Here is a 60606-nt window from a genome sequence, read left to right as displayed (position 1 = left end):
GGGCAGCAGGTGAACACCAGAGCGTTGCTGTTCTGTGTATTGTAACAGGGCAAGGGGAAAAGCCAGGTTTTCATCTCATGGTCCTGCCCCCTGGATAAGGAAATGCAGGGTGAAGAATGTGAGCTCATTATGACTCTGCACAATCCCCATCCCATTGCTCACGTGGGAAGTCCAAAATATTTCCTAATTGTGTCACGGCCAGCTTAATGCAAGTATAGCATTGGAATTCATCTCTTCTGTTTTGAAAGAGAAATTTATTCCAAAACTGAGATGAAGCAAAATGTGTGCCCAGCTGCAAAAACTCACCTTTCTTTGATGGTGTTGATAACTGAGTGCTAACTGACAGGAGATAAAACCCTGTTGCAGGTGTGACTAATAGCAACAAAGCAACCTGCCTGCCATCTTCTCCTAAGATGTAGCACTTGTTTCTGATTTGAGGTTGACATCTCAAGATGGCACCAGTCATCCAGACCTACATAATCACATGCCTCCTGCTGCAGAGAGGGCCCTTTTGTGACTTAGCAGATTTACTGATGTGTGAAATAAGCAAGTGTCTGGAATTAGTAGTCTGGACATTTATGTAAACGTCCCCTACTCAAGGGTACATGTTTGTTCTCCCCAAGCTTTGTTTTTCAAACTGGCACCCTAGCTGTGGTCTCCCTAAACCAGTAAAAAAATCACACCAAAGACATTTCATTTTAACAACACCGAAATATCACTCCTATCAGAATGATAGTGTTAAGAATGAAATTCCACTCAACACACCATCATGCCCTGACAGTCACCTCCAGTTCGCTTTAAAGGACTTCTGAAGTTTCCTGGGTGGAGGCTGCCCATTCCCGACAAGTCCATGGCCAGGAGGGGACCTCTAGGCCCTGTCCCGGCTCCATGAGCCTGCCTCTCTGACCTAATCCAGGGTGAGCCCAGCCCCTGCCAGGCCCATCAGGTGCTCCTTCAGGGAACCTGCTCAGGCTGTGGACAGACAGGAGGAGTTGCAGCTGGGGTGCCTGGCCCTCCAGCACTCTGGAGAGCAGGTCCCCAAGACTCCATTGCTGAGGCCTCAGAGGTGTCTCCTGACGGGTCAACTTTTCCTCTCTCTGAACTACCCCAGTATCTATGTTTATTTTCCTTTAGCTAGTCAGGATTGATTGTTACATCCAGCAAAAAGAAAAGAACGTTGAATTATTACACTACAGTATAAATTATGATTGAGTGATATAATCAACAGTACAGTTTTCATTTTAATTAAGGAAATGTTAGTGTTAACTTATGATCTTTCTTTTTTCTCCAAAAGTCAGTAATTAAGTAGGCAGACTGAGGTAGAAATGTTGAAAAGTCAGTGTTTACCTTTTTAAGACATCTGATATAATGTTGTAGCAAGAATTTCTGGCATTTTGCCGAGTAATGAGTCTCCAAGTTCATTCTATTTGACAAGTGCTAATTCAATGTTCCCTAAGCTCTAATATGAATAGGGACTTCTTAAAAGGAAAAAGTTCTTGTAGATCTCCTGACCCCAGTGTGTGGAGTGCTACACCAGCATTTATTGAGCTTATTTTTAGAGATTTAAGTTTTAAGTTTAAACTGCCACAGTTGGGGATGAAAAAAATTGTGACTAATTTATTATAAAACATTAAATGAAAATCTATAGGTACATAGAGATACTACTAATAATGCTTTTTTAAAGCAAAAGTAAGAAAAGGCTGATTTTTACTAACTCCTTACTCTGGAAAATTTTAACAAACATATTCTGCCTTTAAGGAACTGTATTTCATCCTCAGTAGATGAGGGAATATTTTTTAAAAATATGTATTTATTGATTTCAGAGAAGAAGAGAGAGGGAGAGAGCAAGAAACACCAATGATGAGGATCATTGATTGGCTGCCTTTTGCATACCCCTGCTGGGGATCAGGCCCGAAACCTGGCATGTGCCCTCACCAGGAATCAAACAGTGACCTCCTGGTTCATAGGTCAATACTCAACCATTGAGCCACACCTGCTGTGTAGAAATCTTTTTAAGGTAGAATGCCAGCTAATAAATGGAGAAGGAATGAGAGAATGAGGAAATCACCATTTTCTAACCCCACAATGTAATAATTTATTCAGGCAAGGATCATTAATAGACCTTGAAAAATATCATCCCCCAGATAAATTACAAATGAGAAAACGTAGCTTTATGTTAGAGAGGTCAGGTGTCACCTGTCAATAGTGGATGGTCTGGCTTTAGGTGCTTCTTAAAGTAATGTTCTTGCCAAAGTGTTTCACTACCAGTAAGTTTAATCAAGCCTTTGACCCTAACTCTCAGGAAAGAAGAAATATAGTAGATAGAGGAACATGGTAAGTGACACCACAGCAAAATATAATCAGATAAATACAAAATGTGAGCAGTTCTACCTGATCTCTTAAAAAAGACAATGTTCTAAAAAAATAAATGAGGAACCCTCTAGACTTAAAGAGAATAAAAATCATAACTACTCCATATAATACATGAATCTGAATTTGATCCTTGTTTGGAAATAAACCAGCTCTAAAAGATATTTTTAGGACTATTGGAGAAATTTGAATATGAATTGGATATTAGACAATGTTAGGAAATTATTGTTAATTTCCTGGGCTATGATTAAAGTATTTTGATTTTGAGGGAGAATATTCTCTTGTAGGAGACACAAGCTGAGGTGTTTATAGCTGAAATAGCATAATATTTTTATCTTATTTTCATTTGGTGCCATTTATACACACAAACACAGATAATGCAGATATGGCAAAAATATTAATTGTTTAATTTAGATCATGGGTATCCAAGTATTCATTATACTATTATTATAACTTTTCTGAGCATTTGAAAAAAATGTTTAAATCTCAGAACAAAATAAAGGAAAACATGGGGATGATTTTTTTAAAGAAGATGCATAGCTCTGTCCAAGTTATTCTGAAAACAAAAGAACCCTATGTTAAAAATATTGATTATTTCAAGTTGACCTCATTCTTTTAAAATTTTAATTTTGTTTGTGTTTTAAAGTGCATATAATATATTAATATCGTGGTGCATGTAAAAACTTTGTGCCAAGTATTTACATAAATACTTGATATGGGGAAATACACATGCTCAAAATTTTCTTGCTCCTGCAGTGTACAATAAAAATTATTTGGAGACCACTTCCATGCCTACCATGTCTCATGTTTCCAGGTCAACTTTTGAACTGCTACCAAGGCAGGTAGAATAACCAACCAGGCTACAGGTTTGTAGAGCAGAGAGAATTCATTCATACAAGAATACAAGAACCTAGGTGTGGACAGCCCTCTCCCCCTGACTCAGGGGGTTGTCTGATCACACCTTTCCTTGTGTCTTGGGTGGTTGTGACATATAGACTCTTTCTTCTCTGACATGAACCCCAGAGCCCAAGTGCCTGGACTACTGAGAATGGAGTTCTGTTTCTGGTCCAGGAAAGAAATTAGGATATTGGAGGGGGCAGGGGGCAAGAAGAGAGCAGGGGATTGCCTGGGAGTCAGGTGTCATTCCTTTCCTAAAATACCCTCAACATACTTCCATAGCCAACAGGAGCCTTTCCCAAATGGAATACTGATTCTGTAGGATGCTTATAGGTGAGACTCAAAAAGGAATACAATGATGAAGTTTGTGAAAAGCAAATTTGCACCATGAATCTTCAAAATGGGGTTTATAGTATTTACTGTTTCTAAAACTTATATAAACATGATTTTTTTTCTAGAAATTCTGTAATGTTCATTCACTCCTTCATTCAACAAATATAGTTTAATAGTTATAACTGTGGCAGACATTGTTCTTGTCACGGTAGATGCAGAAATGAAAAAGACGATATTTTTTCCCAAATGGAGCTTATCCTATATAATAAAAGGCTAATATGCAAATAGACCAAATAGTGGAACAACTGAACAACAGAACAACCGAACAGTTGCTATGATATGCACTGACCACCAGGGGCATGTGCAGAACATGGCGGGCATTGGCTGCAGTGGGATGGTGGAGCAGGTGAGTGGGGGCACCAGACCAAGGTGGGGCGCCAGTTGCTGTCATAAGGGTGAGCCTCTGGTGGTTACTGAAAATTCTTTGCTCCTGTGTGCCACGGTACCACCGAGCACTCACACCTGCTGCCGGCACCAGCCCTGCTTGCACCTGCTGCCGGCACCAGAGCCGCCACTCACACCCACTGCCAGCTTGCACCCATTGCCAGTGCCCAGCACCAGTCCCAATCACTCGGCGCCATCAGTGGGTGCCAGCGGCAGCTGCTGGCCTGATCACCCCTGAGGGCTTCTCCACCTCCCCCTGCTACTGAGGGGCGACTGGGGCAGCAGCTGCTGCTTGCACCCACTGATGGCGTCAGCCCTAATCGCTCTATGCCGTCAGCAGGTGTGAGTGGCAGCAGCAGGAGCGGGGCTGCCAGCAAACGGGACTGGGGCCGTGGAGAGAGGGGATGGGCAGTGTTGCAGAGGATGGGCTGAGACCTGCCCCTGTGCCTATCCCAGCCTCATGGCCCACAGTTCCTTCCAAGGTTCACGAATTCGTGCACTGGGCCCCTAGTATTGAGATAACAGCAAATAAGCCAAGAAAACAGTGACTATGATAGTAGTGTAGTAAGTGCTATAAAAATAAAACAGGGGAAAGAGAGTGGGGGAGGGAGCTTTGGGGGGTGTTAATGCTGGTGTCTATTTTAGAAAATGTCCCTGAAGAGTGATATTTGAGAAGAGACCAGAGTGAAGCAAGGCAATGGCCATGTGATGATCTGGGGGAAGTGCATTCTCAACAGAGGTACAAAGGCCACAGGGCAGGAAAGAGCTTGGGGAGTTCCAGAAACATCAAGCAAGCATTACCTTAGGTAGAATGAGCAAGGTAGAGAGGAGACAGGAGGGATGAGAGACCCCTCACTTTGGTAGAGGTAGGCAGGAGACAGATCATGGGACTCTTCAGAGAAGAGTGAGCATTTGGGGGATTTTGTAGATAATAGACAGAGTTACAGTAGGTGAGCATTTGGGGTTGGGAAGGAGTGAGAAACCAAGTCAGATTTGTATACATGCTGAACACACAGAGGTAAGTTAGTGAGAAATGAATGCCCTGGCGTCTTGAAGTTGACTGAGGCAAACAGGAGTGAGAGGCATGATGGGATAAATCTCATAGAAAATAATTATCTCACTTGCAGCTGCTGATTGGGCAGCTCAGGCTGTGGTGTCCTGGAGGAGGGAGGAGAAAGTATTCGCAGGGGCATTCAGAGCTCTTTGGGGATCCTTTATTTCTACCTGAGGGCCTGTCCCAGCAGGGAAAAAGCGGTCTCCCTAGGTGTGCCATGTGAGTCTAGCTTCCGAGTGTAGGGACTGTGTTCTCTTTTTCTCACATGATACTTAGCCCTGTGCTATATGGTTGATCCTCCTCAGTAAATGTTTGCTTCAGTGAAATGCATTTAGACCTTTTGACTTTGAGAAAATGAATACTGGAGAAGAATAAGTGACTTACACTATAACTAGTAAATCTAAGTTCATGTCACCTGAGAGAAAGATAAATCTAGAACACAAGAATTCTTATAAATGTCTCTATCATAATCATTAATAACACCCACATTAGTAAAAGTAAAAACACGTGAGATAAAAATAACAGACCTTGTGTTCATATTAATTAAATGTATTCTTACATATGTGCTGATGTGTATATAAGAGATATTAAACTTAAGAATAAGACCTTCTTTGGTGTTAGGTGTGAATGCCTTTGTATTCATTTTTTAAATTATAATATTTATATATAATCCACTCTAACTCAAAAAAGTCATTTCTTTCCTGTGGCCTTCATTATGTTAAAAAAATTTTTAAACATTTCAAAATGGGATTAATCATGCCCTTTAAGTAGTTTCTCGAATTGATGACAGGTTAGCTAACATTCCTGAACTTTTTTACACAGCTCATTCACTCCCTGTCAGACAGTAAACTCAGAAAGCGTTTCTTTCATCATGATGATTAGAGAATATGTATTGGATGAAAGTAACAAAAGTATCATTGTCATTTCATTTTATTGCTGGAAGAAGCTTTCAAATTTCTTGGGAAGCAACGTGGGCTGTGGAAGAAATGTTGACTACAATTTGAGTCAATAATGGGTTGCTTCCTCTGTTATGATCCCAGGTGTAAAGGTCCATAAAAAATACAGAAGAACATTCATCAGTAGCTAGGCAATAACTTAATTTAAAAATATATATATATTTTATTGATTTTTTCCAGAGATGAAGGGAGAGGGATAGAGAGTTAGAAACATCGATGAGAGAGAAACATTGATCAGCTGCCTCCTGCACACCTCCCACTGGGGATGTGCCCGCAACCAAGGTACATGCCCTTGACCGGAATTGAACTTGGGACCTTTCAGTCCACAGGCTGACGCTCTATCCACTGAGCCAAACTGGTTAGGGCAATAACTTAATCTTAAAGAAGTGTTGGGGTATAAAAATAAAAAAATATTGAAATTCTATAATATGCTTACAATTTCTCTTTTTCTGAAAAATCTAAGACAAGCAAAAGGCACAATATAAAATCTCTCACTGCCACCTATTCTAATTTACAATTGGTAAATTAAAGATTCAAAGAGTTTAAGTGAATTCTTCAAAGTTACAGAGAAAAAAATAGTAGTAGTGGTGGTTCTAAGGGAATGGCAGGTGATTTAGGCCCTTTCCTCATTCATTCTATGTCAAAAGCTCAAAAACTCCATTCCAACCTACCAAGTCCCTCTACCTTTGAAGCTGCCCCTAATTAGTAGTGGGTTCACAGTTCATCTGATGCCTGGATCAGCTTTCTCACACCTAAACTTATAAACAAAAACAAGAAGTCCAAATTTGCCTCACGCTTTGAATTATTTAAAATTTATCTTTATTGTTGAAGGTATTATAGATGTCCTCTTTGATTCCTTCCTGCCCTGCCCCTCTCCCCACCCCCAGCCCATTGAACCCCTCCACTGCGCATCCACCCCTCCCAGGCCCTTCACCAGACCATTGTGTCTGTCCATGGACCATGCATATATCCATATAAGTTCTCCATCAATTTCTCCCCCTCCAACTCTCTCCGCCTTCCCTCTTGAATTTGCTTCAGGTCACTGCTATAGAACGTGGACCATCAATGACAGATGAATACAATTAACAGCCCTAATGGAAATCCATTGCCTTAGTGAACTTTACTAAGATCTTGTTTGCTAGATTTGCAATTTAAAAGTATGAGATAAATCCGTAAGGGAATAAAATGAATGCTAACTTGGCTCCATTCTTTTAGTGCTACAGTATTTCTGAAAGAGGAGTTCCTGATTAAAGATGCAAGGACCCTGTCATGCTAATTTCAGCGGATATCCTGACTCGGAATGCCATCCTGCCCCGTCACATCGGACAGCTGGCTTAATAATTACATTTAGGCCGTGTTTGCTTTTGTTGACCTTTACTGAGAAATGAATTTCCAAGCTCTGGACATGAATCGAGTGCTTTGATTTGGGGGAAATAATAGGTTTGCATCATCCCAGCAACACACAGATCTGATTACCTATGTTATTTCCACACTTTACTTCACGACTGACTTCTAGAGGATGGCTGGTAGTTGAAGCCACTCTGTAATCATTTCCCAGCCTCGGCTCTCTGCACACAGGTCACCCTAAAAGGGGGAATGCTTGTTTCTGTCTGCATGGAGGCTCTAGCTGGCCACTTCTCTCCAGAGGCTCCAAAATCTATTTATTTTGACTCCCTAGATTTTCTTACATTCTGTGAAGGTCTTTGTTTGTGTGAGCACCTATGAACAGTTTTTTTAAGTTGCAGCTAGGTTTTCCCGTCTTTCTTCACCTGCTCTTCTTCTGTCCCCTTATGTGATCTCTACTGCCCTCTATTGGGTCTACAGGGTGGTGTAGTAGCAAAGAGCCCTCAGACGAGGGTGAGATGGAAGTTTTCTCATCTGTAAAACTATCTTGCAGACGTGTTGAAAGGATGAGAGGAGATCCTGTATGTAATGTGCTCAGCAGATGCTTGGCGCACGCTGTGGTAGGCACTGGGCATTTGTAACTGCTCTGATTTTCTTTATGTCCCTAGTAAGTCGTCTCTATGACCCTATTTCTCCTGCTGTGTGGGCTTTCCACCACAGCCTCTTTTCCAGAGGAAAACATTGAGGACCTGTAAAGAGATCACAGAGTGGGTGCTGAGGAGGAGATCTTTGCTGAGATAACATCTAGAATATATAACGTGAAGTTTTATTGATTGCTGAGTCTGCTTTCTTCTGTGCAAGAAAGAGGTTTCTGGTTAAGTTTACTTTTATCTGCAGCTTAGAAAGAATTGTGTAGAAAAGAACGGTTTTACATTTATCAAAATTTTTAGTATCTAGGGTAGTATGCACCTTTACCATTCACCTATTAATGCAACAAATTACAAAATAGATTTCTGATGTTGAACCATGCTTGTATTCCTAGAATAAATCCTGGTCATGATTATCCTGCTGTATCCGATTTTACTAATAGTTATTAAAGGTTTTAAAAAATCTTTGTTCATAAGGGTGATGGGCAAGTATTTGGGGATATTGCCACCTGTTCTGCAATAGTTCAAAGTTTATTAACTTTCAGAGTAAATTTGGGTTTGGTACCTTTTTGGTAGTACATTTTCATTTGTCTATATTTACTGTGATCTCTACCGCTTCTTGAGTCAATTTTTGAAAATGTCATAAAATGATCCATTTCATTAAATTTATAAACTTTTACTTTCATATTTAAAAAATATCCTGTATATTTATATCACTTTTTGATTGCTAAAGTTAGCCTTTACCATTTTCCTGTTTATTTCCTTCAGAGAATTCATGCCTTTGAAACTTTTCCTTGGTAATAGTAGGTGAAACTTATGGGTGATTTGAATTATATGATTGTTAAATTGTCCCCGCCCCCAATTACTAACTGGTTAATTACTTTATTCTGTTTGCTTTAGGTGCCTCTCTGAATCACTGACCACTAAAAAGATAAGATGAAATAGAAAAAATGTTCTAATATCAAGACACTTGGATTCCCATTCTTGTTCCAGAACTTACAAGCTCTGTAGACAACATAAGCTTGCCATGAACTATCTACTCCTTTCAAAGTGAGAATCGTTACAATAGGGGCCAGTGGCCCCGCACGGGGAAGGTAAGCCATGATGATCTTTGGTCCTCTTCTGGTTCAGGGAGTACAAGTATAAAAAGCACTGTGATAGCCCTAGCCATTTTGGCTCAGTGGATAGAGTGTCAGCCTGCAGACTGAAGGGTTCCGGGTTCAATTCCGGTCAAGGGCACATGCCCAGGTTGTGGGCTCGATCCCCAGTACAGGGCATGCAGGAGCAAGCCAATTAATGATTCTCTCTCATCATTGATGTTTCTATCTCTCCATCCCTCTTCCTTCTTCTCTGAAATCAATTAAAATGTATTTAAAAAATAAAATAAAAAACACTATGATGAATTGAACTGTATTCCCCCCCCCCCCATTCATATGTTGAAGCCCTGGTCCCCAATACCTCAGAATGTGACCTTATTAGGAAATAAGGTCATTACAGATGTAACTTGTTAAGATGAAGTCATACTGGAGTAGAGTGGACCCCTAATCCAATATGACTAGTCTCCTTATAAAAGATTTCATGCCTTATTAAAAAATCAGGGCACAGACAAGAACACAGGAGAACAACATGTGAGGATGGAAGAAAAAATTGGAGTAATGCTTCTACAAAGACTGTCAGCAAACCACCCGAAGTGGGAAGGGACATGGAACAGATTCTTCTGCACATCTCTCAGCAAGAATCAGCTCTAACTACACCTCGATCGTGGGCTTCCAGCCTCCAAAACTGTAATACAATACATTTCTGTTTTTTGTGCCACTTACTTGGGTACTTAGTTGTAAGAAGTCCTAGGAAACTAGTATGGGCACTAAGTTAGATGATCTCTCTAAATACGCCAGCATCTCATAATTCCAGTGTCTGTGTAACCCATTTCAGGCTGTATTAGTCAGCCTTTGGTGCAATAATGGTGCATTACTAACAACCCCAAAACTCGGTAGCTTAAATCACAAACATTTATGTTTCACTCATGGGTCAATGGCTGGGGCTCTGGGCTAGGCTGGACTTGGTCCAATATGTGGGGAAGATCCTCTGCTCTATGTTCTCATTTTGGAAGCAAGACTAAGGGAGCAGCCACTTCTAAGACAGGTTGTTCTCAGGTGGAAGGCAGGAGCTTGGAAGGTCAAGCAAAACCACGAGAGTGGTCATATAGAGTCTGTTCATTCACATTCCATTGGCCAAAGTAAGTAAGTCATCTGACGAAGCCCAAAGCCATCAAGGAGGCAGGAGGCTAGTGCAGTTAGGAAAGTATACTCTACCTATAGCTGAGTGTAAACAAATAATTGCTAACAAATAATACAGTCTTCTGCAAAGACCATATGGCTTAAAAGGAGCTTTTTGGGGGGCAAGATGTATGTATACATTGAAGAAGTAATTGATCACATTTACAATAATAAAAATCTAGCAGAAGTTTTCTGAACAATCACATTGTTTTTGTGCAATGTTAGAGAGGCTATTTCTTTTTTGTGAAATGCCCTCCCTACCTTGAAAGAAGAAATGCCCTCTTCTTTCAAGATCTGCATTGCCTGGCATGGGGCTTTGCATACAACAAGCAGTCGATAAATGTTTGTTAAATTTATTTTTCAATTTAACCTTTTCTTCTTGATGTGACTTCTTTTAAAAAAAGTAGCCTTTTGAAGAGAAGGCATTAAAAAATGACTGAATTGAATTGAGGACAGGAAAAAGAACTGCTCTTTGAATACCACTGTTGCTAGAGCCCCAGGCAACCTAGTCCGATTCAAGGATTACAAACAAGGAAACAAAATGTTACCCTACTGAGATGTTCTCATGTCTTTAAGAGCCAATAACTTAGCCCCGACTTAATTAAGTCTCCCTTTTTTATTCAATACACTTTTTTTGAGCTTAATTAATTCTACTATTTTTATTTGGTATCTTTTCTAGAAATGACAAGAAAATCTTAACACATTGTATTCTCCTGCAAGTAGAACTTCCAGGGGCGAATCCCAGGCATGTGTATAATGAAAATGTTCCTCAGGTGATGCTGATGCACAACTCATTAAAAATCGTCTTTGTAGCCCTGGCCAGTGTTCTCAGTGGTTAGAGCATAATCTCGTGCACTGAAGGGTCTCAGATTCGATATCGGTCAAGGGCACATACCTAGATTGCAGGTTCATTTCCCCACCCTCACTCCCCACTCCCAATCCCCTACCCTGGCCCCAGTTCAGGCATGAGGGAGGCAACCAATTAATGTGTCTCTCTCACATCAGTGTTTCTCTTTCTCTCTCTTCCACCCTCCCTCTCTCTCTCCCTTCCACTCCACCTAAAAGCAATGGAAAAGGATCCTTGAGTGATGATTTAAAAAAATCATTTTTGTAGAGGTAACAAAATAAAACCCCAAGAGGCTTCTTAAAACTCCCTAAACATGGGTTCGGAGGACATGTTCAGTCTTGTATCTTGCCCTGTTTTCCAAATCAATGCTTTGTTTGCCTCATCAGAATGGAAAGGGAATGCATTTTAAGTTCTGGAAACATGACTGTGAATCTCAGCTCTGCCATTTGCTGCCTGTGTGACTTTAGAACATTACTACAAGACTTTTTTCCAATATAAAGTGGAATGAATCGTAGGACCTACCTCAGAAAGTGGTTGTGAGGATTGAGTGAACAGTGCACAGACAGTGTTGGTGCCTGGTAGGTGCTCAGTGACCACTTGTCCCTTCTTTGCCAGGACATGGCGTCTGCGCCCAGAGGATGAACGGCTGGGTCGTGAGGGAAGAGCACTCTGGGGAGGCAGCTGGAGTCTCCCTTTGGGAGCCAGTCTCCTCCATTTCCAGAGATAACCTGTGCACCTCAGACAAAGCCAATAGGTAAAATCTTGACTGTGAATGCCCCTGGTTTATTTAAAACAATTTAATGGTAATTTTTGTTGTTTTTACATTCTGAAAAGTCTGTGTGAAACTGAATAAATAAAAGATAATGGAGTTTTTAAAAATCCACTAACTGCTTTTGCTGAAGCTTTTCCTACTGATTATTCAAACTGCTGACCTTTGAACTGTTAGTTTTGGGTTTTTCATAGATGTCCTTTAGACATCTGAGGAAGTTCCCTCTATTCCTAGTTGGTTGTTTTTAAACATGAGAGTCCGATTTTGTCAAATTTTTTCTGCATCAATTGAGATGATCATATGGTTTTGCCATTTTTCGATTAATATGGCATATTAATTCCAGAGATAAATCCTACTGGGTCGTGGTGTATAATCTTTATATGCTGCCGCATTTGGCTTGTGAGTATTTTGTTGAGGATTTTGCATCTATATTCATGAGGGATACTGGTCTAGCGCGTTCTCATGATATCTTTGTCTGGCTTTTGTATCAGGGCAATATTAGCCTCATAAAATGAGTTAGGAAAGTTTTCACTCCTTTTCTATTTTTTGAAAGAGTTTGAGAAGGATTGGTATTCATTCTTCTTTAAACATTTGATAGAAGTGAAGCTGTTTGGTCCTGGGCTTTTCTTTGCTGTAAGTATTTTTTTATACTACATCAAGCTCTATATTTGTTTTCAATCTCTTCAGACTTTCTGTGTGTAGCTGAGCTCCGTGGCAGTTACTGCTTAAACTGTTTAACCCAGAGACTCTCAATAAAGTCCTCTCTTCTCTGCTCCTGCCTCTAATACCAGAATGCTCTTCTCTCCTGTATTGGGTCCAAAGGGTCAGTTCCGGTTGCTTTCCTGGTCAGAGGTGTCACGGAGGCTGCTGCCTAGAACCTAGGGCTCCAACACACTGCCGCGCCTTCTCTCACGACTCCTCACCATCAGTGGAAAAGTAGAGGAGGAGTCTGGCCACACAACTGTCTTGTTTCTCTAAGACCAGGGCAGTTCACTTCCACCATAGGATCTTCCTTACAGCCTCTTCATTCCTCCCTACCACACAACCCCAAATGTTCCTTCCTCCTGCAAGCCCAAGGCCCATTCACTTCCTGCCTGGGCGCGACTACGGTGCAGAATAACTGCCTCGCTGTCTTGACCTCATGGGTCCCAAGAGACAACCTCCCCAGGGAAAGTCATCTGAGCTTGGAATTCTACCAAAGCTCAGATTGTTCAGTCTTCTACCTGGTTTCTTTAATACATATCTACACAGAAAGTATTTTACAAACCATGTACACCATTGTAATGTTAAACTAATACTCTGGCACTGGGAGGGGGGTTATTTTGAACATTTGTGACTTTATAGTCTATTCTCTCTATCTGCTGAAATTATACATTAACATATGTTAATATCACATTGAGAGATTATTTATAAGGTTATTTTAAGACACTGTATTTAGGAAAATATCTATACCAAACTGCTAATAAAGAGATTAGGGATAAAGGTGTAAGAATTTTTGTTTTCTATACTTAATAAGGTTAAAAAAATAAAACAACACATGTTACTTTTGTGTTCACAGACATAAGTTAAAGACATTGAAAAAATATACTTCATGTACTATGCCTAATTGAACATTGTGTATCTCTCTATATATACACTAGAGGCCCGATGCATAACAATTCATGCAAGGGGCTTGGCCCTCACAGACCCAGCTGCCTCAGCCAGCCCTTGCAGCCCCTCGCAGCCTCAGCCGGCCCTCACAGCCCCAGCTTCATCGGGAAGGTTGTCTGGATGGCCATCTGGAAGGATGTCTGGATGGTCGTTCTGCTGTTTGGTCTAATTAGTGTATTAGCTCTTTATTATATAGGATATCTATATATCTGTATATCTATCCTGTTCTTGAGAATAGTATTTCATATGGTGGAGAGAAGAGAGAGAGAGAGAGAGAGAGAGAGAGAGAGAGAGAGAGAGAGAGAGAGAACATGAGATGAGCTTGGACACACCTGAGCATGGATGAGTGACATCATCCACCGGGAAAAAGCTGGTGAGGGAGTCAAGGAGTCAAAGAGATGGTGCTGCCACACAAAGTGGTCCAACAGAGAAATGCTTGGCCTCTCTGACTGCATCTTGTTCAGGCCTGCTTTGTTCCCACGGCCTTCCGGCTAATAGCACTGGCTTAGTCTCCCACATAGACACGTTCATCATTAAAAGAATCCTGCTTGAGGATGGAGTTTTACAAAAACAGCCCCTCCCAGTTCCCCTCCCCTGACTTAAAAGAAGCCTGGACTCTGTACTTTGCTAAGATGGATCTGTGCTCCTATCTTCTCAGTTGGTGCCTTCTCAATCAATAAATCTTCCCTTGATCAATAAACCTTCCCTTACTCCAAACTCTGACAGTTTGAATTTTGGCCTTTCAGAGTCAGGCCTTTGGATTGGTAACAGTGGCATTTCTGTGTTGGCAACTTCAACTCTTCTCGAACCCTTCTTACCGACAGATGGCTTCCATTCTACTTTACCCACTTTACCGGAAGCCCTAGTCCTTTGTCCGTCTCAATATTCTCACTTCTCTCTACCTCCTCCAGCTCTTGGGGTTAATTAACATTGAAAGTATTTTCATTAGGTCAGCAGTATCATTACAGTCTGGCTTTTGGCCAGCGATAAAAGTGCTTCTGGGGCTTTGCCATGTCTGTCACTTGTTTCCCACTACTACTACTACTACTACTACTCCTCCTCCTCCTCCTCCTCCTCCTCCTCCTACACACACACACACACACACACACACACACACACACACACATGGCTTAAAAATGGCTTGAATATAACTTATTCAATCAACCAGGTAAAAGATTAATTACACATTTTTAAGTGTAATTTGAGTTCAGCCTTCTCCTGTGCATTTCTCTGGGAGCACGGAACTCTGAGACTTTAATTGGAATGACATCATCTTCTTGGCCCTGCGCTCATGGCTATTCTCCTGGCTGCAGCTCCAGCAAATGTCAAGCAGACCTAAAATCAGGAGAGGGGGAAATGATTGTGGGGAATTAACTGAATCAATCTGTATTTATTATAAAGCTGCTCTGGGATGAATGCAGTAAAGGTCGAGGAAGCAAAGGAGCTCAAGATCCTTCCAAAACTAGAAGGTTTATTTGAATTCTTAAATTAAGCCACTTATCCAATTTCAATTTTTACAGTTTGTGATCTTGGCTAATTTGATAGGCAAAATGGTATCTCATTTGTTTTTATTTTATTTTTTAAAATATATTTTATTGATTTTTTACAGAGAGGAAGGGAGAGGGATAGAGAGAAACATCGATGAGAGAGAAACATTGATCAGCTGCCTCTTGCACACCCCCTCTTGGGGATGTGCCTGCAACCAAGGTACATGCCCTTGACTGGAATCGAACCCGGGACCCTTCAGTCTACAGGCCAATGCTCTATCCACTGAGCCAAACCGGTTAGGGCTCATTTGTTTTTAGATGACATTCTTTGATTATGGTGAGGGTAAGCACTTTAAAATACATTTTTATTGTTATTTACATTTTTGTGTGTGAATTGCTTATTTGTGTATTTTGCTCATTATTCTTTTGAGGTGAAACTTTTTTGTTATTATATTGAAATAGTACTTCATACTCTCTTGTCCTTTTGTTTGCAATATTTGTCATAAATATTGTTCCTGGTTTGACATTTGTCTTTTAGCTTTGTTTATGATTTTTTTTGCTTTTCAAATGTTTAAAACTTTAATGTAGAACAATCTATCCATCTTCTCCTTTGGGATACTTTCTACTTTTTTTTTTTTTAACTTAATAAAGCCTTTCAATACTCTGAAATCAGATAAATTTTTATCAATGTTTTCTTTTAGTTCTTACTTTTTTGATTTTAACTCTTCAATCCTTCTATAATGTGTCTCAAAATTCACGAAAGATTTGCAGTTCAATTCAATTGCAAATCTTGCGTGAATTTTGGGACACCCTATATATTGAATTTTAGAATATAGTGTGAGATAAAGATCTAAATTAAAGATTTTCCCAAATAGTTGAATCTCCTATTTATTGTTATTGATTATCTCATCCTTTTCTCATTTATGAAATTTAAAGCATTATACAAAGATTCATTTTAAAAAAATCAGAAAATACAAATAATTGAAATGAAGGGAAATGTATATTTTCTCTCCACTCTGAGTTGAGTGTTATCAATTTGCTTTGTTTCACCATTTTCTTCTACTAGATGAATGCAGATATTTCTGTCCAAAGGGAATCGTACTACAATATGGTTTTGTAACCTGATGTTTTTCCATTCAGTAATACACCATGACTATCTTTCCATGTCAATCAATATACTTTTAAAGCACTGTAGCCTAATTAAATATACCATACCTCCAGAAACATGCACATTTTGCAAGTGTACAGCTAGAGGAATTTTTATCAACTGAACACATGCATGCAACTAGCTACCAGCTCAAGTAAAAGAAATTACTATTGCCCCAGAAGCCCTACAAATGGCTTTCTCCAGTCATCTCCCTTCCCATTGTTCTTCTATCCTGATTCATTTCACAGCCCCATTTCTGACATGCTTGTTATGGGTTAGATGGTGTCCTCCTAAAAATTATGTTGAAATCTAATCCCCCAGTACCTTTCAATGTTACCTTATTTAGAAATAGAGTCTTTGTGGTTGTAATCAAGTTAAGATAGAGTCGTGAGGATGGGTCCTAACCCATTATGGCCAGAGGAAAATGCCATATGAACACAGAAACACACGAGGGGAACACCTTGTGATAGGACAGGCTGAGTGATAGAGCTGCAAGCTGAAGAACAGCCAAGATTGACGGCCTATGAGAAGCTAGGAAGAGTCAAGGAAGGATTCTACCCAGAGACTCCAAGGTAACATGGCCCTGCTTACACCTTGATTTCACTTGAGCCTCCAGAACGATGAAAGAATAATTTTCTGTTGTTTTATGACACCTGGATTGCAATACTTTGTTATAGCAGCCCTAGGAAACTTATAGATACCTAACCCAATTTCAATGGATTTGGGGTTTTTTGAATGTTTTATTATTTTTTATAGTGTTATGAATATTCTTTTAATTTGTTTTCTTAGAAGAAACCATAAAAGTGAACTATCTGTATCAAAGAATATTAATGGGGAATATTAGTAAGAGAATGGCTATGAATCACCAAATCACTATCCCTGAGTGTTGTACTTGATGATCTAGGTGATATAAGCTGCTTTTTTAAAAAGCTTTTTTCCGGTCCCTGCCAGTTTCACCAGGATTCCCTAGCCCCACATGAAGATCTAACTGACTCCTGCCATCATTTGCATAAAGCAAAAAGTTCAGCCCCTCATCTTTAGAAGTCCTTGGGGGTTCAAGTTATCATTCAAGTTCTTGAATAATCCTCTCACATTCCTCCCTCCTCACCAGCTCCTGAACACATCCCTTCATAAGGACTTTAGGGGCCCGGCTGTGTTGCTTCCCCGAGAGTGCCCTGTGGAAAGGACCCACCTCAGGGTTTCAGAAGCTGAGCCTGCAAGGGGCCAGGGCACTGTGGCATTCCATGTGGCCCTCGCTACATCAGAGACAAACAAGGGAGACCCTTCTTCCCATTCTGTGGTAGGAGGCCCCCAAACAGCACTACTGGTGTCCTCCTGTCTCCCAGAGACTTTGTGTCTGTAGCCCTGTTACTTTGGGCTTAATCAGGAAGACTAGGATCTGAAATAGATATCATGTGTCAGCTCCCTTCCTGTCCTTACCTCTCCCACCCCTGACCCCCATGTAAAATATTCCAGATTAGTGAGTCCCCTGAGTTATCAGACTTCATGCCAAGAGAGTGGGCCCACTTTTTATTCTCAAACTCACTTTTTTCTTGAACTTTCATATTTTTATATTAATAGGTCAAATTTCCTCTTATTACTCTGTTGAAAAAAAATTCTTGTATGCTGCTACCTGTTTATTCTTTTTTAAAACATATATTTTTGTATTGGTTTCCGAGGAATGTTTATCTTTCCTGATAAACATAGGATTAGTTTTGCCAATTACTAAGCATTTTTTAAGGATGACATTAAACCAGTGAAATTCATGAATGATTGCCATCTTTGAAGGGTATGGGCTTCCATCGGGAAGGAGGGCATGTCCCTGGACCTAGCTGAATCTTCCTTCACGTCTCTTCCAAGGGGCTGTGAGGAGGTGGAGGGGGCTGGCAGAGAGCAGTCTGAGGACCTGCTGAGTGGGCTTTGGGAAGCTGGGCAAGCATTGCTGTCTCGGATGCTGGAGAGGTAATTGGAAAAGGATGAGTACTGTGCCAGCTCTGGGTATCTTCCAGGAATCCTTGATTTTGTTCATGGCACTGGATGAGAGCATGTGCCAAGAGAACAAATCTGACGAAAGCAAAACCTAACCTGATTGAATACATTTGCCAGAGAGGAAGAATGGTGGCTGCACCCTGGGAGTCAAGGAGTATGGAAATTGAGAACAGGTAGCAGTCCGTATTGTGGGTGTGGCTGGCCAGAGATGGAGGCCTGGGCTGAAAGTCAGGAGATTTGGATTCCAATCTGGGCTCAGAAATCACCTCTCTCCATTTCCTTGGACTAGGTCCTTCCCTCTGGAGCATTTGTTTGCTTCTTTCTCAACATGAGCGCTCACTGAATGAGGAGGCCTCCTTGAGCTGAGTTTCTATGGGGTGCGCACTAGAGCATCACAGGAGTTACATGGCTGAAAGAAGCCCAAGATGTTAAAAAACTGCCACGTCTGAACCAAAGGACATAATTAAAGAATAAAATGATAAAAACATGAGAGTTCAAAGGGCTTTGGGAATGATTCCTACCAGTGGAATAGGAAAGAAAAATATCCACAGTAGTCCAAGGGCATTGTTTAGGGGACAACTCCAAAGAAAGTGATTTCCAAAGGAGTTCCTTGACCTTGTTTGATGAAGGCTCCCTGGGATGGCGAGTTTTCCTACACATCGTGGCTTCCTCCTGGCAGCAGACTCTAGTCCAGCCGTGGGCAAACTACGGATTCGGCCCGTTTGAAATGAATTAAACTAAAAATAAAAAAAAAAAAAAAAAAAAAGACCGTACCCTTTTATGTAATGACTAGAGGCCTGGTGCACAAAAATTTGTGCACTCGTGGGGAAGGGGGGGGGGTCCCTCAGCCCGGCCTGTGCCCTCTCACAGTCTGGGACCCCTCGGGAGATAACGACCTGCTGGCTTAGGCCTACTCCCGGGTGGCAGAGGGCAGGCCCAATCCGTAGGTGCAGCCCCTGGTCGGGCTCAGAGCAGGGCCGATTGGGGGGTTGGGGCACCACCCCTGTCACACTCAAGGCAGGGTCGATGGGGAGGTTGAGGCGTGACCCCTTGTCACGCACAGAGCAGGGCCAATCCGGGGGTTGGGGCACTGCCCCCTGTCACACACAGAGCAGGGCCCATCAGGGGGGTTGGGGCTCCGTACCCTGTCATGCACAGAGCAGGGCCAATCCGGGGGTTGAGGAGCTCCCCCCTGTCACTCACAGAGTAGGTCCGATAGGGGAGTTGGGGCACCGTCCCCTGTCACACACAGAGCAGGGCGGATCAGTGGGTTGGGGCGCCACCCTCTATCACCCACAGAGCAGGGCCAATCAGGGGATTGGGGCGCCGCCACTGTCACACTCAGGGCAGGGCCGATGGGGAGGTTATGGCTCTACCCCGTCACACACAGAGCAGGGCCGATCAGGGTGTTTGGGCGCTGCCCCCTGTCATGCTGATCCCGGTGCCGGGAGGCCTCGCGGCTCCCCTGATCCCGGTGCTGGGAGGCATATTACCCTTTTACTATATAGGGTAGAGGCCTGGTGCAAGGGTGGAGGCTGGCTGGTTTGCCCTGAAGGGTGTCCTGGATCAGGGTGGGGGTCCCCACTGGGGTGCCTGGCCAGTCTGGGTGAGGGGCTGAGGGCTGTTTTCAGGCTGGGAGTGACTGAAGTTTCCAACCGCTCCTTTTTTCCTTTTTTTAAATTTTATTCTGGGCCAGCTTTAGCTTGAGGCTTGGCTCTAGCTCTTAGGCTTCCGCTCCTGAAAGTAGGTTTCTGGCCTTTGCATACAATGTTGTGAATCTGCTGGCTGAAGTCCAGCGGTATTTTTTACAATGTTTCTTAAACTGCCAGCTCAGAGGCCTGCAGCCGCAGGTGGGGAACGTTGGTTTCCTCCAACGATCCTCTGTCACTGAGGCAAGCAAGCCTCATGTTAGTTTCAAGCTGCCTGGCTGCCGGCCGCCATCTTGGCTGACAGTTAATTTGCATATCTCACTGATTAGCCAATGAAAAGGGTAGCGGTCATACGCCAATTACCATGTTTCTCTTTTATTAGTGTAGATGTTTACTTTGAATTTATATTAGTTCACACAAACACTCCATCCATGCTTTTGTTCCGGCCCTCCAGTCCAGTTTAAGAACCCATTGTGGCCCTCGAGTCAAAAAGTTTGCCCACCCCTACCTAGTCACAGGAAAAAATTTCTAGGCTCTTAGTGTCCGAGGGCCACAAGTTTGAAAAAAATTTACATCATTGGAGTTACTGATTTTGTATATTCCCTTCCTTTTTTTTTTTTTTTTAACTCTTTTACTTCCAGATTTTGCTCTAATACAAGGTAGTCCTGGTTTAACTCTGATACAGAAACAACTATTCAAACAGGGCTCTGATGGCTGTTTGTCTCTCAGATGGAAGGGATCTCTTGAAGCTTTTGGCAGAAAATGACATGCAGGGACCACACCTTTCAAACTATTGCTCAATAGGACCTGCAATGCATAGAACTTGCCAAACTATATCTACGTCTGTTTATTCCATTTTCCCCATGCTGATCCTTGGCCAACGCCTTATCCCAACTATTTCCTCTTGACTTTAACTCCAGAAATCATCCAAGGTCTCCCTACTCCGAAGGTAAAAACCTTCTTCATTGTGGCTAACCTTCTTTGTTACTCTCAAGTACCTTTCTTTGTCAGGTCTTTGAAGGGGGAGAAGGAAAATTCTAAGGTCCGCATACATGGTAGCCAGCCTCCAAGATGGCCTCCACATCAGTCCCTAAGGATCCCCACCTCTTGGCTCTATAAACTTGTTGTTTTTTGTGGTGAACAGCTTATAATAGAAGCAATGGGGGAAGGCCGCCTATGACTGCACCCACATAGCTAAAGTATGCAGCACCAGCGAAAAACTGGGACCTAACAACAACCTTGTGAGTGGCCTTGGAGGTGGATCCTCTGCCTGATTTAGCCTATAGATTTGACTGTAGCCCTGGCTGACCGTTTGACTTCAATGTCATGACAGACCCTGATCCTAGAACCACCTGATGCTCAGACACTGAGAGAAAATTCATGTTTGTTGTTGTAAGGCACTAGGTTTGGGGGTAATTTGTTACACCGAAACAGACAACTAATGCAGTCTGTGCTTTGTTTCTGATTTTTGAGGGGTAGTTTGGAAGACATTTGCTATGTGGAATGACAAATCAACATTTGTCTATCTTGTACCAGGCTCTGTTCTAGGTCCCTAGATCCCTAAACTAATTTGATAATAAGAATTGCCTGGGGTGCTGGTTAAAAACACAGATTTCTAGGCCCCTTCTCTGGGTGTGGGATGAGACCAAAGAATTAGTACATTTAATTAGAACTCCAGATAATTCTTATCATTAAGCAAGTTTGAGAAATAGTGTAGAAGAGGCTTCAAAAATGAATGAGACATAGCCCTTTCTCAGGCAACAGGGCAAGATGGAAAGCAAATCCGTACACAAAGGTGCATTTAAAGAGAGGCATCAAGTGGTAAGGAAAGACATGAAAGCATTGGGGGAATCAAGGAATACATCCTGGAAGAAATGATCCATGAGCAAGGTCTCCAGGGTGGTTAAGATCTCATGGAGCAAGATACGAAAAGCATCACAGAGTGATTATAACAACTGGTATTTATCAGGTGCCTGCTAAGCACCAGGCATTGTGCCAAGCACTTTACCTACCTTACCTTATTTAATCCTCATTGCAAACTTATGCAGTAGGAGCTATTGTCACCTGGAATTTACAAATGGGCAAGCTAGGCTTTGGTTACCATACCACCCACAGCACGCAGGTCCTGTGTGCAGAGCTAGGTAGAGAGGAGGCAGCTGACTCCTTATGTCATTCTCTTAACCACCACCATGTTCTATGACCCAGCAGACATGAGGCTCAGAGATGTATAAGGGCTGTGACATTTTTGCAAATGATGCAAGTATTGTGCAAATGACAGGGCAAGGCATCCAGGGAAGAATATAGACCAGGGGAAGATACTACATGAAGTGTTAGAATCTGGCAGTGACTTAGTGCAAGTCAACTCATTCATTTTGAATGAGTCAAATTAGGAAAGGGTGCCCTAGTCACATAGTTGATAGTGGCAAGTGGATTAAAGGTCCAGATCCCAGGCAGCGCCCTTTCCAACATGGGCAATTGGAGGCCGAACTAGGATTGGTCTTGGATGCCTTGGTAAGAAGGTCTGAGCTGTTCTAGCTCATTTTAACCATTTTAGTGTAAAATTCAATGATATTAGTGCATTCGCAATGTTGTGCAACTATTACCACTATCCATTTCCAGAACTTTCCATTATTCAAAATAGAAAGTCTGTGACCATTAAACAATAACTCCCCATTTCTCCTCTCCTGGTACACAGCATCACAATATTTGTCCTTTTGTGTCTGGCTTATTTTACTTAACATGATGCTTTTAAGATTCACCCATATTGTAGCATGTATCAATATTTTACCACAACTTTTATTGTGATAAAATACACATAATATTTACAATGTTAAACTACTTTAAAGTATACAGTTCAGTGCATTAAGTGCATTCATATTGTTGCAACCATCACCACCATCCATCTCCAGAACTTTTTTCATCTTGCAAAACTAAAACTGGGTACCCATTAAACAGTAACTTCCCCTTCCCTATCCCTCCAGCCACTACCTGCCAACCAACATTCTACTTTCTGTCCCTATGATTTTGACTACTCTAGGTACCTCATTTAAGTGAAAGTATACAGTATTGTCTTATGTGACTGGCTTATTTCACTTAGCATAATAATGTCCTCAAGGTTCATCCATAGGTCAGAATTTTATAGCATATGTCAGAATTTTCTTTTTCAAGGCAGAATAATATTCCATTGCGTGTATACATTACATTTTGTTTATCCATTTATCTGTCAATGGACATTCAAGTTGCTTCCATCGTTGGCTATTGTAAATAATGCTGCTATGAACATGAGTGAGTGTGCAAGTATCTCTTTGAGACACTGCTTTCAATTATTTTGGTTATATATCCAGAAGTGAAATTTCTGGATCATATGGTAATCCTATTTTTTAACTTTTTGAGGAAGTGCCATATTGCTTTTCACAGTGGCTGTATCATTTTACGTTCCCACCAACAGTGCACAGGGCTTCAATTTCTCATCAACAAAAGGAACTTCATTTCTTTTTTATTTGAGGATGAGAAGCATTGTAATGCATGTATATGCCACATTTAAAAAATTCCATTCATCCGTCGATGCACATTTGGGTTCTTTCCATCTTTTGCTATTTTGAATAATGCTGCTATGAACATTGGTGTACAAGTATCCTAGTCCCTGCGTTCAATGTTTTTGGAAGTGCACCTGCTGGAGCATAGAGTCGTTCTGTATTTAACTTCTTGAGAAATCTACAGACTTCTGAGAAATCAGAGGTGCTCTGTGAGTTAGCTCTAGTCTTCTTCTGACCAGACATCCCCGGTGGGTGGGGAACGCCCCCCGCCTTCCAGCGTCCACACTGCCCACCGCCCCCACTTGGTTGCTTTGAGAAAAGCACTTCTCTCAACCTTTCTTACACAGTATCCGAGCGGCTCGACTGATGCTGATCCCAGTGTCCAGTTGGGCTCATCCAAGCGAGGGAGGTTCGGGTGGGTCCCAGCGTGTCCTGCGCGGGCGGTGCTATGGGCAGGGCGGAGGCTCCTCCCGGCGCTTTGAAGCCTCACCAGCGAAGCGGGCCGTGTCCACCCACTCTGGCGGACGCGCGGGGCTGACCAGGTGAGACAGCCAGAAGTCCCAGGCCCTGGGGCGGGCACAGCCCTGCCCGATGGGCACCTCCGGCGCCGAGTCCCCACTGAGCCCTGCTCCCAGCGCGGGCGCCCTGGATCCCGCCCCAGGCGGCCGTTCCGGAGACTGAGTCCGGGAACGCGCGCCGCCCGGCCGGCCCGGCCCCCTCCGGCGCGTCCCAGCCCGGAGCTGCCCGGGGACCGCACCAGCGTCCCCAGCCGCGTGCGAGCCCGGCGACTCCTCGGCACCCCCGCTTGGAGCCCGGACCCCGAGCACGCCCTGCGGAGCCAGCCGCGGGTGCCTGGGTGCCCCTCGGCCACCCGGGGCGGGGACAGCGAGAGCGAGGCGGCGGCGCGGGACACGGGTGGCCTCGCGGCAGAGCCGCCCGCCCTCGGACCTGCCGCGGCGGCACGAGCGCAACCCCCGCCGCAGTCGGGAAAAGAGCCGGGAGAAGAGGAGGACGAGAAAAGGGACCTGTTCTTTTCCGGGAGAAGCCGCTTTATCCTCGGACCCGGAATAAAGGAACGCGACCTGGTCCGCTGGGCGCCGGGATGGGGATGCCGCAGGTACGGAGCGCGCCCGCCCTCCCGGGAGATGCCCGGGGAGATGCTCCAAGGACCCCCGCGCCGCACCGGCCGCGGCGGGGCAGAGGCTCTGCGTGGGGAGGGGGCTTTTCAGGAGACTGGCAGTGGAGCTCAGTTCTCCAGGGGAGCCGGGTACCCGCTCCTGCCCTTTGGTGTCGCCTCCGAAGCGCCGAGGACAAAGCTGAGCAGGCGAGGGCTGATCAGCAGGGGCTGCAAAGTGGCTTCCAGGTTTGGCGGAGGAAGGGTCTGGCCAGGGGGCCGGCGCTAACCGGCAGGGTCCCCAGAGGACACTGATGGGAAAAGGGTTCTTCTGGGAGAGGTGAGAATTAAGGATTAAAGACCGCTGGACAATTTTTCCCCAGATCCTAAAATCTAACACCCTGCCCCACAAGAAGTTTTAAAAACCTGCCTTTGAGCCTTCTGGCTGACATGCTTTTGGGTACCCTACCCTCAGAGGTGGCACGCCTCCAAGACACAGGGTCTGCAAGGGGCATGGAGCATCCCACCTGGATTGCAGCTGTACTTGTCTGGGCTACGAGCCTGGTCCCTGGGACCTTTCAGCTCCTCACACCTGACAGGGGCAGAGGGCAAGGCCTGAGGGACAGAACTGAAGGCTCAGAGGAAGGAAAAAAACCCCTGAGAAACCGAACAGGGCGGGGGGGGGGGAGGAACTGGGGAGAGAGGCAAGAATGGGGCTAAACTTAATTGGGGATACAGAGGAACTTTAACCCTGGTCCCCCCAAAGACAAGCTCAGATGTCTCATCTTTGAGGAATTGGGCAGCAGGCTTTCCTGGGGTCTGAGGGGTCTCCCTTTGCCAGGAATCTCAGGTTTTCCATATCTCCTCTCTCTGGCTTTCCTGGCATTTCCAGGGCTCCCCAGGCTCCAGCCCTCCCTTTACACCCCAGCAACCTGGTCTGATGTTTTCAAGCCTGTGAAGGACTGGGACTAGGGGAGAGGGGACTTCCTGTTGTTCTCTGTCCCCAGCAGCGCAGAGGACAGCCCCTCTCCTCTCCCCTCTCCCCTCTCCCTCTCCCTCTCCCATCTCAGCCCTGTTACATGGTGTGATGGAGTCATCCAGTTAGGATTCCCCTCCCCTTCTTTGCAGCTGACTGGGAAGCCTGAGCATTCGATAGTCATTCCTTGCAGTTCTAGGGTGTATAGTTCTAGGGTGTAACACCCTCCGTCTCCAAGGACCTCCAGGCTTTACAGACATTATTGATCTGCCTGGAGGATGCTGAAACTCTGAGTGTTTAAGCTATTTGCCTCAGGACACACACCAGCCACGGAAAGCATTTTGCTCCAGAGCCCCCTCCCTAAGCCATTGAGCACTTAGGCTGTGACTTTTACCCTCTGGCCTCTGCCTGGGGTCGAGCCTTGGTAAAGACTGTGGGTGGCTTGTAAGGTCACCTCAGACTTGTATGTTGGGACAGCAAGCCCAGTGAGGAGCGGGGAGGGTGGCTGCGAGGAGGCTCTGTGATTTTAGAACAGTGTTTTGCCAGAAGGAAAGAGACCAACTCCTGGAGAGCAGACAGGGTTGTCTCAGAGCCCTCCCTCTTCAATTGTATTCAGAATCACTTCTTTTAAGCAACGGAATGGGACAATTCCACAAGGACAAAGTCCAGGCTGTCAGGACAGGAAATGGAGTTTGGAGCAGGTCATTTTCCTTCTCTTCAGCCTCCCAACTTTGGTCCCTGAGAAAAAGTGTACCATTTCAGAGTCTTCAGTGGAAGGGAAATAAACAGAGGCAGTGCTGATTGTCTCTACAGCAATCCAATCTTCCCTGAATGAATGGCTATGTGGTTGATAAATTTCATTTCTCTCACTGTTTTATTTTTTTATTTCCACTCCATCACCCAGTGCTCACTCTGAGCAGGTGGCTAATGGATCTGCTTAGGTTACAGGATGGTTTTAAATTTGGCCGGATTCACTCAGCTGTATAGCCAACTATTTTTTATGTCTTTTTAAGGCTTAGGATGGAGCTGAACCCCAAAGATGCTGGCAGGGACACTCTGACTCATTAAGACAGAACTGAGTGTCAGCATAGAGAGAAGACATCGGCTTCCCAGGCCTCATCCCAGAGGAATTCCCAGCTGTGTTGCTCAAGGCATCACCTGGCCAAATGGAGATCACCCTGGGAGTCATGGATGAGAATGCCACCAATGTCTCCACTGGCTTCCTTTCCGTGCTTGACCCCCATGGAGCCCAGGCTGCTTCCTTCCCATTTAACTTCAGCTATGGCGACTATGATATGCCCTTGGATGAAGATGAGGATGTAACCAATTCTCTGACTTTTTTTGCTGCCAAGATTGTCATTGGCATGGCCCTGGTGGGCATCATGCTGGTCTGTGGCATTGGCAACTTCATCTTCATTGCTGCCCTGGCCCGCTACAAAAAGCTTCGCAACCTCACCAACCTACTCATTGCCAACCTGGCCATCTCTGATTTCCTGGTGGCCATTGTCTGCTGCCCCTTTGAGATGGACTACTACGTGGTGCGCCAGCTCTCCTGGGAGCATGGCCACATCCTGTGCGCCTCCGTCAACTACCTGCGTACTGTCTCTCTCTACGTCTCCACCAATGCTTTGCTGGCTATTGCCATCGACAGGTGAGTAAGGGACGGTGGGGACAACGAAGGAAGGGGCATTGGAATTGTTAGTTGCAATTATAATTAATGAGAGATATCTGTATTCACCATAGATGTGGATATATAAGGGCTCAAAAGTTGGCCCCATGGCTTCTTGGCTTTTTTGCTAAGATCAAGTGTAGCTCATTGACTGACAATGAGAAGGGTTCTAGATTTCCAGCTTTGGGCAGGCAGGAGGTAGCAGAGCCCCGATGAGTTGGGCAGTGGGAAGGCTTTGGATCCCTCTGCTATGGTTATGCTCCCAGATGTTGCATCTGTTCAAGGTCTAGGGAGAGACAGGTAGTAGGTGTGGAGGGACAAGATTAAACGCTAGGCAGGTAACTCTTGAGTCAACTTGGAAATCTTGACGGCGGTTTCTGTCTTATTAAGACTTACTCTAATGAAATATGAACTATACAGCCCCACCAGCACCAGTTGATTTTAAAATAAGATTGAGGGATTTGTTTTGAAAAACAAACTAAAAAAAACAAAACCCAAAAGAAAACATATGCTTATTTATTCTTAGTTGTTGCATTAGTCTGTTTGCCCCTCTTCATACATTTGCATGCAGCAGCATAGAAGACCTATTTCTAGTGAAGGTAAATAAAATCAGTGAGATCAGTGCAAATCTTTCTGAGGTTATGCTTAGTCTTTTCATTTAGGATAATCACCTATGCTAATGACCAGGGTGGTTTCTGGTTCCCTCAGGACAACCTTTGCAAGCTCCTCTGCCGAAAGTTGGACTCTAATTACAAAACACCTTGTTAAGTGTAGAGACAGTTACCTTGAGGGTCGAATCAGGCCTCCGTGTACTTGAATCTGAACAGCCCGTCTCTCTCCCTTAACCCAGAAAGCCTGAAGCACACATGTTCTCCCTGTTCCATGGCCTCGGGGCTCTGGTGGAGGTCAGCCTGTCTCTCACAGTCAGAACAGTGTTCCGGGAGGCAGCACAGCAAATAGAGCCTGTTTTCTGGAGCCATAGGCAGGACAAGCAGGGATACAGTGACCTGGAAAGAGACCACTCCTGAGAAAAGGGGGGGTTAAAAGGGAAGCAGGCTTTAAAGCCACTGAGGGGTGGAGCCTTGGGAAGGATGATGTCAGGGAGTTAGAAGTTTAAATAGCCCGTGGTCTGCACCCATAGAAGGTGCTTAGAGGGTCATCCCTGCAGAGGGCTACTTCTTCTTGGCCAAGGTCTTCCACATGAGTCACAGAGCCCCACAGTATACTGTCCATCCAGAGATGGACCCTGAGCGGACCTACCGAAGGAGCAGGAGGGAGAAATCAAGCTGGGTATCTGCCCCTTAAGTCCCCTTCATAGCTGTTGAAGAAAGCTCCAGGGACCTTATCTTTGATCTTTTCTACAAGTAGAAGCTACCACCACCTCTCTTAGTACATCAACAGGACAAAGCATACAGGGTCATTTCCTGAAGTTTCATTCTAGCTAGACATCTTTTCACAAGGGGTGTTCTCAGCCACTAACAGCGGTGTGTGTGTGTGTGTGTGTGTGTGTGTGTGTGTGTGGGTGGCGGGGTTTGACCTGCTCTCTGGGTGAAATCCATTTCACCATGTGGGGGTCCACTTGTCGAAAGGTGTAACACTGTAGTGGGGAGTGGCTTCAAGGACAAATTCATGGGAATTGAGTTATTTTGAACATAGAAGAGGAGAGATCTATGTTGATCTACTGAACTCCTTCCTACAAGTCCTTATCCTACTTTCATACTAAACTCTGCCTGTCTGAAATACTGCAGGCATTTCTCTAGCCGTGTGAGTTTATATAATGCAATTTAAATACAATAAGAAAGATTAATTGGGGAACCTGCACAGCATCATAGAGACTGCTTTGTTCAGAATGGAGTCGTGAGTGAAAACGTGCACCCAGACCTTGGAGGAAAGCATTGCTGCCTGCACAGGGCCATCCGCGGCCTGGCCAACTAACTAGCTGTGCCAGCACATTAAGTTCTTTTACTGATGTTTGTAATCTTTGCTTCAAATCATTTTTATTTTCATGTGTCTTTACTATTAAATTTCAATTTAGTCAAGGACTTCATTGATTATTGTCTGGTCTCATGTGTTGTTCAGGATTTGATCAGATTTTCAGGTTTGATTTGTTTAGTTTTGGACAACTAATTGTTATCTTGATATAACAATATACCTATGGTTATAAAAGTACATTTTAAAAACGAAATTTCTATAGGAAAATAATGTTAGCAGTTATTCTGCCTGGGTTTAAATTCCTGTGGTACCACCTATTAGCTTTATATTAATTATTTGACCTTACTCTTCCTCAGTTTTCCCATGTATAAAATGGGAATAATAAGAAAACCTAATGTATTGGGTTGCCTTGAGGATTAAATTATATAATATATGTAACTAGGGGCCCAGTGCATGAAATTCGTGCACTGGGTGTGTGGGGAGGAGAGTGTCCCTCAGCCCAGCCTGCCCCCTCTCACATACTGGGAGCCCTCAGGCGTTGACCCCCATCACCCTCCGATCGCCTGATCGGCCCCTTTCCCAGGCCTGACGCCTCCGCCAGAGGTGTCAGGCTTGGACAGGGGACCCCCATCTCCCCCCGATCACTGGCTCTGGCCCCCGCCCAGGCCTGAGGCCTCTGGCCCAGGAATCATGCCTGGGCAGGGGACCCCCATCTCCCTCTGATTGCTTGCTCCACCCCCCGCCCAAGCCTGACGCCTCTGACCCAGGCTTCAGGCCTGGGCAAGGGGACCATCATATCCCCCCAATCCCCGGCTCCGCCCCCAACCCAGGCCTGATGCCTCGGCCAGAGGAGTTGACCCTTATCACCCTCCGATCACCAATCACCGGATCGGCCCCTTGACCAGGCCTGAGGCCTCTGGCAGAGGTGTCAGGCCTGGGCAGGGGACCCCCAGCTCCCCACGGTTGCAGGCTCCGCCCCTGCCCAGGCCTAATGCCTCTGGCCTAGGTGTCCGGCCCGGGCAGTGGGGACCTGCAGTGGCAGCGGGGGGCGCCGCAATCGTGGGCTTCGCTTTAGGCCCAGGCAAGGGACCCCTAGCTCCTGGGACTGCCAGCTTTGACCTTGCCCAGCTCCCATGGCTGGCTCCACCCCTACTTCCTGCTATCACTGGCCAGGGCGGCAAAGGCGCCTGATTCTCCGATCATGGCTGGGGGGCAGGGCAAAGGCGGCCCCAGGGCCACCTTTGCCCTGCCCCCCAGCTCTTAGCTCCCCCCTGGGTTTCCCATCACTGTCAGTGGCAGGGGGCTTCTTCCTGCTTTCCCTTTCGCCTCCCTGCATTGTGCCTACATATGCAAATTAGCCGCCATCTTGTTGGCAGTTAACTGCCAATCTTAGTTGGCAGTTAACTGCCAATCTTAGTTGGCAGTTAATTTGCATATAGCCCTGATTAGCCAATGAAAAGGGTATCGCCGTACGCCAATTACCATTTTTCTCTTTTATTAGTGTAGATTGTTTGAACAATGTTTAAAACAGAATAAACACTAAATAAACAGTGGATATTATAGTTCTTGAATTAACCCTTAAAGGAATAACAAACAAAAAACCACACACACAGAGAATGAATGAATATTTCTGATTGGTTAACCTCTTTGTTTTCATTGAAGTGATTGTTTTAATGATGTGATTTAATAGATAATAATACAAGGGTTCTAAGAAACACTGCTATCAAGATATAGCAGAACAGAACGGTTACTCTTCTACCTGCCTGGACTTCTTTGTTTCTGTTATTGGTTCCTTGGTTTTCCAGGCATCTAAACTAGCAAGTCTCCTCTGTCCTGGCCACTCTCTTCCTTTCTCCAGCATTTGTTTCATTTCCAGGTTCCGCCAATACTTACCCCTCCCTCCCACCTATTCACTCAGGGCTGGACAATCATAGTCTCCTCTTGGCCTTCCATGTTTCTTGGCTCTGCTCTCTGCTAACCTACTCCCCTCATAATCCTCCCTAAACATTCATTCATTCATTCATTCATTCATTCAAACAATGCATTTTTGTAGAACGACTGCATGTGACAGATACTATTCTAAGCATTGGGGATATGGTGAATAAGAAAAAAAATTCTTTGCCCTCATGGAACTTACATCCGTGGGATGGAGAGAGTTAGCAGTTAGGCACACAAATAAGAAAGGCATTTTTAGAGCATGAGAAATAATCTGAACAAAAACAAACAAACACTAAAACATTGAGAGTGACTGAGGGTGGGAGACACCAAGTGTAGAGTCAGGAAAAGTGTGTCTGAGGAGAAGACTTTTGAACCTACCTCTAAAAGATGGTGGAGAAAAAAAAAAAAAAGCCAGCCTTGTGAAGACTGATAAAAAAGCATCCCAGATAAAGGGAATAATAAGTGCAAAGGCCCTGAACAGGAACAAACCTGATGGGTTCTAAGAACAAAGAGAAGGCTCCTGTGGCCTGAGGGAATAAAGCAAGACTGCAGCCAAATTAATCTTCTGTCTTGTATGTCTCCCCTCTCTGGCTCTAAAGACCTCAAAGAACTCATTGTCTACAACCTATGCCTCAAACTCCTTCGCCTGCTCTTGAAACCTTCCATTATTGAGCCCAAGGCTGTCTCCCAGTCTCATGCTGGGTAAACACACTTATGTCCTTTTTTCCAAATAAGGTTACAATATTTTTGAGAGTTGCCGCCATGGTTGACTACATTTCTATTTGCTTGGAGCCAGGAACTATTGAGAGTGAAGTTTCACTAAAATCCTAGATGCCCATAATTCACAGACAACAAAAGCTTATAAAAGAAGTAAGACATGGTCCCTGCTCTCTGGAGCTCACCACCTAAAGTGGGAGAGGTGGGTGGGGAGTGAGGTGACACTTCTGAAACAGTTAAAGGATAAAGAATAAATTTTAAAAGAAATTTACAGAAGGGTGAGATCATCGTGTATCTGAGGAGTTAAAGGAGGTTTCATGGAAGAGGGGGACTTTTTAACTGGCTTTTAACAAATGGTGATCCGCAAAGTAGAGGAGAGGTTTTCCAAGAGGAACAGTGTTTACAACAGCCTAGAAGTGGGAAGGCTTGAAGCATGAGCTCCCTTGCAGAGGATGTAGGGCAGAGGCAAGGAACGTTTGGAAAGTCAAGGATAAGGTCCTATTCCAGAAGATCTCAAATCTAGACACAAGTAGTCAGATCTGATGGCAGCAGGAAACTGAAAAAGGTCATCAGAGGACCCTTGGCCCTCCAATCTTGGTTTCTTTGATGTGGAGACACCTGTACTGTCCTGGAGGTGTATCCTTCAGATCCCAGAGCATGTGGGGCATTGTGGGACCCTTCCTTCTTTTACCCCAAATCCAGGGGAAACTGATCAGTCTGCCTGCCATTGTCAGCTCTCCTCCTCTGTCTGAATGAGGCCAGCTAAGGCATGAGTAATCATTCTCAGTCCCAGGTCCTACAAATGCTACCCGGTGAGATTATTGGTCAGAGCTGGCTGGCCCAAGGAGTAAGGCATGCAATCCCTGCCCATCCTATGACTGGCCTAGTAACTACTGCAACCTCCACATCCATGGTTTGATCTGGGGCTGGGTCCTGGGGACAGAGAGGGAGCCCAAATGCTCTTTGTTTAATCACCCAGCCCACTATCACCAGACAGTTACTGCCTGGACATTTCTTTGTCTATCAGCCTTCATTCTTTGTTGGTGCAAAGTGAATCTGGACCTGAGTCAATGTAGTGGTAGACACATAGGGCAAGCCAAGGGCATACTCATAAGCTGCCAATTGCCTGACTCCTTGGAACATCAATAAGTAGAAACCAATTGTGATGGAGAGAAAAGAGAAGGACTATTTGATGTCAGGAGAAGGGTAGGACGAAGGGATATTGCTTGCTTTGGTTGAAAAGGGTTGGGACAAATGGCATATTTGAGAACCCACTGCATTTGGAGCAAGAGATGGATGGGTCTGCATCATGGTCCCATCAATTTCTAGCTGTGTGGCTTTTGGCAGGTTATTTAGCCTCTCCAAATCTTAGTCTGCTTATTTGTAAAATGGGTATTTTTGCTCTCTTACTTACTCTAATGAGAAAGTGGATTTGAAAATGTTCTGTAAATTGTAAACTGCTTTACAAACATAAACATTGGCTAATCAGCAAGATATGCAAATTAATTGCCAACAAAGATGGCGGCCGGCAGCCACGCAGCTGAAGCAAGCAGAAGGTTTGCTTGCTCCAGTGATGGAGGAAGCCAAGGTTCCCTGCCTGCCGCGGCCCGGCTCTAAGCTCCAAAAGCAACAGCTCCGAAAGTAGCAAAGTTTCAATTATAGAAGCTAAACAAACCCCAGATACCTGCTTTCAGCCAGCCGCGGCCTCAGAGCTGGGAGTGCCAGTGACAGCAACAGAGTTTCAATTACAGAAGGTAAATAAATCCCAGAATAAAAAAAATAGAAAAAAAGGAGAGGCTGGGAGCTTTGGTGCCGGGGTCCAACCCCAGCGGGTCCAGGGGTCCCCAAAGGTGTGGACGGAGTCGGCGAAGAAGGAAGGACACGGAGACAGTGTTCAGTTGATCAGCAGCCTAGCCAGGATCTCCAGCCAGGATCTCCAGCCAAGTTCTGGTCTGGATCTCCAGAGAGGTTCTGGTTAGGATCTCCAGCCAGGTTCTGTCCAGGTTCTCCAGCCAGGTTCAGTAACCAGGTTCTAGTCCGGTTCTCTTGCCAATTTCTGTAGTCAGGTTCAGTCCATGTTCTCTCGCTAGGTTCTGTCTCTAGGTTCTGAGGCCAGTTTCTGTCCAGGATCTTTTGCTATGTTCTCTCCAGCGAAGTTCTTCTGTCTCTAGAGAACGTGTAGGTTCTGTGCCAATTTCTGTCTCTCTCTGTGTTCTGTCTTCTTACATCTGTATTTATACCAGTTGATTCCAATCCTATCAATCTCTATTTCAAAGGTTAGGGCGTTTCTTATCTCCATTCCAGGGAGTAAAGATTATGTAGCTTAAGCATGATTGTTCGTAGTTAAAGTGATTAATTACCCACCTGGCACTTAGTTAAGAGGTTTTATTCCCTCCCTAACTTCAGGGGAAAATCCCTACCTGGGGAAACAACCTTTCTCAGAGACCTTGGTTAAAACACATGGTGCCTAGAAGGTGAGCAAACATATTAAGAACAGTATGCCATATATGCCAGGTCCCTTGAAACAGCAAGCATGGACCAGCTCCCGGCACTTTGGTCACAGGCCAGCCTGAAAATGGCCCTTAGCCCCTCACCCAGGCTGGCCAGGCACCCCAGTGGGGACCCCCACCCTGAAGGGGGTGTGACCAGCTGCAAACAGCCATCAGCCCCTCACCCAGGCTGGCCAGGCACCCAAGCGGGACCCCCACCCTGATCCAGGACACCCTTCAGGGCAAACCAGCCGGCCCCCACCCATTCACCAGGCCTCTATCCTATATAGTAAAAGGGTAATATGCAAACTGACCCTAACAGCAGAAAGACTGGGAATGACTGGTCACTATGACACACACTGACCACCAGGGGGCAGACGCTCAATGCAGGAGCTGCCCTCTGGTGGTCAGTGCGCTCCCACATGGGGGAGCTCTGCTCAGCCACAATCCAGGCTGATGGCTGCCAGTACAGCGGTGGTGGTGGGAGCCTCTCCTGCCTCCTCAGCAGCACTAAGGATGTCCGACTGCAGCTTAGGCCTGCTCCCCGCTGGCAAGTGGACATCCCCCAAGGGATGCCAGGCTGCCAGAGGGATGTCTGATTGTCAGCTTAGGCCCAATCCCCTGGGAAGCAGGCCTAAGCCAGCAGGTGGTCATCCCCCGAGGGTTCTCAGACTGCGAGAGGGCACAGGCCGGGCTGAGGAACCCCCCGCCCCCTGCCCCATCCCTCCCAGTGCACAAATTTTTGTGCACTGGGCCTCTAGTATCCAATAAAATAGAAAGTAGTAGAGAACTTTCAAATGCAGTATTTGGCAAAAACAGGTGAAAGAAAATTGCTATGTATACAGAATAGCTCTGAAAAAATACATTCTAGGACGCTAATAGTTTCTTGTGTATTAATAGCTTATTGTTGTTTATACGCCGTGCTTATTTGGATCTTACAGTATCTCTGTGAGGTTGTTGAGGCAGGTAATATCCCTATGCTACAGATGAGGAAATTGAGCCCACAGGGCTAAGAAAAATGGCTCAAATTCACATAACAAGTTTGTGGCAAAGCTGGGACTAGATTCTCGGTCTTCTGACTCCTAGGTCAGCATTCTCCCCTACTTATTGAAAAAAAACACTTTGGCTTTGAAACATTATAAAGATGTAGGAAGTTACTATTGGGAAAAGAAGGAATAGAATTATATAGCGAAAATTCATACACTACACATGTATAAATATAGAAATACTCTGACAAAGTAATCAATGAAACATGGTGGTGTAGACAGAGAGGGAGAGAGCTAGTGAGAGCAAAAACCCTAAGTTCCTTATTTTTGGTATGAGTCAGAGCAAGTTCGGTGCACTCATTGTAGGAGCGCCATGGCTTCTGTGAAGGACCCATACATGTTTACTGACAAAAGCACTGCCAGCACCCTGCAGACACTGCATTTCACCCTTCAGCACTAGGAGGCTGGCGAGAGTGCCAACGATTGTTGCTGGTGGTGGAGCATGTCAAGCAGACAGCTGGGTGTTCAGAGGGTGGACTCAACCTTTCCAACTTCATCTAATATCTGGAAGCCATAAGACAGCAGGAGTCTCACTCCAGTTAACTCTCCAAATGACATACTCCATGGAGCTGGCTACTTGGGTTGGGGGGCAGAGGGTGGGACAGAAACAGCAGTATTATAATCAGAAGAAAAAAATAAGAATGAACCTCCTCTTCCGATCAAATTTCCAAGAAAGATGAAATCAAAAAGATTGGTTTCAAAAAACAGAATTGGTTTGGCTTTCTTCCCTGCCCCTGTCACATTTGTTCTTGGCTCTACCTGGAATAAGCTGTAGGCAAGTGAGGATGTGTTTATTTCCAATGTTGATTAGTCACTCCCTCCCACTTCACTTCCTATCTTTCTCTCCTCCAATGTCCATCCCCTGCGAGATCAGAAAGTCTTCCAGGAAATCAAAGCTCCTGCATAAGTATGTGCACTCACCCTGGGAAGGAGGCTTTCATGCTGCACAAATGACTCACAACCCCCAGAAAGTGCTCTGTCTTTGCTCCTGGACCTCTGTGGTAACAGCAGTGTGGTTTTCTTGGGGGGAGAGAACAAAAGCAGTATCTTTTTCTATCTGGTGCTTTGTGGTTAAAAAAGATACATGCATGTATATTCTCAATTGATTTTCTCATCCATCATGTCAGATAGGGTTAAATGTTTTCTACCAAGGGTCCTGCAGTATATGACTTTGAGAAAGCCACTCATCTCTCTTTGGCCTCTATTTTTCCACCTGGAAAGTAAAATAAATGATCACATGTATTCCTCCCCCTTTGCATGAAGAGCAGTGTTTTAAAAAATGTGGAATGAAGACACAACTTTGCCCACTGCTTCCACTGGAAGGAGCAAGTTCTCCCAATAAGTCTTTGGAACTATCAGGCCCCTTTAGCCCTAAACTCTGGGTTAATTAGAATGAATGATCCTGAAGACAGGAAGGACCTGGGAATCATGCCAGGCTAGAAACGGATGGGAGGCGTTATTACTACATTTAATAGTAATAGTTACCATGTATTGAGTATATGCCAGGAATTGTGTATACATTAGCATATTTCATCCTTAAAAACAAACAAAAACATTTGCAGATAAGGAAACTGCTATTCAGAGAGACGAAACAAAACTTGCTTGCGGTTGCAACAGCTGGTAAGAGGGTGGAACGGGGGTCCGAATTCAAGCCTGCCTTTCTGGAAAGCCCCTATACCATTGCGTTTTCCCTCCACACACCCCATTCGGTGGCAAAGATCTCGTCATCGGGCACTTTCTTGGCACAGCGGCTGACCCGTTTGCGTTCTTGTCCTAGATACCTGGTCATCGTCCACCCGCTGCGGCCCCGGATGAAGTATCAGACAGCCACGGGCTGGATCGCCCTGGTGTGGGCGGTGTCCGTCCTCATCGCCATCCCCTCCGCCTACTTCACAACGGAAACGGTTCTCATCATCGTCAGGAACCAGAAGAAGATCTTCTGCGGCCAGATCTGGCCGGTGGACCAGCAGCTCTACTACAAATCCTACTTCCTCTTCATCCTCGGCCTGGAGTTCGTGGGCCCCGTGGCCGTCATGACGCTGTGCTACGCGCGCATCTCGCGGGAACTCTGGTTCAAGGCCGTCCCCGGTTTCCAGACGGAGCAGATCCGGAAGCGGCTGCGCTGCCGCCGGAAGACGGTGCTGGTGCTCATGGGCATCCTCACCGCCTACGTGCTGTGCTGGGCCCCCTTCTACGGCTTCACCGTGGTGCGCGACTTCTTCCCCGCCGTGTTCGTGAAGGAGAAGCACTACCTCACGGCCTTCTACATCGTCGAGTGCATCGCCATGAGCAACAGCATGATCAACACCCTGTGCTTCGTGACGGTCAAGAACAACACCATCAAGTACCTCAAGAGGATCGTGCAGCTCCACTGGAAGTCGTCCTCCAACGGCAGCAAGTCCAGCGCGGACCTCGATCTCAAAACCGCGGGGGTGCCTGCCACCGAAGAGGTGGACTGCATCAGGCTGAAGTAACCCGAGGGGCCTTTGAACGTTGGACGGGCCTTTGGGACACTGACCCGTGTGTTTGGATGCACACCGTCAACCCCCAGAACTCTTGGTTTGCCGCGGAGGGCCGAGTGCATGGACGACTACGTGAGCATGGTGTCCCAGGGGCTCAGATTTTCTAGCACTCGTGTGATTGGACACCATCACCAGTGGCTGACGTTCACTGAGCGTCTCCTTTGTGCAAAGAGGAGGCACTGGTAAAACCCGTATGTGTCGATGCCACTGAATGGCCCCAAAGAAGTAGGGATTAAACCAAGAAAAAATCTGAGCATGGACAGCCTGGAGTACGGCGGCTGCAGAGGGGACCTGAGTAGGCATCTGGACTGTGGTACATGCGTTTGTGGGGTGAGGGTCTCTCTGGACAGTCTCGGGGACGCATCAGACACGGATGTAACCCATTCTACAACTATCGTTAGGCGTGACTTCACTCCTGACGTTTGTGCGGTGGGAGTAAGAATACAGACAGCCTCCCAGTTCTTAGCCCTTCTCTTCTCACTCCTGGCCCCCACGCGCACTGTGAGGGGCCTCACACGCATGCACACGGACGCCGCAGGATGCATGGCAAGTTCTATCCAGACCCTCTTGCCCCATGTTGCACCATGGCGGCGCCTCGGGCTCAGGACCCATGTGCAGTGAAGCTCATGATGATGAGGATGGATCCTGGGAAGAGGCCGCAGAGACCCCGGAGACTATGGGGACAGGGAATTAGGAGGTCTGGGTACCTGGAGCAAGTCAAGAGGGAAACAGCTAGGCTCAGGGGTATGTCCCCTTGGATCCATGGCCTTCTCCCCCTCCATGGGAGGGGTCCAGGCAGAGGACCCCTCAAAGTGTGGGGGGCTCAGGGTCTCTTGGTCTTAGGGTGATACTGCTTCCGCCTCTCAGTTATTCTGATTTGGACCAGTTAGACTTCTCCTTACGTCCTTCTCCTGTCTCCATGCTTGTGACGCATAGACTGTTTGAAAGGAGACACACCCCTCATGAATGTGGCTGTCAGCCATTTTTTTCATTCACACCAGCTTTCACCCTTACTGGTACGATTTAAGGGCAAGATGTCTTTGTCCCTGGTGCCTGAATCCCATCATAGGCATTATTCCTTTGGATTAAAACGTGATGCTCTTTTTAAAATGGAGGCACTTTCTGGAGGCATAACCCATCACATTTCCATTCCTCAGTGCACATGAAGTCATGCAATCCAGTGGCAGGTGATGAAGCTCAGTGGTAGGGCCCTGGGTACCTAGGAAAGAAAGGGACATACAAATGGTGGTGGGGGGAGGGCCAGCTAACAATGAGCTTCAGTGATTCTACAGGCTCCCTGAGCGCTTGTCCCACTTTCCAATCACCTCCTTAGTTCGGTGTTTTAAATATTGGAATGTGGAGTTTTTGAACCAAAAGATCTGATCCAGCCTTGGCTTTGTCACCTCTGTGACCCTGGGTAAAGCCTCTTGCAGGGGCTGAAGGTAGCTACTGAGGAGGTGGTTGTGAATAGCCAATGAGATAATATGTGGAAAAACTCTTTCAACTGCACAACTAATCAAAAGCGAGACTAATAACTGTGTGTAACGTGCCTGGACATGGAAAAACTTGTAAGCTCGACTTATGTATCTAGAAACCTCCCCACCTCCCCCTTTCGCTCTCCTTTGTATAAATTGTTCCCTTACACCTCTCAGCAGTGCTGTATGCATTATGTTCTTAATAAGTTGGTACAAGAGGCAGTGAAAGCTGGTGGCGGAAGTATAAAAGGACATGGTAGATCAGTTTCCAGTCAGAAGACAAGCTCAGGGTTTTAGAATAAAAGCATCTTTATGATCATGGAAGTGCTGACCATCTTCCTGTGCCTGTTCCCCAGCCAGCATGAATCTGGGCAATGTGGTCTTTGTGTCTCAGTCTGTTTTTTATTTTCATGAGGATGTATAGTTATAGAATGGACTTGTCCTTTTCTTCGTAAATAATTCTAGAACAACACATTTATAATGCTGTTTAAGTGAAACCTGTGTTGTGCATCTCCCCCTCCAAAATAGTCAACTCTTAATTTTTCGTAGCAAAGTTTTTTACTTATAGTCATTTTATTTCTCTGGAAGATACATTCTAAAAAGCTATTATTTTTCCATTCATCATCCAGCATATTTACCCTACCGTTTAATCAGAACACTCTCGGAGAAAAAAGAAACTAATTAAAATGCTAGCCTAAATCCAATATGCCTTGGAAGGCAATCCTTACTGTTTATGAAATCACATATTGCATTATTAAATCAGGAAAGTTAGTTTTTACACTAAAAGTAATAAAATGATATCATTTGTTGTCAATATGTTCACCTTTCCATTCAGAATGCTAAACAGCAGTTGGCTGTATTAAACAGGAAATTTTTAGATGTGACAACCAAACCTCTTTCGGCTTTTCAGCCTAAAATGTACCTTTAAAAAAAAACACCTCATTTACCTGTAATATTTGTAGATATTGTATCTGATTGTGATTTTACAGTGAATGAAATTGTTGTATAGTTATCAAGTAAATAAAAAATCCCAAGTATATAATCATTCAACATAGTGTGTCTGTAATTCCACCCCCCGTGCTATTCCTACTGATGGTGTGATGCTTCTTTGAGCGAACACCAAATAAGTGCTGATTCCATGATCAGATGAATTGTGACAACAGTGTTAACTCATGTTCATATTGCCTACGAACTTCTCTTCATCCTAAAGAAATATAATTGATTTATATGTCTTCCTAGAAGTCTTCAGTTGGTAAAACCATTAACACTTTTTAGCATCTGAGTGCCAGGACTCATTTTCCCCTCCCCGCTCAGCCCCAAGGGTACCAGCCCCTCCGTCGGGCCTGCCCAGGCCCCCATCAGACAGCTTTCTTCCTGCTGGTCCTCATCCCAAGCCCCAAGGATCATCACTTTTCCACCCAACCCCCCAAGTTCAAGACCAAATCTGTTAACTCTCTCCTCCCCCTGCCCTCTTGCCCATTTTCCCGTGTTCGTTGTAGCTGGGCCTGCCCCCCAAGGCCCACAGAACCCTGGACCTGGCCAGTCTGGACCTACTGCTGTTAATTCATTGAGTGTAAAGATGATGAATTTTCCAGGACTGGAAATCTGAGGACCTGTTTATGCCTGTTATATAAGCTAAGGTTAAACTTTTGAACAAGCTTAAGGTTTGCAAAGTGAACCAGGAGATGAACCTACAACACCAAGCCTTGTTCAGGTTAGTGGTTGATTCACTGAACCGAGCAGTTGCCTGCCCAGATGATGGCTTCTCCAAAAACTGGTGGCAAGCCCAACAAGTTGACATTTTTGCTTTTGTGTTTCTTTTCTGTTCCCTACATACTTTCATTACGCAGAGAGATATGCACATTGCCATATGTAGAAGGATAAAGATGTGATTTTGTGAAGTCTAACCATTTCCTTAAGTAAAAGAGAAAGGCAGATTTACAACAAAGCTTTTAGAAATTTTGCCTAATGAGTACACAGTTAAAAATAATTTCTTAAGTCAAGGCACTAAAGCATGGCAATGTGATGGTCCCCACAGCAAGCCCTCAGCATGAAACAAGTTCCATGCTCATTTTGGGAAAGAATACTAAAAACCTTGTGAGATGGCCAGGAAATTATAAATATGAGCTCTGTTCCTTGAAAACTATAATAAATTTTGGAATGTGTCCACAAAGAATGATCCAACTCTCTTTCCTCAAGTGTAAGCGAGAATATAAAATTTAAGTTATTCATTTTATGGTTGATGAAACTGAAGCCCAGAATGGGAAAGAGATGTTCAGGGTCACACATGTGGTCACTGTGTGAGTCAGGATTAGGACCCTGTGTGAGCCAGGATTAAGACACCCCCCCCCCCACCCCCCCACCCCCCCCCTGCTCCAGTCAGTCGAAGCTCACTCCAGGGTTCTTCTACCACAGCATTTGTGGGTGCAAAGAGTATCAATCTTGGGAAGGAAGGATCCGTTCCAAGAATCCTTGAGATGACTATTCAACTGCAGTCTAGCCCTCTCTTGAGACCCTTAAGGAGTTTAGCAGAAACATTCCAGGTTCCTTTGCAAGCCAAGTTTAGCTCATCTTACTCCTGGGAACTCACAGCACAGACTTAGAGACCAGGAGGTTTCAGGGAAGAACTAAAAAATGTTTGTCACTGCTCTTTACCTTGCCCAGTTGGGGGTCTTTCTGACTATAAAAGGAAGATACCACACCTTGTTCATGAGAACACTTGCCCTGCCCTAGGAAAGCAGAAGAGAGAGAGAAAGAAGCCATTTTTGGCTGAATGTCCAGAATGGATGGCAGGATTCTGTGTTCAGAGTTTAGAGGCATCAGAAGGCTACCTCCTGCTGTTGTCAGTGAAGACATGAAAGGTTGAGGAGGCTTTTGGATGAGATGAGACTTGAACTGGACAAGTGGGGTGTAGAAAAGTAAGAGGGCAAATACTCCACATGGGAAGAGAAACATTCTTTTTAAAGATTTTAAATTGATTTTTTAGACAGAAAGTGAGAGGGAGAGAAACATTGATATGAGATGGAAACATCAATTGGCTGCCTCCTGCATGCCCCCTTCTGAGGATTGAGCTCACAAGCTGGGCATGTTCCCTGCAGGGAATTGAACCTGGGAGCTTCAGTCTGCAGACCGATGCTCCATCCACGGAGCCAAACCAGCTAAGGCTGTGTTTTCTTTTTAAATTTATCTTAATTGTTGAAAGTATTACAGATGTCACCCTTTCCCCCCCCCCCCCCCATTGATCCCCTCTACCCCTCACTTGCCCTGGCCCCTAGGCCTTCATCACACTATTGTCTATGTCCATGGGCTATGCATACCTATAATAATAAAAGGGTAATATGCTAATTAGACCAGATGTCTTTCTGGATGTCATTCTGGACATCCTTCTGGACAAAGCCGGGGTCAGAGGGAAGACCGGGTCCTGGGTGCCTGCCGGTGGCAGGAGGAAGGAAGCCCTGGTCCCAGGTGCCTGCCAGCAGTTGGAGGGAGGAAGCCCTGGTCCTGGGTGCCGGCAGCTGGGGGAAGGAAGGCCTATTCTTGTACGAATTTCGTGCATTGGGCCTCTAGTATGCATATAAGTTCCTTAGCCACTTGTGTTTTTTTACACAGATCATCACAGGGATTTTGTGACATTTTTTAGAGGTCATGAGTCATAAATCCACAGATTCTAGTTTTATTTAACATCAGTAATCCTGAAAGAGGGATATTCTGCTAAGAGGATTTCACCAATAAGAACTCTTCATATAATTTCATTAGTCTACTCCAGATCAGTGATCAACAGTTTTACAAGGGGATTAGATTGGGCCACCTGCCTTCTTCTCCTCACATAAACTCAGCAATTGAAGTCTTTGGAGTGTATGAAAAATTGGAAGGACAGACTCTATAGAAAAAAGTAGAATGGCCATTGAGAAACTAGAGAAAGAGGAACCAGGAAGGGAAAGAGATTAAAGAATATTTTAGAGAAGAAGAATGAATGTATAGCTAGGAAATTTAGCTTCCTTCCTCTCTCCAGTACCCTCTTTTTTCTTAGTAGGAGAACCAAATTACTATCTCAGAGTAAAAACTATATTTCACAGGCTCCCTTGCAGCTAAGAGGACCATGCCAATAAAACCTAGGAGGAAACTTATGAAATAAGAAACTTCCCTGCCGAAACCGGTTTGGCTCAGTGGATAGAGCGTCGGCCTGCGGACTGAAAGGTCCCAGGTTCAATTCCGGTCAAGGGCATGTACCTGGGTTGCGGGCACATCCCCAGTAGGAGATGTGCAGGAGGCGGCTGATCGATGTTTCTAACTCTCTATCTCTCTCTCCCTTCCTCTCTGTAAAAAATCAATAAAATATATTTAAAAAAAAAAAGAAACTTCCCTAAAAAGGAGGGAAGTGCCTTTCTTTTTTCATTTTACAATCCTATTGTTTAGAATGCAGCCATTTTGGACAATGGATACAAGGCTTGCACCATGGGGATGGTGGACCAGAGAGCTGGAAGGACAATGGGCCCGTGATAACTCTGAGGTGTCCATACCAACATAGGACAAGCTGTCTCCACACTTTTCCTAAGTGAAATAAAAATAAACTTCCATCTAATTTCAGTCACTAATGAAAGAGTTCTATTCCTACCTACCTGGGCACCTAGAATGGCAGTAACAGCTCACTTCAACAACATTTTGTCTTCTACATAATCCTCATCTTTTCAACAAAGGTTATATTGTCAAACTACATGAACAGGATATCAATGTTCTCCAGCATATTAGTACTTTAATAAAAATTTAATCTGAACAATTCCAGTTTACTCTTTAACACATCTATGAGGAAATATTTTTAAACCTGAACTTAAGGTGAATCCTCTTTATAATAGGCAAGTTTTTCTTTTTATGAATATGAATTGCTTATGTTTTTTCTTGATTTTATAACATGAATTATAGTAATATACTACAACATTAATTCTAGTTAATCAAGTGTCTGCATACTATATTGAGTAGTTTAAAAGCATGATTTTATTTAATCTTTATAACCCAATGAGTTGGGTAGTAATATTGTTTCTGAGGGTCACTTGTCTAGTATATAGTAAGCCTACCATTTAAAACTAAGAATTTTTTTGGTTTCAGAGTATGAGGTCAGTAGGCTGTGCTATTCTGTAAGCGCCGTGGGTCTCTTCCACCTTTGTATTTAAAGAGACAAAGTTAAGGATTGGAAGGGAAACCTCTGAATGATATAAAGATGAAACTACCCGATCTGGTCTTTACTTTATTCCATCTAAATCTACTAATGGGCAGAGGAGTGTTTGAGGACAAGGACTCCACCTTTTGGCTCCCTCGTCATCTGAGTTCTATCTAAGCACGAAGTTTTTGGGATTTTGCCCTTGACCCTACAGCTAAAATAAACAGGTAGGGCAGATGGAGCCAATAGAGCTGTCGGCTTCCATACACCATTAATTAGAAAAGACCCCAAATTGGTCACAACATGGGAATTCTGAGGCTGTGGAGAGTAGAGAAGTGAGTACCTCTGTTTCACAATTGGGCTCTCTGAAATGCTAGTACTAGAAAGCTAAAATTAATAGATGATTTGTTGAGAGTAGGCTTGCAGAAACCCAGGGTACAACAGTTCTCAGTAAGAGGCATGAAACTATTCTGATAGCTATTTGACCTTTTGTTTAGGAAATGTGTTGACCAGAGTTTTCCATGAATTTCAAGGAAGAACAGTTTGACCAGCAGTAAATAGTAAACAACATAATGAGTACATTTTGTTTTTTAATAGTATTGAAAAAATACGGGACAAAGAAGGTCATCTTTATCTGGGCATACACAGAAACATAAAATTCTTGAATTAGAGTAGGCATTTGAATTTTGGTGTTTTTACTTTTAGACTCTACCAAGAAAAAAAAAAAAGTCAGACTCTTAAAATGGCACTTTGTAAAATAAACCATACCTCATTCTAGGTGAACCTCCAGATATTTTTTAATAACTTTAAGATGCCTAGGAGGGTCTTCAGATAAAACGTCCTCAGGAGTTAGTGTGCAGCCTCCATCCACCCCATAGTCTTGCTGCCTTCTCAACTCTATGCCCCTGACTCTGGATTCCCTCTGCTATTGGGTTCTAGGCTCCAGTCATCAACCCTGCACTGTCATGCTGAAGCAACTGCCAAATTCTTCCTTGGGAAAATGGCATTTTGGGGGAATGAGACTATTGTTTGTGATAAGATGAGATATTTGGGCTACCACTAGATTTCTTTTCATTGTTCTCTCCACACTCCTTATTACAATGGAAATATTCCATGGGACTTGACAGTTTAAATGCTCTTCTCAGAAAAAACTCATGGTTTAAAGAAGATCCGTCCTCCCCCTTGTCCTTAGGGCTTGGAGCTCAGACAAAAATGCCCATCTGTGAAAAGGGAGATCAACACTTTTGGTCTCTTCTTTCTTCAAAGAATCCCCTCTGAGCCACAGGCCAAGAACTGGAAAACTTAGTCACTTGGAACTGAGAATGCTTCTCTCTTGGTGTGTCTCTGTGGAAGCATTTTTATTAGCTTGCAGTTAACAAGCAGGGACAGTGCTGGCTTATTTACATACTTAGCTAATAGAAGTGCTATTGTTGCTCCCCTTCCCTGCTTGAGGCTGTGCCAGAAGTAAGACAGCATGAGGGCTCACAGAAAATATCTCAGAGCACACTGTTCAGCCCAGATATTATGTTTGCAGCTAGCTACCCCCATCCAGTGCTATGGGAGTAAAAAAATGAAACCAAATTTCCTTTGCTTTGTACAAATGTTTCCTTTATTATCTTGCAGATTGAAAACCCAGGCATTCTATAAAAACAGTCATTGTAGCTGCGTGATTGTTTTTACCATCCAATATAATCCTGCATTAATTATTTAACAAATATCTATTTCATGCTTACTCTGTACCAGTACCATGTAGGAGTTTAGGATTCAACAGTGAACAAGACAAAGTTCCAGTGTTTGTGGAGTTTATAGTCTGGATCAATCAACCAAACAAAGAAGAGCACATGCATAAACATCCTATATAATAAAAAGGCTAATATGCAAATTGTCCCCTTGACCCAGAGTTCGACTGGGAGTTTGACCAGGGGGTGGGGTCGGCCAGCCAACTGCCCTTGGCCCCTACCCCCAGCTGGCCCGGCCCAATCGGCCCAGCCCAATCGCACCGATCGGGGCGGGGCTGTCGGACACCACCCATGCATGAATTCGTGCACCGGGCCTCTAGTATAATATAACTTCTGATAGTGATACATTTTATGAGAAAAAAAAAGCGGGATAAAGGCCCAGCAGGTGACAATTCTTGGCATAAGCCAGAAAGAAACTGCAGGTGGCTTAAGTTGGGAGGTCAGAGACTACTTGGCTTCTTGGAGACTTGAAATTAAGAAAACAGTTCTGCAAAGATCTGAGACAAGAGCTTTACAAGCAGAGGAACCAGCAAATGCAAAGGCCCTGAGGCAGAAGCAAGTTTGGTGAGATGAAAAACAGCAGGTATGGCTGGAGTTGACATTGGTGAGAAGGCTACACACCAGATCATGTAGGGCCTCACAGGCCATGGTAAAGTGTGGGAATTTTCTTCTAAATGTGAGGGGAGTTTGTTGGAGAGTTTTAAGCAAGGAATTAATGTGACTCTAAATTAGGATTTAAAATTTAAGCTCTTGTCCATTTGCACTGAGAATAGTCTGGGGGTGGGAGGTGGAGACTGGGGCGGGGGTGGAGGGGGCGAGTGTTTAAAAGCCAAAATACCAGCTACAAAGCTATGGCTTGCTCTACTTTCTAGAAGACTTCCATTCTACTTAGTGTTTCACTTCTGTTTTCATATTTTTTAATTGCTAAGAAGACTCTTGATTATCTTAATATTCCATTTTTAAAGCATATTTCTCTTGTGTCTTAAGTGAAATTCCTTCTCTTATTCCAGAAGATGGTATTGTTAACTTTTGAAGTTTTGTTTTCTCTGAATTGTTTCTATTACTAACAAGTGTGTTTAATTTATTTGTTATTAATTTTTTTGGTGTAGTGGTTAATGGTAAGAACACAAATTACCACTATCAGGACAGAAATAGGGGACATCAGTAAAGATTCTATATCTTTTAAAAAGATTATAAGGAGGATAACAAAAAATTTTATAATAAAATTTGAAATTCAGATAAAGTGGAAAAATACCTAGAAAGGTAATTTAGAAAAATTGACAAAGAATGTAGGAAATCTTAAAAACTTTATATCTATTTAAAAAGTTGAATTTGCAATCAAAACTCCCATCTCCTTCCCCAGAAACAATACCTCCACCACCACCAACAGCAGCACCTACAACAGAAACAAAACCTCTGGGCCCAGATGGCTGCAGTGGTAAATTCTCTCAGACATTTAAAATAGAAACAGTATCTGCCCTAGCCGGTTTGGCTCAGTGGATAGAGCATCAGCCTGTGGACTGAAGGGTTGCGGGCTCGATTCCAGTCAAGGGCACATGCCCAGGTTGCAGGCTCGATCCCAGTAGGGGGCATGCAGGAGGCAGCTGATCAGTAATTCTCACTTATCATTGATATTTCTATCTCCCTCTCCCTCTCCCTTTCTCTCTGAAATTAATAAAAATATATTAAAAAATAAAACCATTATAAAATGGACAGCCATTAAAAATAAATAAATAAAATAGAAACAGTATCTATCTTACACAAATTCAGAAAATAGAGGAGGAAACATGTCCTCCAAAGTTTTTAAGACTGACATAACATTGAACCCAACCTGACAAAGATATTACAATATAATACATGGCCCCCATTAATAGATTCATTAATTTAGATTAAAAATTCCTTAATAAAATATAAGAAACTATAGTAAACTAGAGACCCATTGCTCCAAGAGGTTCGTGCACTAGGCCTTCCTTACCCTGCCTGCCGGCACGGTTTTCCTCCAGCACCTGGGAACCGGGCCTTCGCTCCGGCCGCAGTGGAGAAGCCAAGCCTCTTCAGTCTTCAGTCATCTTCAGTCTTCAGTCTTCGCTCGAGCCAGAGCCTTCAGTCTTCACTCTGCGCCTGCATATTCAAATTAACCACCATCTTTGTTGGGTTAATTTGCATACACATCCTGATTGGCTGGTTAGGCATAGTGGAGTGACACCAATCTGCATGTTTCTCCTTTATTAGTGTATATTATATATGTATGTATGTGTGTAGATAGGTAGAAGGATAGATAGATAGATATAATACTTCATGACAATGCAGTTTATCCGAGGAGCAAAAGATTGACAAAACACTTGAAAATCAACCAATGTAATTCATCACATTAACAGAACAAATAACAAAAATTATATAATCTCAATAGATGCAGGTGAAATGTTTAACAAAATCAAACACCAATACTTGATAAAAATGTTTAGCAAATTACTAATAGAAGGTCGCATCTGCAGCCTGACAAAGGGTATCTTTGAAAAGTCTACAGTTAAATTATATATAACAATAAAATATTACACATTTTTCTCTTAAGATCTGGATCATGACATAGCTGTCTGCTCTTATCACTTCTATTCAATATTTTGTTGGAAATCCTGCTGATTTAGTAAGGTAGGAGCAATTTTTTTAAAATAGCACAAGTTTGGTATTTTTGTTTCTAGAAAACCCTAAGTAATCTACAACCTATTAAATCTAATAAGCCAGCCTAGCAAGGTTGCAAGATATTAGTTGATATATAAAAGTCAATTACATTTCTACATAACAGCAATGATTAACAGGAAAATAAAAATTTAAAACAATATTATTTAGAATAGCCTTGAAACCCATCAGATACCTAGGGAGGAAGGGGGTAAAAGACCTTTATACTTGAAACTGTAAAACTCTGTTGAAAGAAATTAAAGACCATCCAAGCATTCTCCCAATGTTAGCTCAGTTTTGTTAAGATATATTCTTCCCAAAATTTTCTATAGATTCAATAAAACCCCAGTTAAAGTCCCAGCAGACTCTTTTCTGTGAAAACTGATAGGTTGATTCCAAGGTTTGTATGAAATGCAAAGGATCTAGAAATCTTAAAAAAGAACAAAGTTGGAGGACATGTACTCCCTGATTTCAAAACTTCCTATAAAGCTATAGTGATCAAGATGGTGTGGTTTGGCATAAGAATAGACAACTTGATCAAGGAAGCAGAAGAACAGACCTACCCATAATATGGTCAATTGATTTTTGACATGGGCACTAAGACCATTTAATGTTAAAAAAAACAACCCCCCCCCCCCCCCCCGCCCAGTAAATGGTGTGGAATAACTGAACACCTGAATGGCAAAAAATGAACCTCACATCTTATTTCTCTCTGTACTCCAAAATTAATTTCAGATGGGTCAAAGACTTAAAGAGATAAGCAAGAACCACACGGCTTCTAGAATGGAACAGTGGAGAATGTATCTTGGGGCAGAGACAGATCTATTCGGACAAAAAATGCACTAACATAAAATAAAATTTTGATAAACTGAATTCGTCAAAATGAGACGTTTCTGTATATTTGAAGGTACCACCTAGGAAATAAATAGGCAAGACACAGGCTAGGAGAACGTATTTGCGATACGTGCATCTGCTGAGGACTTCAGTACAAAATCTATCGAGGACTCCTAAAAATTAACAGTAAGTGACAGCACCCCCTAGAAAAGGGCAAAAGATGCAAAAGAAAGTATATAAATGGCTAATAAGCACATGAAAAGTTCCTTAGCATCATTAGATATTAGGAACATGCAAAATAAAACTATGAGATGTCAATTCCCACCAGCTGAAATGTCTACAAAAAATTTAGCAAGTCTGTACATTAGCAAAAATTGAAGAGGCTGCAACTCTCATATATTGCTGTTGAGAATGCGAAATGATACACCCCTCTGACAAGATACTGACTTCTGTGGTCCTTCTCTAGTTTCCCATAGAAATTATCTCCCTAAATACATGTAGTGACCCACCAACGATGGATAAGCACACGGCTGTTCATGGGTGCCCTATCCCTCCCTTCTCCCCTAACCTCCAGGAAAGAATGTCTTAGTTTTTGCTAGAAAAATGAAAATTTCATTAAAACAACCAAATTTTTGGCAACAATTTAAAGTAAAGCTGACTATGAATGGCTGCATTGCCTTTCACCTTTTCTTCTTTTTCAAACTAGATGGTAATGTTTTCATTTCTGAATCTCCAGAACTTAGTATCGTACCTGGAGTAATAACTACAGGTCGGGTCGCTTTTATGTGGAACCCACATAAATAGCAGAAAAAAAATGGGTTAGAAAATGTCACTTGGTCATATCATTTATTTATTCAAACTACATTTACTGAGCTCTTATTTTCTGCTTATTAATTTAATAAAGCCTCAGGCTGTTGGAGGAAAGACCATTTATTCATTATCTCTTAGCTATTAGGCAGAGCAGAAATCAGTAATTAGAAGAAATGTGTGTGCTTTTGGTGAAATTTTGTAAAATCAACATTGTAACCAGCTGAAATTGGTATCACATTTTAAATAAGAGACTAGGTAATTCTTGTATGAAATGTAAATCTAGTATGAAAATTAAGTACTTATCAATAACACTTTTAGGAAGCCATTTCCACCCAAAGACCCATTCGTTTGCATTCTGGGTCACTTCTGACTTCAAAGCTTGAGAATTCCTTTATTCCATGTGACTTGTATTATTTTAAATGTCAAGGTTGGAAGGAACCTTGAGACTACCTGACCCAATTCCCTCATTTTTCAGTTAAGGAAACACTTCAGGTAGTTTAACTACTTAGGCAAAGATCACACAGCTAGTTGATACTTATAATTCTTGGTTAATTGTTCTTTCCTCTACTGTAAGCAGGTAAGAAGAGAAATCCTGCAAAGGGTTTATTTTCAGGAGTCTAGGGGGGACAGTGTTGTCAGCTTTGGGGAGACTCTAGAGCAGGGGTGGGCAAACTTTTTGACTCGAGGGCCACAATGGGATCTTAAACTGGACTGGAGGGCCGGAACAAAAGCATGGATGGAGTGTTTGTGTGAACTAATATAAATTCAAAGTAAACATCATTACATAAAAGGGTATGGTCTTTTTTTTTTTTTTTTTTAGTTTTATTCATTTCAAACGGGCCGGATCTGGCCCGCAGGCCGTAGTTTGCCCACGGCTGCTCTAGAGCAAGCATGTCAAACTCGTGGCCCACGGGGCCACATGTGGCCCATAATGAATATTTTTGCGGCCCAGCCAAAATAACGGTATGTAAGAAACATTTTAATAAAAATTTCATAACTTAATTTTTACAATATCCTGTTATACATAATTATTAATAATGAACTACAACGTTCCCTAATGACTGATTTCTATAATCATGTATTCATTTCCCTTACGCGCCTTACGCGCAGGCACACCATTTCTTTCCACTAATACTAGCGGTGAATATTTTAGCAGCCGATTGCCACGTCATTAGTCTTGGACTGAGTTGTTTGGTGTGCGCAACAGGGCATATTTCGCTTTTGGAGAACAAGAAAAATAGGTTCATTTGCATTACATTTATTAATTTGTGCAGTTATTCAGTGTCTGGTAAGTTAATGTTCAAGAAAAAATATTAATTTTTATTAAAATGTTCTATTATTTTATGTTAATGGTTACTCATTTATTTCAGCCCTTTGTATTCAGGATGTCTCTATTGAAATACACCTACGTTTCTATGAAAATTGAAGCTTTTGTTTTTTTGTGGCCCACAGAAACTTAACCCTTGTTTATTTGGCCCGTGTTAGCCTTTGAGTTTGACATGCTTGGTCTAGAGAGAGTGAAGTTCAGCAACTCATTTCACAAGAGAGGAACTGAACTCAGAGAGGTTAAGCCACTTTCTTCACCCTCCCCTCAGTGAGAGCTCAGTTCTATTGACGCTGATTTTGAGCATTGCATTTAGTCATAATGTCTGGGCCAGGGGCCTTATTGTCATGAGGCTCCCATTTGACTGATTGACAAAGCAGAAACACAGAGACGCGGTGGGCTGTGATGAGAAAATTCTGGCAGGAAATGAGGTAGCCATTACCACCCACGGCTCTCCTCTTTCTCTCGGCAAGGCTCCTTTATGAACTCTTGCAATGCCTCCAGCGGGGCTTCATCTAAATTGTGTTCATTTGCATGAGCTCTCATAATGAAGAAGTGTATTCTCAACTGGACTGGAACAAATCCTGTGGCTACTCTGTGCCTTCTGTGCTGTGTCCATCCCCTAGTGACCTGAAGTCATCTTCAGCATTGAGTCAGAGCTGGAGCAGAAAAGGGAGGTGATTGGCAGGAGCAGGCCATGAATGAAATGAAATAACATAATATGTGCCTGACACACCATATGCATTCATATCTGTTCGCACCTAGTGTCACTGCAATATTATGAAGCACAATACAGCCTTTCTTCTGGCTCAAAGGTGTTGTGAGGCCTTCTAACTATTAACCAACGTAACAAGTTAAATCTGTAAGTTTGTACTTATGCTTTAAAATCTGAATGTTGCATTTTAATTCCAGACAGATCCCTCATAGGAGTGTAACAAGAAGTTGTCTGGAATGGACATTGGTTGCGTCTAAAATGAAAAGGCCCTTTGGATGTGCATCCCAACACATGGCCATGAAAAGTCGAACGTCAGTAAGATGTGCTTCTCACTCTCAGATGGGGGACAATTAGGTGTTCGACCGGGATCTGTGTTGTTTCCAACACACCTGGCCTGGGCTCTGCTGTGAGGAAAAGGTTTGTTCATCCTTGAGAGGAGAGCATGTGGGAGAGAAGCCACTTCTGCAGATGTCCCTGGGTTTGAAGATGGCCTCTAATATTCAGTGCTCAGCTGAGAACAAAGCTTTCTAGAAAGTATGCCCTGATGTTCTCTCCACAACTGGCGGCTTTATCAGCTGGAGTAAACGAATGAGCCTGACTCCCTGCCCATAGCTGGGACAGGAGGGTTTCACCGTTAGTTCTCACAGGGGCCTGACCTGGCAAATTCTTGCCCATGTGGGGATGATAGTTCTGGACAGCTGCATAAAAGTGCTGCTGAAATTTGAGAGGCAAAAGAGTCAATGACAGAGGAGGCCGGACCTTCCCCAGGTGATGGATATGGATCATTCAGTACGCACTCCGGGACCCCTTGCTCAGTGAGTTCACATTGGTCCTCACAGTTCCAAAGACTCTCACACCTCAGATTAAGGCTTTCATCGTTGTGACCCCTTCTAGCAGAACGAGCCTGCTTGAACAGCTCTAGCGAAGAGAGGCCAGCCTCAGAAAATCACACTCTAAGTTCTGTATATATATATATTTCAATAAACCCCCTTACCCAGATACAAAAGAAGTAAAGGAGTGTTTTTTCCCTATTAAAAAAAAAGAAAACACCTTAATTCTTCCAAGAGATCCTATTTTCCTTGTATAATACAGATAAAATCTAATAATGCGTAAGCACTCAAAACTTCTGACACTCCAACTGACCCTCCTCTTGCCCATAAGGAAAATTCTAGAAATTCTAGCATTCCTGATTTGGCATTTTTCTCTTTGATCATGTTCTCATCCCTATTATTTTTCTCCCCTCTCTACCCACCTCCCCAACAGTCATTTTTATTTTGAAGATTTCGTTTATTAGAGAACAGGAGAAGCATTAGCTGGAGAATTTGTACTGGAAATGAAAAAAAAACACACACAAACCAATAAATCTAAAAATGCATTAGAGTGCTAAAGAGTCCAGTAGGGTAGGTTTCAGAGGGTTTAAGTTGGGAGTTGGGAATGGGAGAGAAAATGTTTCCTGGAGCAACTTCCATCTACATGGAAGGTATTGAGAGTTGAAGAGCTGAAGAGAGAGGATGACTAAGGTGTTTGACTATAGGTTAAGAAGGTGGCTTTTAAGAGATGGAATTTGAATAGTTTTTAATGACTCCGTAGTTGTCTGACTGTTTTCCTTTGAATTGGGAGGAACTGTTTAAAGTTTGGGCCATGAGATAAGCCAATTATACTCATAGTTTCAAAAAAGAAAAGCATAGTGAAACGCTCTTTGCACCGAATGCAGCAAACCTGCCTTAAGAAGCACTTCTTTCCATTAACCATCAGAAGTGTGGCCAGTGCCAGTGTGTGCTGGCCGCACCGTATCCCCCAAAGCTTCTCTCCTTTGTAAGCTGGGTAAATTGCATACTTTAGTAGTTGCTCTCACCGCTGCCACAGCACCATGCTTACTTGCTGCTCACAGTACTTTGCTGAGTGTGCAGGGGTGCAGTCCCTGCCAAGATCCAACGCCATGTCATTGCCATTCTTGCCCCTCCTCACCCAGCCCAATTCCTGATGATGCTCCAAAGCTAACAGGAATTAGGGTCTTTACTCAACTCAAACCACTTCTACCAGTGTTCCCAACTACTGTCAGAACCACCTGGTGTGGAGGCAAAAGGAGAAAACCCATTCTTTATAATCCCTACTATCTTCTAAGTAAGGTTGCTCCTAATGAATGGAAGGCTCTCAGTTAAGCTGATTCCCTTGATGAGTTTCTATCTGCAAGTTTCAGAGCAGCATCTATAAGAGAGAAGAAATGCTCTGCACAATAGGAAGGGAGGAAGTTGAGGTTCACAGGGTGTATACAGAGACAAGAAGGAAAGAGGAAAAATTGAGCATGTGAACTACCCATTCTAACTCCAAATCTTTAGCAAAAACTACTAAACTCAAAACATGGTGATGCTTCTGAGTCCAAGTTGATGCCGAACAGACAAGACACACAGACTCAGGATCCATTGGTGGAGAGTACCAAGAGAATAAACAACTCTCGGGACTTCACAAAAGTCACAGAGAGGGCTGTGGAACTGAGGGTTTTGAATCAAGTTTGCCTGGATCTCTTGGACAGCTGACATTGGGTGTTCATTTAAAAGGTTTTCAGTATAGCTTTTTATTTTGATATAGTCCCATTTGTTTATTTTCTCTTTAGTTTCCACGGCCCTAGGAACAGTATCAGAGAAGAAATTCCTTCGGCATATGTTTGCAATTTCACTGCCTGTGGATTCCTCTAGTAATTTTATGGATTCCCGTCTTACGTTTAAGTCTTTTATCCATTTTGAGTTTATTTTTGTGTATGGTGTGAGTTGGTGGTCTAGTTTCATCCTTTTGCATGTATCTGTCCAATTTTCCCAACACCATTTATTGAAGAGACTGCCTGGACTCCATTGTATGCTCTTGCCTCCTTTGTCGAATATTAATTGGGCATAGTGGTTTGGGTCGATTTCTGGGTTCTCTATTTCTATTCCATTGATCTATATGTCTGTTCTTGTGCCAGTACCATGCTGTTTTAAGAACAGTGGCTTTATAATACAGCTTGATATCTGGTATTGAGATCCCACCTACTTTGTTCTTGTTTCTCAGGATTGCTGCAGCTATTCGAGGTCTTTTTTTATTCCAGATGGATTTTTGGAGCATTTGTTCTAGATCTGTGAAATATGCTGTTGGTAATTTAATGGGGATTGCATTGAATCTATAAATTGCTTTGGGTAATATGGACATTTTGATAATGTGGATTCTACCAATCCATGAACACGGTATGTTCTTCCATCTGTTTATGTCTTCCCCTATCTCTTTTTTCAGTGTCCTGTAGTTTTTTGCATATAAGTCTTTTACCTCCTTAGTTAAATTTATTCCTAAGTATCTTAATTTTTTTGGTGCAGTGGTAAATGGGATTGCTTTTTTAGTCTCACTTTCTTTAAGTTCAGTATTGGTGTAAAGAAATGCCATCTTGGCATTAATTTTGTATCCTGCTACATTGCCGAATTCATTTATTAAATCTAATAATTTTTTGATGGAGTCTTTAGGGTTCTCTATGTACAGTATCATGTCATCTGCAAATAAGGACAGTTTTACTTCTTCTTTTCCAATTTGGATGCCTTTTATTTCTTCTTCTTGTCTGATCACAACGGCTAGTACTTCCAGTACTATGTTAAATAGAAGTGGTGAGAGGGAGCATCCCTGTCTTGTTCCTGTTTTTAGAGGAAATGGTTTTAGTTTTTGCCCATTGCTTATGATGTTGGCTGTGGGTATGTCATATAAGGATTTTATTATGTTGAGGTATGATCCTTCTATTCCTACCCTGCTGAGAGTTTTTATCAAGAAAGGGTGTTGGATTTTGTCAAATCCTTTTTCTGTATCAATTGATATGACTATGTGGTTTTTATCTCTTAATTTGTTTATGTGATGTATTACGTTTATTGATTTGTGGATATTGTACCATCCTTGCACCCCTGGGATAAATCCTACTTGGTCATGGTGTATGATCTTTCTGATGTGCTGCTGGATCCGATTTGCTAGGATTTTGTTGAGGATTTTGGCATTTATGTTCATGAGGGATATTGGCCTGTAATTCTCTTTCATTGTGTTGTCTTTACCTGGTTTTGGTATTAGGGTGATGCTGGCTTCATAGAATGAGCTTGGAAGTGTTCCTTCCTCTTGAATTTTTTGGAATAGTCTGAGGAGGATAGGTTTTAGTTCTTCCTTAAATGTTTGGTAAAACTCCCCTGTGAAGCCTTCTGGCCCTGGGCTTTTGTTTGCTGGAAGCTTTTTGATTACTGCTTCAATTTCTTCCATAGTTATTGGCCTGTTGAGACTTTTAGATTCTTCCTGATCAAGTTTTGCAAGGTTGTATTTTTCTAGGAATATGTCCATTTCCTCCAGGTTGTCTAGTTTGTTGGAGTAGAGTTGTTCATAGTAATTTCTAACAATCCTTTGTATTTCTGTGGGGTCTGTTATTATTTCTCCTCTCTCATTTGTGATTTTGTTTATTTGTGTCCTCTCTCTTTGTTTCTTGGTGAGCCTGGCTAGAGGTTCATCAATCTTGTTTATCCTTTCAAAGAACCAGCTCTTGGTTTTGTTGATCTTTTGTATTGTTTTTTTGGACTCTATATCGTTTATCTCCACTCTGATCTTTATTATTTCTTTCCTTTTGCTTACACTGGGCTTTTCTTGTTGCTCTCTTTCTAACTCTTTGAGTTGTAGGGTTAGGTAATTTATTATCATTGTTTCTTGTTTTTTTGCAGTAGGCTTGTAGAGCTATGAACTCAAGACTGCTTTCGCTGTATCCCATAGGTTTTGGATTGTTGTGTTTTCATTGTCGTTTGTTGCTGTAAGGATTTTTATTTCTTCTTTGATCTCTCTGGTAACCCAGTCATTGTTTAATAGCATGCTATTTAGTCTCCATGTGTTTGATTTTTTTGGATTGTTTTTGTTATAGTTGATTTCCAGTTTTATGCCATTGTGATCTGAGAAGATGCTTGGTATGATTTCTATCTTCTTGAATTTGAAGAGACTTTGCCTGTGACCCAATATATGTTCTATCTTTGAAAATGACCCATGTGCACTTGAGAAGAATGTATACTCTGTGGCTTTGGAATGAATGTTCTGAAGGTGTCAATTAATTCCATCTGATCTAGTAAGTCATTTAGGAGTGATGTTTCTTTGCTGATTTTTTTGTTTAGAGGATTTGTCCAATGGTGTTAGTGGGGTGTTAAAGTCCCCTACTATGATTGCATTGCTGTCAATCTCTCCCTTGATCCTCTCCAGAAGTTTTCTTATGTATTTGGGTGCTCCTATATTGGGTGCGTATATGTTTACCAGAGTTATTTCTTCTTGTTGGATTGCTCCCTTTAGTATTATAAAGTGGCCTTCCTTATCTCTTTTTATGTCCTTCACTTCGAGATCTAATTTGTCAGATATAAGTATTGCTACCCCAGCTTTATTTTCATTTCCATTCGCCTGAAGAACCTTTTTCCATCCCTTCACCTTCAGTCTGTGTGCGTCCTTTTTTCTGAGGTGGGTTTCCTGTAGACAGCAGATATATGGGTCATGTTTTCTTATCCACTCAGTTACCCTATGCCTTTTGATTGAGGCATTTAATCCTTTTACACTTAAAGTTATTATTGATAGAAACTTGTTTGTCACCATTTTTATCCTTTACCCCTGTGTTCCTTCTTTGTTTCCGATTTTTTCTTTTTAGAGCAGACCCTTTAGCATTTCTTGCATTGCTGGTAATAAATTCCCATAGTCCTTTTTTGTCTGTGAAGCTCCTGATTTCACCCTCAATTTTGATTGATAGCCTTGCTGGGTACAGTATTCTTGGATTCAGACCCTTCCTTTGCATGACTTTGTATATTTCATTCCATTCCCTTCTTGCTTGATGCGTTTCTGTTGAGAAATCAGTCGCTAGTCTGATGGGGGATCCTTTGTAGGTAACTTTTTGTCTCTCTCTGGCCACTTTTAAGATTCTTGCTTTGTCGTTAGTGTTTGCCAATTTAATTATAATGTGTCTTGGCATCGGTCTTTTGGGGTTCATTTTGTTTGGGACTCTGTGAGCGTCTTGGATTTGTGTGAGCTTTTTCTTCTCTATATCAGGGAAGTTTTCTGTCATTATTTTTTCAAACAGGTTTTCTATTCCTTGCTTAGTTTCCTCTCCTTCTGGTACCTCTATTATGCGGATGTTGTTTTGTTTTGTGTTGTCCCAAAGTTCTCTTAGGCTCTCCTCCTGCTTTTTAATTCTTTTTTCTAGAAGCTGCTCTGCTTGGGTATTTTTCCTACCTTGTCTTCTAGCTCACTGATGCGGTCCTCTGCTTCTTCTAGTCTACTGTTGATGCTTTCTATTGAGTTTTTTATAGCAGTGATGTCATTTTTTCATTTCTTCTTGGTTCTTCTTCATTTCCTCTTGGTTCTTACACATATTGTTGAATTTGTCTTCCATTCTTTTCATCCACCTTATGACCATTTCTCTGAATTCTTTCTCTGACAGGTTGCTTGCCTCCATTGCCTCCATTTTGTTTACTTCCTTTCCTGGTGATGCCTGTTTTTCTTTCATATGCGGGCTGTTTCTTTGTCTCCCCATGATCTCTCTTCTCCAGGTGTTTGTTTATGTAGTTCTCTCTCTGTTGCGTTGATTTAAAGGGCAACACAACAAGGCACACAACAAGGCACAAAGCACAAGGCACTGAACACAAATGTATTCACGATACTAATAACCCCAAATAAAGGTGACCACCAGATCAAAGAGAATTAGGGGACAAGGAAGAAAGAAGAGAAAAAAAAGAAAGAAAAGAGTGCAAAAATGAAATTGGGAAAAGGAAAAAGAAGTAAGAGAGAGAAGAAAGAGAATGAAGTAGAAGAGGGGATGAAACTATTTATATGGGGAGAAAACTCCAATAGAACAGCCACTGATCCGAACAAATTCCAGCAACAGAATGCAAACTACAAACTACAATTGATATCAAGTGAGTCGAGGGAAAACAGGAGCAAAAAATAAAAAAAGTAAAATAACCGGAAAGGAAAAACAAAAAAAACAAAAAACAGAAAAATAGAAAGAAAAAGCAAAAACAATCTCACAAACAAGCATAAAAAACCCCCAATATACTGAACAATCAAGCAAACAACAACCAAATGACAGAGAAAAAAAAATTTGGATAGTGAAGAAAGAGAAGAGAGAGGTGTATTTGGATTTAGAGCAAGGGATTGGAAATTAGATATATAAGTAGGGTGAAATTTTAACAGGGGGTAAAAAGAAGGAATAGGGAAAATCTAAAGCAGGAATAGGCTAAGAGAAACAGGACAACAAAAGGGGAAAAGTGAGGAAGAGACTTTTGGTGTAAACGTAAAGTTGAGGTAGAGCAAAATGATACTAAAGGAAAGATAAAAATAGAATGTAGAACACTAATCCCAAAATAAGATAAAGAGAAAATATAATGACACTTTTAAAAAAGTAAAATGGTAGTAGTAATAATACTGGTTAAAAATAAAAATGTAGTAATTAAAAAGGTAAAATCAGGTGAAGAAAAAAGAAAAAAATTAGTTTCTTAAATAAAAGGTGAAAAAAAATATAAAAATTTGCAGTAGTGAAGGTCCTGCAGTTCCTCTACTCTTCTGTTTGACACGCCTTAGTCCTGTCAGGTATTCAGGAGAGTGTTGGAGTTCCCTGTAATACATTGTTCCTCCCTGTTGTAAACCACAGTCCTGATTTTAAAGCAGGCAGTATTTGTTTCCCAGACTGCCTTTATTTGTATTTACAGAAGAGTCAGTTTGTGGTTCAGCCCCTGGGTGGCAGTGTTTCTGGATTGACCTCTGAGGCTATAAGTCCTCTCTAGCCAGTAGTTTGGGAGAGTCAACTGCCACAGAGCTGTTTCTTTGATTGTTACTCCCCACTCTGATTCCCAAGTTCCACAAAAACAACTTCCCCCTGCAGTCTCTGTGAGTGACCCCAATTGGGTGATCCTATGTATTGGGTTTAATAATCAAACACGAAGATTTAAGGAGGAGAGAGAAAGAAAAAAAAAAGGGCCTGAGGAGGTGCACGAGCTCTCGCAACCCTCCACTGTCCAGCTCTGTGCACAGTCTCTTCCGCACTTCCTCTCTCCCCTGGCACTGAGCAGCTGGC

The 60606-nt window shown here is 43.1% G+C and overlaps 1 protein-coding gene across 1 annotated transcript; it reads left to right on the top strand.

Moving 5' to 3' along the window:
• Positions 1–26612: 26612 nt before the first annotated feature.
• On the top strand, positions 26613–37750 carry PROKR1 (prokineticin receptor 1; the record flags this gene model as incomplete). Its single annotated transcript, XM_081101229.1, has 2 exons — positions 26613–27136; positions 37054–37750. Exons 1-2 carry the CDS (start codon positions 26652–26654, stop codon positions 37748–37750), a joined length of 1182 nt encoding a protein of 393 aa, XP_080957355.1. The 5' UTR covers positions 26613–26651.
• Positions 37751–60606: the final 22856 nt, after the last annotated feature.

This window comes from Myotis nattereri (genome assembly GCF_964212035.1).
Source record: "Myotis nattereri genome assembly, chromosome: 10".
Taxonomy (NCBI): domain Eukaryota; kingdom Metazoa; phylum Chordata; class Mammalia; order Chiroptera; family Vespertilionidae; genus Myotis; species Myotis nattereri.
This window is presented reverse-complemented; position numbering and strand designations above follow the sequence as displayed.